This window comes from Benincasa hispida, chromosome 8 (genome assembly GCF_027475165.1).
Source record: "Benincasa hispida cultivar pf3 chromosome 8, pf3_genome.v1.1, whole genome shotgun sequence".
Taxonomy (NCBI): Eukaryota; Viridiplantae; Streptophyta; class Magnoliopsida; order Cucurbitales; family Cucurbitaceae; genus Benincasa; species Benincasa hispida.
In genome coordinates, this window is record NC_143485.1 from 25,758,496 (window position 1) to 25,830,584 (window position 72,089).

Below are 72,089 nucleotides of genomic sequence, written 5' to 3' on the forward strand. Positions count from 1 at the left end.
CTTTTAAAAATTAAAAAAAAAAATTGTAAAGTCAACCAGAGACCTCCTACTGCCACAGCTGAGATAAAGTGCTCGGTTCCAACTCGCATCATCATCTCACCAGTATCTAGTTGCCGCCAGAAACTAATTCCCTAAAATGAAGAACAAACGTTGTTAATGTCTCTAGAGTCAATAATCCAAGCAAAATTATCATTCTCCACTAAACAAGTTTCCAACACAAGCAAATCATATTTACCTTATTTGGCGTTCTTCTTTTCTGCCAAATATTTAGGGCAGTTCCTCTTCCAATGCCCATCTTGGTTGCAATGGAAACATTTTCCTTTGTTAGCATTGATAGGTTGTCTACCCCTTTGTATAGAAACTACTGGGTTAACCTTCCCCTTTCCACTATTCTTCTTCTTCCACCCTTCTTCCCCTTTCCACCCTTCTTCCCCTTTCCACCCTTCTTCTTCTTCCATTTTATGGAACTTTTTGGAAGATGAAGCAACATTTGCATCACCCTTTTTATCCTTACTTTTCACTAAGCATAGGAAGGTTTGTAGCTCATTGAGTAGGGTGGTCAGGTTGTAGTCAATTTTGTTCAAAACAACATTGTTACGAAAATGCAAGAAACTTTCAGGGAAAGATTTCAGTATTATGCTAACCTGACTGACTTCATCGATGCTTGACTCATTCATCTCTGCCAGTTGAAGTGGATCATCATGTTGAGAACATGTTCTCGAATAGATGCCCCTTCTTGCATATGGGCATTGAAGATGTATTTCATAGCGTCATGTCTGAGCTGTGCAGACGGTTGTCTGAACATTCTCCTCAGGGACTCCATAATCTCACGTGATGTGAGCATGGGCTCATGCTTCTTGGCCAAGACTTCATTAAGGCTTGCCAAGATATACGCTCGGGATTTTTCATTTGTCCGTCTCCAACGCTCATATGCTTTCCAAACATTTCAAGGAGCATTGGTAGGTGGAATGGGAGGACGTTCCTTCATCAGGATAAATCGAAGATCATCGATGATCAGAATAGTATTGATTGTGTTTTCTCAACTAGCGTAGTTTTCTCCCATTAACTTATCGACGACTAGTAAACTTAAAATAGCGGTAGCCATTTTAATGAATTTGCTGAAAAAGAACAAACTATTTTAGTCTACCTGCATTAAAACACTTTAAGAAAATCAATCAATTTTTAGCAAAATAGTCTAGTGTAAGTGACATCTATTTTGCAATGATGTTTTAGTGAGGCAGGACAAAAGTCACCGTAGGGTATCAAGTACCCCTTCACTAAAATGAGACATTCTCAACCATTAGACAGAAATAACATCTTATTAATGTAACTAACTGTCACCCTTGTTCGGTCCAAAATTTGTTAACATCCTTAACAATTTTGTGTAAGTGTAACCCCTCATTTTAAGTTCTAAAGTTCTGCCCCAATAAGACAACCGTAAAAAAAACCGATTGAGACATGAAACTAAAACCACTCTATCCATTTTTGGAGATCAAATAAAGTGTCATACAATACAACCATCCTTTAGGGGGACACCCACGTGTCATGAGGCGATGCATGAAACTTTATTTAACCTAATGAGAGAAACTGAGGGATGTGTTGTCATACGTCCCGCTCCCACTTACTATAAACACTCTTTCCATTCACCTTGATATTGGCCTACCCAAATACCACCCATAGAGGGACACCCATGGTGCCTCGAGGCCAATAGTAGATCTCACGGTGTGAACTTTTAGGGAGAAACGTGTAGAGGCTAAAATGAAGTATCATATACCCAATTTTCCTTCCACTGAGTATACTACCTAGGGTTAATTAACTTAGGAAAAATCTGGCTACTGATTTTATCTAAGTGTTTGTTTAACTTTCTTAAAAACAACTCTTTTCTTTTATGATTAAACAACTTTGATTGAAATCTCATTAAACTCTTTAATAGACTTTGATCAAACTTGCATGCATGTAACAAATCTATCTAATTCACCTTTTTAGGTAGGTTCCCAGATAAGGGTGCGACGTTTTCATCAACTTAAGTACCTCAGCCTAGCCAGAACCCGCCTTGATAAAAGGTCCCTTATAGATACATTTGTTACATATTTAATCTTTTATTAAAAATCAATTTAATCCTATTAAACCGATTAAAAGATTAGACTTAAATTTCTAATCTCATTAGAAGGTCTATCTCAATCATATTTTAAAACAATGTAAAAAAAAAATGATTATAGCCTAAAGTTTTGCATGAAACTCTTTATTATTGATTTTAATTCTAATTTCATTTAGTTATAAAAATTATAAGTAAATGGAACAATTAAAAACAACCATTGCATGCTTGACATACTTTAGTTAGTTATAACATTTATAAATTGACCTAAGGTAATGTCATGTTTCATGCAATATTCATTCATTACTAATATATAACAATTATATAACTAAGTAGCGAATCATGCTATAGCATACATTCCATACATTCATTCAACCATATATTGTTACAATTATAATATAAATGATGCATGGATATGCTATAATACATGCATACATATACTATAACATTTATACTATATGATGCATGAGCATGCTTTATGTAATTTAAATCATGCATATTCATATATTATAACACTTATAATATAAAATGATGCATGAACATAAATGCATAACCTATGGTTGGTTTTAAAACTATATGACATACATTATGACATATAATATGAAACATACATTGCATGTATATTTACTTTAACAATTGATGGACTGGGACAGGACCTCAAAAAGAAAAACAAAAAGCTATCTATTACATAAATTTGAGTCAAGCAGTTCAAAACAGGTGAATCGAGTCTTGAACCACTCAAACTAAACCGCCCTTCAATGAACCACCTTGCAGTTAATCGTGTAGCAAGCAATCGAACGATCTTGTAGTAAAGCCTGCACGATCGTGTAGCAAGCATCTGTGTGATCTTGTAGCAAAGTCTACATGATCTTGTAGCAAATGCTACATGATCGTGTAGCAAAAGCTACGAGATCGCATAGCAAGAGCTGCACAATCTTATAGCTATAGCTACACGATCTGGAATCTCTGCTTCGTCTTCTTCATTGAAACAATACTCTCAACTCTTCTTTGAAGCTTCCTGGGAACAACACGAGCGACTCAAACTTACAAATTACAGACTCGATTACAAGATTAATGCCCAAAAACGTAGGGACCTTTACAAACCAAAATTGCAAATTAAGAAAGCCTTAAAATAGAGAGTTCTATCCTGAAACATCCATCAACAAAGCCACATTCATAATATTCATCACATGAAACAAAATGCAGAAGATAAAACCCACCATTATTGTAAAACGATTCAATAAAACGAATAGAATTGGGAATCAGAAACCTACAACCTGACTCTGATACCAATTGAAGGAACTCTGACAGGAAAGAACCTTGAGAGGAAGCGGATCGACTAAATTCCATTTTCATTGAATATAAATTTTACAGTAAACAATAAATAATACATGCATTTAATTCTAAATTACAGCATGCTTTAGAAAGAATTTCAAGAAACCTCACCTTTGAAGACCTTTCTTCACGTTTTCCCTCGAACAGTTCATAAACAACTTAAAGAATTTCTTCAAGATTAATCTCGAACAAAACCAAACACTACCACGAATGTTACCTTAGTATTCTCAAGGTGAGAACCCAGGAGTGGTGGGCTCTGGCTATTTTGGATTTTTTGTGGAAAACTTAATGTTTTTTAGGAAGGCTAGTGAACTCTCTCAAATACTCAAAACCACAAAACTCTTCTGTCGTTTATACTATCTCTTTTCTCAATCGATTAACCAACCTTGAAGAAGAAGAAAACATTTTTCTTTTATTCTCCTTGCCAAAAATAACCATCATCCACTTATGTGGGTGGAGAGAAGAGAAAGGGAAGGGAGTTGTAACTCCCTTCCTTATTATTAAAATAATAATAATATAAATATAAATATGATAACTAACTTATTGTTGGATCTAGAAAGCAAACAGCGGAAGCAATATAGGATCATAAGCATTCTAATTCATTAATTTTGGCTTCAAACTACGCAGGCTTATAAACGAAAAACCGAATTTCAGCACTAACTTTTAAAGTACTTTTGATTCACGATCTTCAGTTACAATCTCCTTTTTCTTTGGATGTGAACCACCACAAGGTCTATCCTACTATTCTCTTGGTTCCTTGGATTGAGTTGTGGGACTCAAAATAAGCTTGAATCGAAGGGAATTGGAGAGGAGGTTACTGGTTTTACATAGTTTGAAGAACACTTCTTCAAACACAAATTCTCAACTTCAGCAACGATTGCTATCTCTTTTTCCACTCAAATTCCAGCTTTATATTGCATGACTTTCATGCAACTAATAGCCTTGCATAAATCACAGCTCATGCTTGAATAATTGAGCTGAAGAGAAATGGAATTATATGTGAGCTGCTACAATTTGAAAGTGAAAAAATCCCACTTTGGGATTTTTTCCATTTTAAAATTTCTTTTGAATTTCCTTCCTTTTTAATTTTTTATTTTTAAAATCAAAAGTTTTTTCAATTAAGAAATTAAAATTTTATTAATTTTACAAAATTAATTTAATAATTAATTTTCTAATAAAATCAATAGATTAATTAAACAATTTTATTAATTTTATTAATTTAATATCAAATATTAAATTAATTCGTCACCAATTCCATTACCATGAATCTTTATTTATGAATTTAATATTTAAATCATATTTAAATATTAAAAGATTCTCCAGTTCCGTTTAATTCCAAAATTAAACGTTTAATTATATCATATATAATTATTAATTTCCTTAATTCTAATTTGAATGTTTCAAATCAACTTATCATGGTAGTCTAAGACTAATCCATTTGTGAGCTAGTAGGGGGACCTAGTGGACCTACAGATCATAGGCTCCAATGATCCGAGATTAATTGGCTAAACTCTTTAGCCCAAATTAACCACCATTCGTTAACTACTGAGTCACTCCATCCCCTCACTGTAGATATATGGTGTCCACTCGATATAACCATGATTAGTAAGTTAACCCTTCATAGGTTATTCGTAATAATGGTTGGGTCAAAAAGTTATTTTACCCCTAGGATTATCTTTTGTTCCTTAAATCCCACTGATCTTCTAATGAATAATTGGTTTGTGATCCGATCATCAAAACGAGTCCCTCTCGGGCTAATGAGAGGGTGGGGCCCCTTGTTCAAGACCCGAAGTCAGCACTTAAGGGAACAACCTCTCTACTATCATTTCTAACATTTGTGGGTAGGTAAAGACGTCCTTACTGTAATTTCAAATGGGCTACATGAAAGAGATTTAAATAAGTAAAACACCTTTTGCCAAAGAACAAACGGTAAAGTAATGTGTGTGAATTGAATTTCACACATGCAATTTTGTCGTACGCTTGTGCACATTTTAATTTTGAAATTAAAAAAAAAAGATAATTATTTCAATGCAAACTAGTTTTTGAACGTGAGAGCCAACCCCTGAATCTCGGAGCACTGCTTTTCACAACCTTCCTCTGTTCTTCAAAGAAATCATCTTACTTGACCCCTATCTCCCTGAATCCCATTTACTCCCCTTCTTATCAGCCCCTATTCATCGAAGTCTTCGCCCATTTCAACTCTCTCCCTCCATCATCTTGCTACTATAGAAGAAGAAAGTTTTAATCAAAGAATGGAAAAATCTCAACCTTTCCACTAAAGAAGATCATTTCATCTTCAAAATTCATCCATTCAAGAATCGTTTAAAGAACTATCAGTTGGATTTACTGTCATAAATCTTGTGGATCTCGTAGTTTGTAATCTGTAAACATGAATTATTTATTTAATGAAATAAGATGTATTTTATTTGACATTTAGATTGCATTAATTCAATCTAATAAACTAAGATACAAGGTTATTTAATGTAACTATGAATGTTTACTAAGTCTCATGTATACTAGGTCTCCTTTGGAGAGTCTTTAGGATTTGGTTAATATGGTTAGGCTCTATTCTTAGGGTGTTAATATAATATGGATACCCCTGTACAGTTCCTTGTAAAGATATAATTTATATATCTCTCACATGGTATTAGAGCCTTACTAGTTGGTTTCTTCTTCCTCTTGTTCTCTGTCATCGCTGTCGTCCAATCATCGGCTGACCACCTAGAACCCTCTCCGACGTGAAGAAGAACCACCCAGATCCCTTATTCGAAGCCACTATGAAAAACTCGATTCTCGATCCCTACTATGAAAAACTCGATCCTCGATCCTGTAGCCTCTGTGAAAAACTCGATCCTCGATCCCCACTGTGCAGAACTCGACCCCTTGATCCCTAGTACAAAACTCAATCGAACTCAATCCCTGATTCCCAGTCTAGAACTCGATCCGGTCCAAAACTTGATCCTCGATCAAACTCAATCCCTGATTCTCGATCCAGAACTCGACTTCCGATCCCCGGTCTAGAACTTAATCCTTGATCAAACTCGATCCTTGATTCTTGGTCTAGAACTCGACCCTCGATTCCCAGTCTAGAACTCGATCCTCAATTGAACTCGATCCTTTATTCCTGGTCTAGAACTCGACCCTTAATCCCTTCCACCAAGCCACCAAGCATCCCTTGTTGTTCCTAGTTTTCTTCTCCTTCCAAGCTGCCAGGCCACATGGAAAAGGATCATGTATTTCATCCTATTAGTACTATTCTTGATGGGACAAATTACATTACTTGGGCCCATCAAATGAAGAGTTTCCTAATCAGACGTAAATTATGGCGATTTGTCACTGGTGATATTCCCCAGTCAGTCAAGATATCCATTGAGGAAGATACTAGATTTATTAAATAATTAGAGGATTGGGATAGGAAAAACCATCAAATCATTTGTTGTTAAAATCATTTTGAAATCCCAATGCCAACTTTATTATTATTTTTATTATTATTATTATTGCATTCCCATTTTTAATGGTTGTTTTCAAATATCATTCAGGCGTTCACTAGGTCAGTCGTCTGAATGCATTTATTCAATAAATATTCCCGAATGCGTCTCTTCAAGAGACGCATTCGGATAAAGACAAAAAAACCACCCCTTTTCCCTAAATAAGTTCAAAACTCGCCTTTTTACCTAATTAAAATAAAAAAAAAATTAAAACAAAAAAAACAACCCTACAAATCTAATTAACCCTAAAAAATGAACCAAAATAATTGCAAAATATAGCAAAATTTCAGAATCTATCAATGATAGATATTAATAGACTTTTGTTAATGTCTATCAATGACATTTATAGACACTGATAGAAGTCAGTATCTATCACTGATAGATTCTAAAATTTTACTATAGTTTAAAAATATTTTAAGCGGTTATATCATTTGAAATAATTATCTTTTTTAATTTCAAAATTAAAATGTGCACAAGGGTACGACAAACAGTAAGGACGTCTTTACCTACCCACAAATGTCAGAAATGATACGTAGTTCAAAATGTGGATTCCGCCTGATTTGATTAGAAAAACAATTTAAATACTACCCCATGCATTATTTAATCCGTCACTAAATGATTTATTGATTTATTATTTATTTATTTTGTAGACCCCACATAAAATCTTAAATACTACTAGACAAGTAATGAATGAAGATAGTATAGAAATACTATCACTAGAAATTTTCTCGATTTGATTTGGAGTTGTATACCTAAGGCAGTAATAGAAATCAATTATGAGTCTATCCTCTTTTATTGAGAAATACATTCTTGTAGCACTAATTACACTCTCATTTGGAAAAATAACAAAATACGGAATTGTTTTAAATTATAGCAAACAACCCTTTCCACGTGATCAAAGTTTTCTCCATAGTCCATAAATAGAGCGTAATTAAATATGATTGGTTATAGATTTGATAATAAAGAGAATCTCACTTTACAAAAAAATGGAGATTACTTGGTTTGAATCTTAAATTTTGACCAAATCTTTATTTTCAAATACGAACTTATTTAATTATTTCGTTTCATTCACATATTTTTGTGTATTTTAGATTTTATTTCTAATATCAAATAATCTCAATTTATCTAATTATTTTTCGTTCTTCCCTTCTTTTAAGGTATTTTTGCCTCTTCTAATTTAATATTTTATATTACTTTATCTTATTTGTTTTTTTTTTTTTTTCAATTTACAATAGTTTAAGCTCTTTCAATTCTTATTTTAGTCAAAATTTTGATATTTTTTAAACTAATTATTATATTTTTCTTGTTTTTTCAATCGATTTTAAATAAACATGTGTACCTTCTCGTTGTTTTTCCAATCGTCTCCAAGTAAGCATCCATAACTTTTGTGTTGTTTCGTTTGAACTTTTTTCATCTTGCTTTCAATCACCAAGATTTTTTTAATGGTTAGTGGGATGATACGTAGCTCAATTGAAAAAGAATTTATTTGAGAATGGAGGTGCTCAATTTAAGAAGAATTGATTTGAGAACGGAGGTTTAGGGGCTAATCAAGGATCTTAACTTCATATTCGATTTCCTTCTTCCCGACCTTATAAATGTCGTTGTCAATGCTAATACCTCCATGAATAGCCTTAGGTTTGAAATTTCATTCAAAATACGCATAACTCACAATTTTATTTAAAATTTGCAATGTCGCATTTTTGTGTTGTATAGTTGTACCTAAGTTTATTTATGATATCAATACTTTATATTTCTGAAATAAAAAATAAAAAATAAAAAAGAAATTTATGGAAAAGAATTACACTTGAGAGTTTCTTCATCTTTGTAGTTTGAATGAGGAATCTATGTTTGAATCCTGAAAAATTACTAATGAGTATTTTTATGGTCTCAATCGTCATATATGATCACATTTTAATTTGTTAGGAGGTTAGATCATATCTTACTTTCTTTTAATAAAATCTATTTTAAATGTAAATAATATCTAGGTTGTTATGATTTTAAAAATATGTATTCTTAGAATAAATTAATTGTAGATATTAGTTGGGGTATTTTGTAATATAACAATTAGTAGTTAATTAAATCCAAATTCGTTTTACTAATTTTTATAACCTAAAAACATCTTTGCTATTGTTACCATTTTTTATTACACCCAATCATGTAATCTAGTTCATTCCAAGATAGGTGATATTGATCTTATTATGATTATAAATTACTTGAGACTCAATCCATTTTTTTTTTCACTTCACACCATTTATTCATAAAAATTTCCTATACTACAATATATGAATAGTTTTTCATATTACCTCCATTTATTAAGTGTCATATCAACACCCTTTTAAAAATAGGGTGTGATTCAATGATATTAGTGTGAGGTCTATAAACATTTATGAAAGCAAAATTATAGTCTAAATAAGGGGCGTTTGGTATACTCCCATAGTACTAGACAAATTCCCCCATTTACCTTTACTCTCTCCTTTAATCTTTTATGATCTAGATGGGGTTTAGGGCTACCCTGAAAAATTTAAGATTGTTAGATAACTTCCTAACACTGAAAAATATTAGATTTTATACACATTTTTTTCTCTCCATCTATCCTAACACTTTCCATGAATTCTTCACTTTCTTCATTTTCAATCCCTATATTAAACTCCTCATTCTTCCTTCGGAATGAATCAAATCTCCCCAAGTAGGATTCGAACCTACGACCAATCGGTTAATAGCCGACCGCTCTACCACTGAGCTACTGAGGAACAACGATAAATTAGGTCTCAGAGAATTCAATTCCCGTTCTCAATCCATGACCAATATGAGCTCGTTCACTTTTTCATCCAAATTCCTCATCGACACAAACTACTAATTTAAATTTACAGATCAAATCACAAGAATTCGACCATGGTTTCCACAATCTAAACATTATCAACAACCCATCAAAATCTGTGAAGCTTTGGGCTTTAATTCTCGAATTTGTGTTCCAATTGGTCTGTTTGATTTCATCAATCAATTCCTCTTTCACTCTCCATCTCACTTTCGATTATGCTTGATCTAGCTCTCGCTCTCCATCTCGCATAACACAAAAGTCATTGATGACAGAAATAACTAAAAATGCTTAGAGGAAGAAGAGTTTTGTATGGAATATTTGGACTGTTGTGGCCACCAAAACAATACTCCCTAACAAAGAAACCTTTTTTTTTTCTTGCAACCATATGTATTGGGTACTTCCCACTTTGGTTTAAGATCTTAGAATGAGATTATTGTTAATCATTATATAGATTTTATATAATCAAATATTATACAATAATAATTATAATAATATTTGGGAAAGTTTGCTATTTTTGTTTAAAAGAATATATATCATGGATATTGTCTACTAGGCCTTTGAATTTTTAAAATTATAAATTGAATCTATAAACTTTACTATTTTAAAAAAAAATATATATCATCATATACTAAACACAAATGGAAAGTTTATAGCTTCATTAGACAAAAAAGAAAATTTAAATATTAATTTTATATCTAATAGATGAATACATTTTTAAAAATTTTGTCTTTTTATTTCTAAATTTTAAACTTGTCAAGGATTTATTAGGCATCAAATTATAAGTTCAAAAGCTCGTTAGAGAGAAATTGATAGTTTAGGAACTTGTTAGATAATTTTGAAAGTTTATGGATTAAATAGACAAAAACTCAAAGTTTATGGACTAAACATGTGATCTATTGAGTAACCATTTGATTTTTTTTTTTTAAAAAAAAAAAATAAACCTATAGACTCTACTTTTATCTCAAAATTTCTTCGTTTGTTATTTATTTTTTATCAATGGTTTTAAAAAATCAAACCAAATTTAGAAAAACTAAAAAAAATAACTTTTAAAAACTTGTTTTTATTTTTAGAATTTGACTAAAAATTCAAACATTGTACTTAAGAAAGATGTAAATTATTGTAAGAAACGATGAGAAAATATGCTTAACTTTGAAAACAAAAAATGAAATGGTTACTTCTTGACAAAAACATAGTCTTCCATAGTTCGCACTTAGTTGTGATCCGCTTACAAGTGAAGTATATTTTTTTATTTTTAACAATTGTGAGACGAAGGAATAGAATCTTTAACCTCAAATTTATTGTACAATTAAGCTACGTTTATTTTGACAAAAAAAAGTTATAGTGCAATTCTATTATGAATATGAAATAATATTTCAAGTGGGTAATTTTTTTTAATTTTTTAGTGCGTGGTACTTTGTTGAATTTTTTAAAAACTACGTAAATTATATAAATATTTAACATGAGAAACGCAACATTATTCGTTAAATGTCATATCATCATCTTTTTTTTTTTTTTTCTCTCAAAGGGTTATATTTATATCACCATGCCGTTTATTCAAAATTAATGATATTTTTTATACAAACTTGATTGAAAATATTAATATATTAAAGATAATTGGAAATTTTAAAATAGAGAAAATAAAATGGTACCATATACTACAAACTTGATTAGAAAGAATACTTTATAATAATAAGAAATGCTCAAAAAGAAAATATAAATTAATAAGAAATGTTGTATATTGGTTAAATTGTTAATTTGACCAATGGTTTGTAGTTTAATAGTATGAGGCTTTTTAGGGACCCAACATGAGATGGTATATCCCCGCATCCTATATCATCTCAGTGTTTGGAGGCCTATTATTCTATCTCACCGATTTTAATTGTTTGTAGACCCATTTTCAAACGTGTTTTGTATCTCACTGTTATTTTCCTTCCGTGTATTGTATATCATCTCAGTGCTTGAATATACTCGATCGTTCATACTCGATCAGAACTCTTCACATCTTATATCATCTCAGCACCCCAAACAGACTCATAAATTATCTTTTAATCATTCTCCATCACTCAAAGATCCACCCAATTTCTCTCATTTTCCACCGATGTTAATGCAATCCAACTAAATAGAAAACAATTCATTACAAATGGGAACATTAGACCCAAACTATAAGACAAAATTATAATTTAAATTTAAAATTCAAATTTAATGACATCATCTTTTCAAGTTCATTTTGTATTAAAGGTGGATAATTTTGAATGATCGGAATAACATAATAATCATTTTGTCACTCATGCAAAACTTTGTTGAGGGAATTTATATGTAGAGTATCGATCATCTTTGATTGTCTTTGAAAGATACGATAGGTTGTCTCGTCCTAGACAATTTGATGTTGGACGATTGTGTCAATTTATTGGTTAATGGATTTGATCACGAGAGGTTAAATTCCATGGATTTTGGGGCACTCTTGTCATCACCTTAGGGGAAGTTGTTGGCGGACGGTCAACGGTCCACAGTTTTGAGCCCTCCTTCCTCAAAAAAAAATAAAAAAAAAGGAAAAAGAAAAGGAAAATTGTGAAGAATAAAAAAGAAAAAGGAAAGAAGTCATGTTGGATCGGGTTTATTGTATTAAGTATGATGAGCCGGCCCAAACATGAACGACCCGAGCCCATTTTCACTGAGGGGATACAAAAGGAATTATGAAAAAAGAGAGAGGGTAATAACGTAATTACGTACTTCCATTTAACCTTTTTACTCCCATTTACTTGCCCAATTTCACCCACCGAAGACCCTCCCCGCCGCAAAATTTTACCACTTCTCAGCCACCGCAAAATGGACCTCTTCACCGGCGACCACCGGATACCGACCTCCGACAACTTCCCACAGGACGTTGCTCCATTTCCCGATCCGACGGACCTCATCTACTCTGCTCCGTCCGCCGTATTTCCCTCTGCCGACATCATCACTCACCTCTCGAACCCTCCACCGCCGCCGCAGAAGCTTCGTCCCATCCGCTGCAACGGTAGGTCCCCGGCGGGTTCTCAGGCTGAAAACATCTTCGATGGAGCCCTAAGGAGTTTCCAATGCGTTTCGTCGTCGCCTGAGGGTGGATTTTCTAGCGATCAGCTCTGTGTGGCTAATATTGACCCTTGCCAGTACTTCAACTCCTCGGCGAAAGATGATAAGCCCGAAGTCAAGGATAATGGCGGCTTCGACGATATCATCGGAAACAATTACTTTTCGGAGGAAGAGACGAAGAACGGCGGATCCGGCGCTGCTATCCCTGCGGAGAATTTGAGCCGGAGCCGTGAAGGACCTCAATTGGATGACGATTCGTGGTGAGTTTCAACTCTGAACTGAATATTGCCTCATGAATTGGGGGTTTTTGTTTTTCAATTGAACTATTGAAGTTTATTCAATTTAATTATTCATATATTATATATATTTTTAAAGTTGTTGGGTGCCTGAAATTTGCTTAGAAAATGTCAATTATTTTATGATGGTAAACTCTGAATTCTTATGGAAAAGTGGGAAGATTAAAGAAAAGCTTCCCTGAAAAGTGATCCTTATAATATGTGAAAAAATAAATTGTTCTTTCCTTATGGTGACTTCCTTGGCCTCCCCTCATTCAAAGCCTGCAAGATTTTCTCTTAATTCTAAGAAAAGAAAAAACAGAAAAAAATATATATGTTATTAATTATTTCACCAGATTGTTCAAGTATTACTTTCTTCTTAAAATAGAATAGAGAAGTTAAAGATTGATCGTGTATAACTTTCACCGTTTAAGGTTAGAAGAATTGGAAATTCTTATAGGAGGAACGTTTTCTTTTTCTTTTATCATTATTAAGTGAAATGAAAAGAAAAAGATGCAAACAGAAGATTTCCAAAAAAGTCCCCAATAGCATTAATAAGAACAAGAAGTAATTTCACAGAACCCCTTTTAGAGAGTGCATAAATTTGATGTAAGAAAATGACAAGGTCGACATAGTCATAAAAGATTCTTCTTTTTCTCTCCTTTTTTAAAGTTCCTACCACCAGCAATCATCATATTGTCCCAGAAAATACTAGCTCTCCTTTTGAAGGAAAGAGATCGTTCGAAACGGATTGGTATAAAGGAGTTCAGGACTACTTAATTCTTGTTTGATTAATATGGTAATGAGATGTCTCTTTAAATAGATAATGGGGGCAATCAAAAGACATGGAACTAAGATGAGAGTTGGAAAGAAGAGGTGAGGAGCGGAAGAAACATTATACATTAACCTCCTTTGTATTGTATAATCTGGAAGTGCAAGAACCTGTTTTTCATTTCAAAACTGATAGGCTTTTGATTCTTGGAAGCTGAAATCTTATGAATTATTTTTGGTCCTGGTCAAATGAAGCATTTTCTGAAACAGGTAGTTTGGTTAGTCATTGTTTTTCTTTTTGTTGTGGTCACTTGCTGATACTGTGGCAATGGGTTTAGGATTAGAGTGAATTGAATAGAAAGTTCTTGTTCTGATATTAGGATTTCTTGTCATTTCAGTTATTTGAGACTTGCGGTAAGGCATTGGAAGTCATTCCATTTTTAGGGACTGGCTGTTGCTTTTGTATTAAATTTTCATTGTTAATGAAGAAGTTACAAAATTCATAAGAACCAATTCGTTTTAGAACCACCCCCCCCCCCCCCCCCCCAACACACACGCACGCGAAAAAGGAAAAAAAAAAGTAGATAAAGCAATCCAAACCCCCTTCTACATCATCAATCTCTCCTCTTCTTGATGAAACAATCCAAACTACTTGCTTCCTCTTGAAATTTACTTCATTTTCCTCCTGCAACTAGAATATGGTGTTGATGTATGCCTGATTGGTTTGAGTATTCAATAAATCTGCTTTGAATTTGTCATTTGATCATTGATATTTACCCCTTTTAAACTCAGAAGCTTGACTAAACATTCCAGGCCTTCTTTCAAGTTCCACCATCAACTCCACTTTTTTGTTTTCCAAATTATTAGCTCCCTTGCAAGGCTGAAAGTATCCTGCTCTTTCCCAATACTCCTATCCTTAAAGTCTCTACGTAAAATCAGCAGATTCCTTCTCATGGCTGCTTGCTCTATAACTGAAAGCAAGCTGAGCGCAAGTTGTTCTATGGAATTCCTTACCTTTAAGTGTTTAGTATTTAATACATACACAGCAGCTTATGTTATAACGATTGAAGTTTTATCAGACCAAATAAGTAGAAAGCATGGCATGATACATGCATAGATACACAGTCTATATATAGTGCAATGATTAATGACAAATTACTTGATACTTGTTTCCAGCTCAACTTCAGATGGTGGAGATGGCGTTTTTAGCACCAGAAAACATTTAAGCCATAAGAGAAAGAGAACAAGAAGGTCACTTGAGCATTTTGTGGAAAATTTGGTAATGAAGATAATGGATAAACAGGAGGAGATGCATAGGCAGTTGATAGATATGATAGAAAAGAAGGAGAAAGAGAGAACAGTAAGAGAAGAAGCTTGGAAGCAGAGGGAGATTGAAAGAATGAGAAGGGATGAGGAGTTAAGAGCCCAAGAAACATCTCGCAGTTTAGCAATTATTTCCTTGATCCAAAATTTGCTGGGCCATGAAATTCAAATCTCCCGACCAGTTGAAAGCCATTGTACAGAAGACGATGGAGGTGAAAGCAGCATTCAGAAGGAGCTAAAAAGTGATCCAAGTGGTAGGAGATGGCCTCAGGCTGAAGTACAATCTTTGATATCACTTCGAACATCATTGGAACATAAATTCCGTGCTACAGGCTCGAAAGGATCGATATGGGAGGAGATATCAGTTGAGATGCAGAAGATGGGTTACAAGCGTTCGGCAAAGAAGTGCAAAGAAAAATGGGAAAATATGAACAAATACTTCAAAAGGACAATTGTAACTGGGAAAGCTAGTATTGCAAATGGTAAGACATGTCCATATTTTCAAGAATTAGATGTTCTTTATAGAAATGGAGTGGTAAATACTGGAGCTGTCTCTGATAGTACAAATACTGAAAATAATTACAAGGCTGAAAGAAGTACAGACCCTTTTCATGAAGAGGCCTTTGTAGAAGGTGAAAGAGACCGTATAAAACAGGAGGGGGACATGGTACAATTCTAAAGAGATTTAAGTACACTAAAGATCCCTTTTGTTGATTTTTGCAGCCCAGGTTTATGATAATGCAGATTCTTCATGTTTACTCTTGATCAATTCATAGTTGATTTCCTGATCGGCTCGCTTTTCGGAATTCAAACGCGTATGTGTTTCAGACATTTGCTGCACCCCTACAGTGACCAAAAGGAATGTCAAGTTTTCAGTTCGATATCAGCAGGAAATCATGGCAGTAGATTGAGGAAACACTCGAATCAAGTTTCTGACCTGATGATGCTTGAAATTCTTGTAAGTAAAATGGATGATAGTTGCAGACATCAACTTTCATATGAATTTGTTTAGATGTACTGCTTAATTTCTATGGTTATTGAATTAGTTAATTTGTAACGAGAAATATGTTGATATTCTCCTTCACTTTCTTTATTTGAGGTTATTTCTTGACATCAAATGATTTGATGTACGGCGTTATTCCTGTATTTGAATTGAATTTTGATATCAAAACTTCATTCATGTGAGATCAAATATACATAGATCAACTTTTTCTATTCAGTTTTGGGATCTTGGGATCTGAGCAGGTGTAGAGAGACGTTAAGTCTCTTAATTGAGAATCCATACATCTTTTATCAGTTCATGAACAACCATCTCTTGAACACAAGTTTTTAAACGATCTCCTTTCATGGCCTTATATTCCACCTGACAATAACGTCTCTTCATTGAAGAACTACGAATTTCCCTCTTTCAGTTGAGAGATTGTAACATTCCAGTTTTTCATAATGCTTTTTTTAGAGCTCTATGGAAAGCTACAATCAAAAAATTTTTCTTAAATTCTCTCTTCTTTGATCAAAAGAGAAAGAAAGGAGGTGAGAGTTTCTACAACATATTTCCTATATGATTTTTGTATTAGTCATATTAATTTATTAGTGGACAATACGAATATTTATTTGACGCACTCAAAGTAAATTAGTATTCTTCTAACTGAAACACAAAACCTTTTATTTTCAACCATAAATTTGAAATCAAAATGAAAAAGTTAGCTACTAAATATTTTTAGAAGGATTCAACCCGTAGAATTGTGTTAGATACTAGAACATACAAGGAACGAAAAGATTAGAGATCAGCAATCTCTTGTGCTGATCTCTTGCGTAGTGTTTGGATTTGGACCTTAGATTACAACTGTGTAGTAATTTCTTTTTTAATCGAACCGACGAGAAGAATATGGTAAATATATTAGATAGTAATTTGGGTCTTTAGTTACATACCAAAAGCAAAAGGGTTAACCATGTAATATGTATGAATAGGCTTCTTAATTAAAATAAGTTTTTTCTCGGGAAATGTGGGCCGATGACCTAATATTTCGGCCCATAATGTCCAATGACCCCATTTTTTAAAAAACTGTCAATTGACCTTCTGCTTACGTCATCACGGTATGAAATTATATAAATGCCCCTCTAGTCTATACGATACTCGTGTGCTCAAATTCGATGGTTGTCCCACGTTCAAAATTTTTGTGCAAGTTTCGTTCAATCTCGCTCTGCAAAACCATCGTCCATCTACTGTCGTAATCGAAGTTCTCTACTGGGTAAGTGAATTTAATTTTTGTCTTACATGTTGTGTTGCATTTGTTTAGGTTGGTTTCGTTTGATCAGTTGTCACGTTCATAACTGGTTTCGAGGTTTAATTGGATGCGTCTGTTTTTTATTTTGGGTTTCAATGTGTTCTACATTGGTTGAGAGCGAAGAAGATATAGTTAGAGTCAGATAAGGTACTGGACAAGGCGAGAGCGAGATGGGCTAGAGCAAGATGGGCTAGAGCGAGACAAGCGAAAGCGAGATGGGCTAGAGCAAGATAAGAGAGAGCGAGATGTGCGAGAGCGAGATGTCTGAGAGCGAGATGTGCGAGATTGGCGAGAGCAAGACTTTAACAGTATGTTTTGTTAGTGATTTTTTAGTACGAACCTGTTAACTGATAAATTGAATCTTCATCCAATGTAAGAGTAATTTAAGATATCAAAATCTTTGAAAATTCGTGAAGTTGATAGGTTTCCTGGACAAGTAACGTGTCTGGCTCACATTGCCAATGCCAACACGATTGTAAAGGAGAAGCTTATCGGAAGGCAGTTAGAGATGTTCAAGAGAACAGTTTTTGGTCACTTTGTAGACGCTAAACTTGTATTCAACAACCCACTAATCCACCATATGTTATTGAGGGAAGTAAAGAAGTCGAGAGTAGATTTGATTAGTTTCTTTGTCAGAGGAAAGGTCATCACATTTTCGAAGGACGACTTTTTATTGATCACTAGTATGTAGCGATCTCCTACGCAAGTTGTACGGAGTGAGGAGTCCTCACAAGAACTTTTGACGAGGTACTTTGGTAATCGGTCGACCTTAGACGCATTCCACTTGAATTTACTGGAAGAATAATACAAAAATTTGGTATTTGAAAATGACGATGATGCTGTTAAAAGTACCCTAGTATATTACATAGAGGTTGCAATGATGGGTAAAAACAAGCAAAAGAATGTTGTCGATTGTACTCTATTTGATGATGTTGAAGACATAGATTACTACAACAATCTTGATTGAGGTACAATTATTTAGAAGAGGACACTCAACGCCCTGAAGACTGCACTGAATGACAAGATTGGTTTATACAAGGAGAAGGTGAGGGGAAATAAAAATTATGTTGTGAAGTACTCGCTCCATGGACTTCCCCAAGCATTCCAGGTAGATGTTCCTTAACTTAACTTTATATTTTGTTGAACATTAACATAGTTATAAATATGAGTTGTTTGGATTCAGGTGTGGACGTATGAGATCCTATCGTCAATAGCAAGGAACGTTGCCACCTGAAAGAGTAAGATAGTTGTACCTCGTATATTATGGTGGTCATGCTCCCACTCGATGTTATTCAAAGTACTCGAGAGAGACATTTTTTAGTCTCAAAATGTAAATGTAATCTGTCTAGCCACAGTATGTTTATTCCAATGTTAAATGTACACTAACCATCATACTGGGTTCCTTAATACAGACAAAAGTCAAAGAGGGTCTTGTCATGTCCGACGCTGAGAAGGAGTTTCGAGACACCCCAACTGATAGATGGGCCATAAGACAAGCACACTCCGACACCGAGAGTTCAGGGAGCTCTAGTAGTTCATAGAGTGGCAGTAGTTCAGAGAATAGTTCAAAAGGTGGGGAAGGTGAACAACAGGGTAATCCAGAAGGTAGAGTGAGGGACGACGAATCTGATGGGGACCAAAGCATCCACCAACCTACATACACCCCTAGCGAGGATATGTTTCATGATGTGCTGGTGGGTGACGTACGTCCTGAGCTTGAGGAGGAGTGTTCTGTCCCGGAGGAGGATCGTTCTGAGCCTGAGGTTTCGGGTCGCAGGGAGAGAGGCAATGTTGATCTTGATGTATATTCGTACTTGCGGAGCATTGACATCTCAATATTGAGCTTGGATGCCGGTGTATCGAACCTGGAGACGGACATGAGAGACATCAAAGCACAATTGTCAACTATTTTGTCTCTATTACAATCTATGAAGGGTTCCATAGTGTTTGAGGCGATGAGGTCCCCTACTCCACAGACAGGCTACGATGCCACCATGTCCCCCATCTCGACTCTATCTCGATCACCCACCTAACCTGTACATAGGTCACCTATCCCACCTCCACCTAAGCCACCTACCCCACCTCCACCTAAGTCACCTACCCTGCCTCCACCTATATCACCTAACCCACCTCTACCTCTCAATTCATCTGTACAGCTTGATCACGACCTCCTCTGACATCATACATCTTGATTTACAAGTATGATCATTGTGTGATTCAAAAATTTCTTTCTTCATATTTTTTATTCGACATGTTTACCATTTTGTTATATTTCTGTAGGTTATGGTCGAGAGTAGAAAAACAACACGTAATAGAAAGGTTGTTGATAAATACACACCTCCCGTCGAACCAAAAAAGAGAATGAAATTAAGGTTCAACTTCCTTTGGATCGTCCAAATATTAAGTACCCTCTCCCTGGGGTACCTACGATACAGTTTAAAGCGACAATCCAATACTCCTTGGAGCATGAGGTTCCAGCTACTTTATTCACGGAAATGGTGAACTAGATTACCGATAAGAATACGGATAACGAGGTTCGAGAAAATGCAATTCCACCATTATCCAAGTCCTTAAGAGTTGACCGAACCAAGTTCATGGGTTGAGTGTGACGTAAGTTTATGATCCTTATCCTTTTTACCAAGTACATACAGTTTACTCCTCTCTCCTAACGTATATATTGTTCTAGTCAACCAAACATGTATATGACCAGCTTCACCATCCTGCCAATTGGAATAACAGTAACCATTTACTGCACTTCTGAATGGGAATACGTTGGTTGACTATTATGTGTTTTCAATGTTCAATTCGCCGTGTAGAGTCACCTAAATTCTCAAGATGGGGTCTACAAACATATTAAGAACAAGTCGACTTTGCATGTTGTCATAGTATAGGGGGAAGAGACGTTTTCGGATTATGTCATGGGTAAATTCGGTGTCAAGTGGTCAGATGTGGACTTCGTATATATGGCAACAAACATCTATCAACATTGGACGTTGATTGCATTCAATCTAAATAGAGGTCGGTTGTTCGTATTTGATTCACTACCATACATGACATCCAAGAAGAAGCTGAAGTCTTTCCTTGAACCATTAACTTACACCCTACCATCGCTTCTTTACTACTGTGACTTGAAATGTTTGAAGCCGAACATAGAAATGTCTCGTTGGAAGATATCCCGGCCTACCTCTACGAACACACAGCACAGGTCGTTAGATTTGGGAATATTCGTTGTAAAATTATTAGAACATTTAGTGACTAGTAGTGCCCCATCTGTAATCACTCAGGAGAAGATGAGTGACTATAGGATGCAATTGGCATGTCAATTGTGGACGAACATTCTACATTATTGACGTACATGTGTATTATGTATATTATGTATATTGTTGATGTAATTTTACTAACATGTTAAATTGTTAGAGTGGAACTAACATGAATAGAAAAACATTTGAGTAACATAAATAAACAAACTTAAGGAAAGTTGTATAAGTGATAGCGAGATCCAGAGAGAACGATACATTTCTAGGAAGATTCATTCATGAATAGCCAACAATTTAATTAAACTTATAAAAGCGAGAGCGAGATAAGCCAGACATTTGAAGAGATTCATGAATAGACAAACTTTAGTAATTAAACTTATAAGCGAGATATTTTAAAAGGGATTACAAGTGATAGCGAGAGTGAGACGTTTCCAGAATGATTCATGAATAGACAACCACTTAATTAAACTTATAAAATGGAGAGCGAGATAAGCGAGACATTTGAAGAGATTCTCGAATAGACAAAATTTAGTATTAAACTTATAAACGAGACATTTTAAAAGGGATTACAAGTGAGAGCGAGATTAGCGAGAGCGAGACGTTTCCAGAATGATTTATGAATGAACAACCACTTAATTAAACTTATGAAAGGGAGAGCGAGATAAGTGAGACATTTGAAGGGATTCGTGAATAGACAAACTTTAGTAATTAAACTTATAAGCGAGACATTTTAAACTTTTTGAGGATTAAAGTGGCACATAGAAAATTACAGTTTTGAAGATTACAAGTGGCATATAGAAAATTACAATCGACCGACATTTGAATCATTTGGATTAGAATCAATAGGTTTCCCGGACGTGAGCGGTTCACTGCAGTTTTGTTGGTTATGCCCGTAGTTCCCCCACCTACCACATTTTATTTTTCTGCGTTCTATTCTTGATGCTATTCTTTATACTCTTCGTCGCTGACCTATACCACTCTTCTAGGAAGTGAAATATGCTTTTTCACATATCCCGGAGGTCTTTTCCATTCAGATATGTGACCGAGTGGATTTATGTGCTCTGCATAAGCAGCCATGAGGGAGTCAATGCTATAGAATGGACTACATAAACTTCGGATGGGGATGTTTCGTTCTCGCGCAGCCACAATTGCATGCAAACATGGGATACCGAGTGAGTCAAATTCCTTGCATGTGCATTCCTTCATATGGAGGTTCACAATATTGTCCAATTGATTGTCTCGCACATGGATCCTACAACAATTAATCGGCTCAACTCAATATCATCTGCCCTTGTCACACACAGTTGCTAATTGGTTTTCATAGTAGTCCAAGTGTGACGTTGTTCGAGATGCCCAATAATTTCTCTGTTCATAAAACCATGACTGGATGAGGCCTCGAACATGTTCCAATAAGCACATTATGGGCAGCTGTCGATATTCTTTGGTCAATGAATTGAAACACTCTGCACTATTAGACGTCATATTATCATATCTTCGTTCTGTTTGGTAAACACACGCCCACCGAAGACCAATATCCTCCAAATATTTTGATACAACACCATTTTGAAAAGTACGTAGTTGGTTCCAGTGTGCTTGGAACTCTAACATGCGAAATGCCCTAGCTGTATCCTTGAACATCCCAATAATCGTATTGTTCTTAAAGTTGGAAAGAATATTATTTTCTAGGTGGTATGTGCACAATCCATGAAATGTCGTGGAAAAAACTACACGAATGGCATTGCCAATAGATACCGCTCGATCAGACACAAACATCAAATTAGGGGGTTCTCCAATGGCATACCTCAAATTTGACATAAACCACTTCCAAGCTCGATCAGTTTCATTGTCCACTATGGCATATGCTAGTGGGTAAACTTGGTTGTTGCCATCCATGGAAATGCCAACCAACATGGTCTCTTTGTATTTTCCTTTCAGATGCGATCCATCACAATTATCACAAGTCGACAACTTGAAAATCCTCTAATACAAGGCCCTAATGCCATAAACATATACGAGTTGAAGAGATTTCGTTCTTCATTGCTCCAACTGAGAGCAAATGTGGCCAAGAGATTGGAGAAAGTTTCGGCAATGAGAATGGCAGATCCTCTAGTATCTCCATCGATTGACCTCGCCGGAAGCCTCCACTGGCCGTCGACGTCATCGATTCACCTTGCCGCCGGAAATAGCCAATGTCTACTATCGTTTCACCTTGCTGGAAATCACTTTATCGCGATAGAGATGGATTGGGAACCAGAGATTTGGGGTTAGGGTTTTTTCTAATTTGTTTTAATATATTTTTTTTCATGTCTTATGGAAAATTGATATAATAATAATAATTAGAGTAAATGGGTAGTTAGTGATTCATTCACACTTGGCTTCCTTACAAATTTTCTCACCACTTTGAATCGTTTTTAGTAATATTTCTTAATTCTTTATACTATATATTATATATATACATACTGAGAAAAGATATTATTATTTAAAAAATTTCTCAATTGTATGGAAATCCTCATGTTGAGTGGCTGACCCAATACCTAGTCGCAATCATGACTTCTCCAGAAAAAAGGGATAGAGAAAAGTGGGAGCCTAATTAGAAACAAATATCTAATAAAGAATTTCATGTGCGAAAAGGGAAGGGGCTTTTCTGCATTGCAACTTGCAACGAGGGGTATTTAATCGACCAGCATTGTAAGCTACAAGAGATAAGAATCATGATTACACGTAAAGAGGGAGAAGTTAAGTTGGATAGAGAGGAATGCTACATTGGACGATCTCAAGAGGTTGAAAAGTTGGTGCATTTGACGCTGAAATCGATATCGGGATTGATTTGTGAGTCCGAGCATGATCAAACTCAGACGAAAAGTGGGAGACCACAAAGTTTTAGTACTGATTGACTGCAAGACAAACCATAATTTTATATTCATCACCTTGGTTGAAAAGTTGAACCTTATGCTGTCAAAAACAACAAATTGTGGGTTCATCGTGGATAATGGGGCAACAATAAGGGGGCATGAAGTATGATTGCTAGAAATGATGGTAGAATGGGATGTCCTTTTGCTTGATTTAGGAGGAATTGATATGATTGGCCCTAGGACTTTTGTGTTTTAGCATGATCAAGCTCAAAGCAAAAGTTGGAGACCGTGAGGTTCTAGAATAGATTACTTGCAGGGTGTCACAATCGCATTTTTAGAAGTTTCACTTAGCGATTATGCGGCACTTGTTTCCGCTCACAAACAAGTTAGTCAATTTAAATACAGAACGTCGATGACACACCGGGTGTCTCTTGCAACCTCTACCCCTGTTTTAAAGAAAACGACTTTAGAAAATGGGTTTAGGTTTTTGCAAACGTTTGAGTGTGTGAATTCCTGCAAGTAGTTATGAAGGCTAGTAAAAAACACCTTCAAATAGATGTGTAGTCAGATGCTGTTGAATTTATGTCATGGTTTCTTAACACACTTTATTCAGAACTGCAAATTACAAAGAAAATTAGCAGTATAATCTATGAGTATTTCTAGGCTCTCTTTAGTTTCCTAGAGTAATATTATGAATTATGTTTCGTTTGGGCTAGTAAACTGAAATTTATGTTATATATTCATATTTTGGATAAGGGGAATTGGAGGTTGTCAAAGATATTCACTCAAAAGCTCTCATTGAGAAGAAAGAAAATGGTGACGATCAGGATGCTGGAACTAAAGGTAGCAGTGTGGTAATGGAAAATTCAAGAATGCCATTATTAATGCTTGGTTTGGATCTATTGGAAACGGCAAGGCCCTCAGAACGACGAACTATAAATCGTCAAGGCATCGGGTCAAGCGAAGAGTAAAATTTGCAAAATAGAAACTCGTTATAGGTTGAGCCACGAAGCTCACTCTCTTTAAGATGTTTCGCAGCTCTGTCCAAGTGTGCAAGTAGGTCTGAAAATTGCCACGTCGTCCCCAGGATAAAACAACCAAATGAAAACCGATCAGAAATACACCATTATCGATCAGAACATACACCCTTTCTAAACTCACTGGTCGGAAAGCTAAGATGGAAGAGAAGAGGAAACTGAAGAGGGGAATTAAGAAAATGAATTCTGTGTATTACGAACTGCTGAAGGCCTTGCCTTTTATAGGCCTTCAGTGTCGAACGGTAGGGAGCGAATCGTGCGTGGACGTTAGGATGAGCAACGGTAGGGAGCGAAACGTGCGTGGACGAAACGGAATGGATGAATGGACCATTTCCCCCTTTTTTTCGCCCTTTTTTTCGGTTAAAAAGATAATAAATAAAATAATATTTTTTAATTAAAAATAATCATCACACACACCTCGCCTGACCGAACGGTGGTGGCACGCATGTGGGATGTCCACCGAACCCACATTGGTCTATCTCTTCACTCCCTCCAAAACATGGGTACCCCTTGGGGCCCAAACCCAAAACACAAGGTTGGAATACATAAAGGAGACTTCCAACATCAAATTTTCCAATGTGGGATTCTCCAACCAAAAAAGTTGGTTCCATCTTTGTTTTGAAAGTTAAATTTTCACTCAACAGGATCTACCACTGCCACCTATTTTCAAAGATGTTATAGAGCAAAATATAATGCCACATGTAGGTGTAGTTTTGTTGCTAGTGTCCTATGCATAGGAAGATTCCATTCAACCACTAGTTCCCATTTTCTTTTGAAAGTTGTCATTTGGTGCTTAATTCAATATTGGATAGTTATTTGATTTTGAGATTACTTAAGACAGCGTATACCATGACTTTCTCTCTTCTCTTTTCCCCTCTTTATCACCAGAATTTTTTTTTTTTTACTTTATAAAAATGTCATGGATCCGTTCTCCGATGGTCGAAAATCAACCCTACTTTTCCTTTCACCGCAAAATCTTCTTCATCGACAAAAACGATCACTCATAAAGCCTCACCTACCGAATTACCGAACAACAAGGAGACTAGTCTTTTTCCATCTACCTACAGCCTAAAAACCTTCATTGGCTTTCCTTTACCTTGAGGCAGCTCAATGAATCTCCCTTTAACCAGAAATTTTTATGGAAAACCAATTGGATGGCCACATCTTCTAGGTTGAGAAATTATCAAACAGAAGAGGATATTTCGCAGAGATTACAAAATTGGATAGTAATGACAGTTGTAACAAACTAGTCATTCCCACTGGGGAGAACAGAAGAGGTTGTAAACTATTTATTAACTTATTTACGACTGGAAATACAACAGAATCAAGGACTTTGAAAAGCTTTTATCCCGCCAAGTCAATAACCACCAACCAGACAATTACTGCACCAACCTACAAATCAATATTAAAAGAGAACATTATTGACCACCACCAAGAAAGGAAAACAACAAAGACACAACTATATTAAGCTTCTCCGCATAAACTTGTAACATTACACATGATGACTATTGTTATCCTATCCAGAAGCTCCTTCCATGATGAATGGTTTGACATCCAATAAGCTCTCAGAGAAAATATAAGTGGTAAATGCACCATCAGCCCCCTCCAAGTAGATCGAGACATCTTGAACTGTGATAATAGAGAACAAGCAAAACAACTAACCCAGGCACTTGAATGGCAAACCATCGGAGGATACATAATAAAACTTGCTGCCTGGAACCATGATACTCTCTTAATTGAGAAGAAAGTCCCTTCATATGATGGACATCTACCAATCGACCTATGGTCCATAGAAACTTTCAAATTCATCGATGCAAGTTGTGGAGGCATCTGTGATATTGCTAAGAAAACCCTTACTCGTCTTGATATGATGGAAGTCTGCTTGAAAGTGAATGAAAATCAATCAGGTTTCCTCCTAGCCATCATTCATCTTCCCTATTCTTCGTCGAAGTCGTTGCTGTCAAGATCCCTTTTTTCAACCGGATATTCATGTGGGCTACATCGTCGGAGTCCATGGATTCCGATACAAGAAATACACATGCCAATTTTCCAAGGAATGAGTCGTTGAGTTTCCCAATGTTACGCGCCCTAATCATTCTGAGTAGCTAAACCTACAAACACCCACAGACCTATCATTGTCCTCTCTGTCCCAAGAGCCCTACCCCTCTTTACCCGTTGGACAAAAAAACATCCTCAACTTCGACCCCATCTCCTCTTTTTTAGACTCTAAACCTACAACCAACCCAAACCCCGACCCAAAACACAATTCACACCCGATTCCTACTCCCACAAACCCCGACCCAAAACCCACGCCACACCCGACTCCCGCTTCCCCTAACCCTGTCTTTCTAATTGTTCCCATTCTCCATGGCCCACTCTGTTAGGGTTGATGCTCTAAATCTCGTAGGGTTCTATAGTTTGTAAACCTTGTATGAACAAACTTGTATGTGATTAATAATATTTGATATTTTATTCACTTTGTCTATAAAATATATGATATTTTAGTTGCATTGACCACAAATCAATAAACTAACATCCAAGGTTATCATTGTAACTTAAACATGTATGTGGAGATATACAGGTGGATCATGTTTAAGTGATAACCTAAATGATCTGTAGTATATGGATAAGGCTGGGTACCTTATCCTGGTAACACTACAAGTATGGCTCGCTTTGTAGATGTTATAAATGTTGTAAAGTGCTATAAATGATCTGATCTTGATCATTCATATATTAGACATGTGAGCGGAGATATTCTATACAAAGAAGTTTGTATAAGACCAAACCACAAAATTTTTAGTCTCATTATATAATACCATTCATAATAGTGACTTTCATTTCACTAGGATGATCATAGGTAACATGACCTTAATCCTGAGTGAGTTGTGAACTCCTGCCTATGAGGGCGGTCCTTTGATTTGTATGGGTGAGAGTGGCCAGATCGCCTCAAGCCTACCATTTTGGGGATTCGTGTAATTGGGGAGCTAGGAACTCAGCTACACAAGATGGAATTCACTCATTCTCCGAAGCAGAGGTAAGTAGATAAATTGCTCCCTTAAGGGCTGATTTCGAGTCTTGAACAATGTGGCATACATCTTCTCTTGGCCCGAGAGGGGTTTAGTCATAGTAGGACTATGATCTATTGTTCATTAGATGAATCAGTGGTACTTAAGGAATTAGAGGTAACTATAAGGGCAAAATTGTAATTTGGTCCAGCTGTACTTACGAGCAATTTGTAAAGGGTCATCGTACCATTGATTGGTTATATCCAATAGACACAGAAATATATTTGTAGTGCGAAGAGTGTAGTTGTCGGTCTTTAGTGGAGTGCTCGGCAGTTAATGGATGGTGGATAATGTAATTAAAGAGTTTAATTAATTATTCACGTACCGTTGGAGCTTCAAGCTACAGGTCCATAAGGTTCTCTTAGTAGCTCAAAAGGATTTAGTTGAAAATCGGTTTTTGGGTTAATTTGAATTGTTCAAATTAATAAGAGGGATATAATTAAATTGATTCAATTATATATGATATAATTGACATAATGTATTTGATACATTATAGTTTAATTTGAGTAATAAATATTTGAATGTAATTCAAATATATTTTCTATGAATGAGATTCATAGTTGTTAAATTTAATATAAATATGATTTATATTAAATGCCATAAAATAGAGAAAAAGAACTATAGTTTATATTGTGTATGATGCAATATAAAAACTATAGGTTATAAATATAATATGATAAGTTAGTTATCATATTTATTTATATTATTAATTATTTTGGATAATTAATCCATTTTTCTCTCTAACCACCTTAGTGGGAGGTTAGTTAGTTTTTATGGAAAAATGGAATAAATAAAATATGATTTTATTTTTTCCATATCCAAGATACATGAATTGTGAGTGATCTATACGATAGATAGAGAGCGTATACGATAGAGCTTTTGTCTACACGATTGAATAACTTCTCTATACGATAGTGTGTCCTTCTTCAATTGTCTTCCTCCTTCAGACTTCTAAACTCTCTCCTAACCAAAATAGTCAAAGCTCACCACTCTTCGGTCCTCACTCTGAGAATATCAAGGTCACTAAATGGTAGTGTCTTCACTTTTGGTTCGAGTTTGGTTGCTGTTCGAGGAGTTCGTGACTGTTCGAGGGTTGTATAAGAAGAAGTGTTCTTCAAAGGTATAATTACTTAAACTCTTTTGTTGTTCAAAAGCATGTTGTATTTTTATTAAGATGCATAATCTGTATGTTTTACTGTAAACGTTTGTTTTCAATCAAAATGGGATTTGAAACAATTTGCTTCTGCTCATGAATCTTGTAAATCGAGTTCCTTCAATTGGTATCAGAGCCAGGTGGAAGTTCTGATTTCAAATTCCATTTTTGTATTTAAATCGTTTACAAATTTGATGGGTTTTAATTTTTGCATTGTGTTTAACTGTTAAATGTATGTGGATGTTTGTTGATGGATGTTTCGTGGTAGTAATCTCTGTTTTGGCTTTCTTTTTAATTTACAAAAGTTAATTTGTAAGGGCCCTTGCGTTTTTGGGCATAAATCTTGCAATCGAGTTTGTATTCGTTTTTGTTTTTTAGTCGTTCATAAACCTTCAAAAGTGAAGATTACAGTCGTTCATGAAATAGTGGTCGCATCGTGTAGCTTGAGCTAAACAATCGTTTAGATTTTGCTATGCGTTCGTGTAGAGTTTTCTGCACGATCGTGTAGCATCTGCTAAACGATCGCATAGCTATGCTATGCGATCGTGTAAAGTTGTTACACGATCATGTTGCGTTGGCTGCATGATCACGTAGGCACTCGAGGAGTAGACAATCACGCAGTATATGATACTCGACGCAAGGCATGCATACAAAACGATCATATAGGCTATCATGCTCATCTCATAGTCAATAGCTACACGATCGCATAGTGTACGGTACTCGGTGATGCAGTATTTTATGAAGTGGAAATATGGATGATATGCGTTGATGGAATTGTGTTGTGCACTCAAGTTTCCCCAGCGGAATTCAAGTGTAAATTCCCCTGTGTTTCCTGGTAAGTCCAGGATCGAACATAGGGACTTGTGAAAATAGATTGCGTTGGTAATTTTGATGAAAACTTTGCGGTAACCGGGTAAATAAATGAAGTGTTTGGTTTGTTGTTTGCGTTGATGAAAAAGAAATAAATAAATGCGGCGGATTTGAGAAACGAAAGTTGCGTTGATAGATGCAATGAGTATGCGATGAATGGGTTAAGAAGATCTTTAGTTACCATTACTTAAGAATGCGTCAGACTATGTGATCATGTTACTACCATGCACAGCAAGTCATTTTCCAATGTAAATGTGATGCTCCTAAATCTAGGACGCATGTGTTGAATGCAAAATGTCCATAGAGCTCATCCCTAAGTCTCTACTCTTGTCCTATGCGTTGATGCAAGATACATGAAAGGAAGGCTGACCGCATACAATCATATCCTATCTCTAGGATGCATGTGATGCGTTGATAACAAATAGTGCTCATTCCTAAGCGCCTATCTTTTGTTTATGCGTTCTAATCTGGTTCTTCCAAACCTAGATTCTAACCTGACCTTCCCAAGTCTAGATCCTGTCCTTAGACTACCCTCCCAAGTATCTCTAATAGACGAATGAAGCATACATAAACAAGATAATCACAAAGAATGAAGATTCCATAGTTGTGCTAGCTAAATGCTTCTCAACCCATTCAACTAATTTAGCTACTCATGCGTGAATAACAGAAAGTGAACTGATATAGAGAAAGAAATTTCATTCTTATAAATGAGTTGAGCACAAAATGTCAATGGAAGTTAAAGGTAGAGAGCCTGGTAGCAATTCCTTGCTGACTGAGGCTTTTTACACTGAAATCTCCATTTTGCTCTAAGTATGTTCCCGCTTCCGCAGGCATCAGACCTCTCTCTGTCTTTGGAGCTTCTGGCGCTCTCCCAAGCTTACTGGAACGATCTACCGGCACAACTTTCTCCCTCGCGTCCGCCTCAAAATGAAAGAAAACTATGGACAGAGGCGTGAACTCGTGGAACAAAAGATTGTAAAAGTGGTAAACTCCATTTCTGAAGAATGCACTTGGTATTTATAAAGCATCCATGGTGAAAGGCAGCTTCTCTCTCCCGGTTGTACAAATGGGACAGCTTTAATTCCTGATTGACACGCCAAATGATTGTTACCGATAAAGCTGAATGTACTTTGTAACCGTTATCAGCTATCAACTTAATTTGGATTTGACCGTCATCAGCTTTCTGTCCCATCGCTCTTAATTGGCCTTTCACCCAGATGCGCCCACCATGTTGCGCTAACCAAGTTGCGGTGATTCTTCTTGAGTGAATGTTTGCGAGCACGATCAACACAAAGCCTTGCGGTGAAGTTGCGCTCAACCACTGAATTCCTATAATCGCAATCTTTGCATTTCGTTAACGCATATTATGCACAAAAATACAAAAATCAATAGTTCTAATACGCTGAATGTTAGCTTTAGGGCTTCAATAAAACCAAGTATTTTGATGATAACAAACTCAGATTTTTTGTACTAACATTTTCAGTGTTTCAGAGTCACTATCTTATAAAGCTCGGAAAGACGCTCAAATCGGAATTCAAACGAGAAAGTTATAAGCAAAAGAAGATTGGAGAGGAAATCCAGCGTGGCAGTGACACGTGGCACACAAACGGTCTGTATTGATGACGTGGTAGCTGATGTGACGCTCCAACTGGTCACTTTTTGCTGACGTGGCACATGATGTGGCAGTGGAGACCGTGGACGAATGAGATAATGACAAGTGGCGGTCACCAAGCTTCACGCGCATGCACCGCACGTGCCTGCGGTTTCTTCACAGAATGCGGCGCGTGACGCTCAATCTCCTCCCCTGTGCGCGTGGTGCTCATATCATCCGGCTATTTTTTATTTTCATTTTTATTTTCTTATTTTCCTTTAATTTCCTAATCCAATTTTCTCCAAAATCTCACCAAATTTCAGCCTTTTCAAATTTGATTTCTTTCCTAAATTTTCATCCTTCAAATCCTTTTTATTCTCCAAATCTCAATAATTCCAATCTTTCAAAATTCCTTTTCAAATCCTTTCCTTTTATATTTTATTCAATCTCTACCCTTCATTTGCAATCATATCCAATGGACAAAATTTATCCCCCTCTCCTATAAATTCAACTTGATTTTACTCTTCACAAAAACACTAAAAAGCTATCAAGTCTTAAGCTCTCAATTCTCTCTACTCTCAAATTCTTGTCCTCCTTGCTCCTAAATTGGCCTAGAGTTATTTTTGTGAGTTTTTTTCTGAGTGCTCAACTTGTGTATTTAGCCTTTAAGAGGTAATATTGTGAGGTGTTCTTTTAATTTTTGGGAATTGTACCCTTGGGTTGTGAGAAAAAGAAATTGGTTTGATCCTGAATCAGTAAAAAGGATCTTGGGTTTCTCTTTAGCCTAGGAAAAAGAGGGTCGTGTGTCGGTTTGGTCCTCATCTGCAAGAGGATCACTTAGTGAAATACCCCAGAAGGAGTCTTGGAGAGTGGAGTAGGCAATTTGCCGAACTACTGTAATTCCCAGTGTTTTCTCTTACTCTCTCTTTTATTTCTTGTTTTCAAATTTTTTGCTTCTTGTCTTAGTTATTTTTTTAATCTTTTCAAATTACATGATTTAATTTTTAGTGTGTTATTTAAATTTATCCTTGATTAAATTGTCTTTAAATTTGAAGTTATCATAGCTTGCATGATTTAAGTTTTGTCCTGCATAAATTTTCTTTAATCAAATTAGTGGGTTAACTTTATGAGCATTGTTTGAAGATAAAATTATTTAAAAAAAAAAAAATTGGTAGTCAACCCTATTCACCCCCTCTAGTGTTGCCTTTAGATCCTACAATTAGTATCAGAACAGGTAGCTCAGTTTTCTTATTTAAAAAAGGTTTTGTATTTTTTTCTTGATTTTACATTATGTTTTTTTTAATCTTATTAAATATGGAATTTTTCTAATTTCTGCAAAAAGTTTGAAAATTTTAGTTTTAAAAGGTGTTTTTATTAGGAATTTTTTCTTGAAAATTGGTTATTAAAACCTTTTTTTTTTATCTACTTCTTAATCTTTGAAATATTTTTTTATTAAAATCTAAATTTTGGAAAAGTATTTCTCTTTACAAAAATCTTTAAAAAAATATATATTATTATATTCTCTTCCTCTTTTGAAAATTTTAATTGTTCGAACTTATGGCAACTACTAGATTAAATGGGTATGGTGAAGGTCAATCTACCACTAGGCCACCTTTGTTTGATGGAAATAATTATGCATGGTGGAAAACTAGGGTGAGAATTTATTTGATTTCTATTGACTATAATCTATGGAAAATTATTTTTAATGGTCCTTTAATTCCTACTAAGATAGTTGATAATAAAGATATTCCTAAGGAAGAAAAAGAGTTTAATGATGAAGATAAAAAGAAGTTTTCTCTTAATGCTAAAGCCATGAACTGTCTGTTTTGTGCTTTATGTCCTGATGAGTTTAATCGAGCCTCTGCATGTAATTCTTCTAAAGAAATTTGGGATATGCTTGAAGTAACTCGTGAAGGAACTAATCAAGTTAAAGAGTCAAAGATTAGCATGTTAGTTCATAATTATGAATTATTTAAAATGGATGCAAATGAAACTATGTCTGAAATGTTTACTAGGTTCACTAATATTGTTAATGCTTTGAAGGGATTAGGAAAATCTTATACCACCTCTGAAAATGTGAGAAAAATTCTTAGATCATTACCTAAGAGTTGGGAAGCTAAAGTGATGGCAATCCAAGAAGCAAAAGACCTCTCAAAACTTTCACTGGAGGAGCTCGTTGGATCTCTCATGACACATGAGATCATCATGAAGGCCAATGTGGAAGAAGATGTCAAAAAGAAGAAGAGTCTAGCATTAAAGTCCACTCAAGTTCAAGAGGACTCTGAAACTGAAGCTAAACTAAATGATGAGGAGTTTGCTTACTTGACCAAGAATTTCAAAAAGCATTTTAGGAAAAGGAACTTCTCAAAGAAAGTCAACAATCAAGAAGCAAAGGAGAAAAGAGCAACAGAGATACAATCATTTGTTATGAATGTAAAAGGTACAGACACGTGAAGTGTGACTGTCCTCAAAGAAAAGCCATTTCAAAGAAGAGCAGGAAGGCCATGAAAGCTACTTGGGACGAAAGCAATGAAAGTGAATCTAAAAGCAAAGAAGAAGTAGCAAATCTATGCGTTATGGCTTTTGGAGACGACGACGACGATGATGATGAGGTAAGTCCTGAAAACCAAGTCCTGAAAACCTTACTTTTGATGAGCTTATTGATGCATGTAATGAAGTTAAAATTGAATTTGAAAAACTAGGTTGCAAATATATGTCTCTTAGGAAGAAAAATGCTAAATTAGCTCTTGAAAATAATAATTTATTAATTGAGCTAGATAATCTAAACGAGAAAAATGAGACACTAGGAAAAGATCTAGATTTATCTAAATCAAATTTGCATGCTTTAAAAGAAGAGTATAAATTATTAGAAAATAAAAATGAAGATATTTTAGCTACTCTTTTAAAGTTTACAAATGGGAAAAAGAATTTAGATATCATGATGGGTAAGCAACAATGCACATTTGATAAAAGTGACTTAGGTTATAAACCTCACCAAAAACAAAAGAAATTTACAAACTATTTTATCAAAGAAGGTTCTATTATTTGTCATGTATGTGGAAAACATGGTCATAAAGCTTATGCATGCAATTTAAGAAAAATCAATATTATGAATGAAAAGAGATGGATTCCTAAATTTTTGTTAGCTAACCCCCAAGGACCCAAACAAATTTGGGTACCTAAGTTACATCTTGAGAATTAATTCTCTCATGTATGTTTGAGATCCATAAAGAATAAGTGGTACTTGGACAGTGGATGTTCAAAACATATGACTAGGGACCACAAAAAATTCACATACCTAGAAAAGAAAGATGGAGGATACGTTACCTTCGGTGACAATAAAATGGGTAAGATCTTTGGCAAAGGTTATATTAGTAACGATTCGAATTTTCTTATTAAAAATGTTTTGTTGGTTGATGGTTTAAAGCATGATTTATTAAGTATTAGTCAATTATGTGATAAAGGATATAGAGTAATTTTTAGTGATAAAAATTGTACAATAGAAAATGCATGTGATGGAAAAGTTCTGTTTGTAGGAAATAGAGATAAAAATGTTTATACTATTGATCTATTAGATTGTCCTATAGTAGAAAATAAATGTTTATCTGCATTGCATGAAGATTCGTGGTTATGGCATAGAAGGTTAGGTCATGCTAACATGCAGTTAATTTCAAATATTTCTGAGAAATCCCTTGTTAGAGATCTTCCAAAATTAAACTTTGAAAAAGATAAAGTTTGTGATGCTTGTCAAAAGGGTAAACAAACTAAGTCTTCTTTCAAACCAAAGAAAATAGTTTCTACTTCTAGACCTTTGCAACTGTTACATATGGACCTTTTTGGACCTACTAGAGTTGCAAGTCTAAGTGGAAAACATTATGTGTTTGTTATAGTTGATGATTTTTCGAGATTTACTTGGGTTTTATTTTTATCTCATAAGGATGAAGCTTTAAAATCTTTTATTAGCTTTTCAAAAAGAATTCAAAATGAAAAAGGTTTTATGATTTCGAAAATTAGAAGTGATCATGGAGGAGAATTTGAAAATGCTTCTTTTGAAAATTTTTGTGAAGAAAATGGAATTTCTCATGATTTTTCCTCTCCAAAAATACCTCAACAAAATGGTGTTGTAGAAAGGAAAAAATGATCTTTACAAGAATTAGCTACCTCCATGCTTAATGAATATGATTTACCAAAATCTTTTTGGGCCGAAGCTATTAATACTGCATCTTATGTAATGAATCGTGTTTTAATAAGACATGTTTTAGATAAAATTCCTTATGAGCTTTTTAATAATAAAACTCCAAATATTAGTTATTTCAAAGTCTTTGGTTACAAATGTTTTATTTTGAAAGACAAAGGGAAACTTGGAAAGTTTGAGTCAAAAATGGACATTAGCATATTCTTAGGATATTCTACATGTAGTAAAGCATATAGAGCTTTTAATAAAAGAACTCATGTACTTGAAGAGTCAATGAATGGTGTTTTTGATGAAACACATGTTGCCACTAATAAAGTTTCTGCTAGTGATGAATTAGAAATACCTGTTGAAGATCTTAGTATTAAAGATAGGGAAGCAGTATCAAATGAATCTCAGAAAGAGCCAGAAAAATCCCTCCCTCAGAATTGGAGATTCTCCACTCACCATCCTCAGGAGTTAATAATAGGTGATGTATCTCAAGGGATAAGAACTCGCTCTTCTTTAAATGCTTTAAATAATGTTGCTTTCGTGTCTCAAATTGAACCAAAGTCTTTTAAAGATGTTGAATCTGATGAGTTTTGGTTAATTGCTATGCAAGAAGAATTAAATCAATTTGAAAGAAATAATGTGCGGAAATTAGTCCCGCGTCCTAGTGATCATCCTGTTATAGGTACTAAATGGATATTTAGAAATAAAATGGATGAATCTGGTAATATTGTTAGAAATAAAGCTAGACTAGTTGCTCAAGGCTATAGTCAAGAAAAAGAAATAGATTATGAAGAAACATTTGCTCCTGTTGCTAAATTAGAATCTATTCGCATGCTGCTTGCATTTGCATCTCATAGGAATTTTACTTTATTTCAAATGGGTGTAAAAAGTGCTTTCTTAAATGGTTTCAAATGGAGGAAGTGTTTGTTGAACAACTTCCTGGGTTTGAAAGCTTTGATAATCCAAATCATGTTTTTTAAATTAAATAAAGCACTTTATGGTCTTAAACAAGCTCCTAGAGTTTGGTATGACCGCTTGAGTAAATTTTTGCTAGAAAATGGTTTTAAAATGGGACTTATTGATACTACTCTTTTTATCAAAATTAAAGATAATGATATTTTATTAGTGAAAATCTATATTAATGATATTATATTTGGTGCTACTAACTCTTCTCTTTGTGAAGAATTTTCTAAGTGTATGCATAGTGAGTTTGAAATGAGCATGATGGGAGAACTTAAATTCTTCCTTGGGCTTCAAATGAAACAACTTGAAGATGGAATCTTCATAAATCAAGAAAATTACACAAGGGATCTACTCAAAAGGTTTAAGTTCGATAATGCAAAAGTAGCAAATACCCCAATAAGTACCACTACAAAGCTTGATAAGGATGAAAAAGGTAAAAACGTAGATATTAAAGCTTATAGAGGTATGATCGGATCCGTGCTTTACTTAACTGCGAGTAGGCCTGATATTATGTTTAATGTATGCATGTGTGCTAGATTTCAATCATGTCCTAAAGAATCGCACTTGCATGCTGTAAAAAGAAATTTTAAATATTTGCTTGGTACAATTGATTTTGGCTTATGGTATCCTAAAAATACATCTTTAGATTTGATTGCATATTCTGATGCTGATTTTCCTGGTAGTCTAACTAATAGAAAAATTATTAGTGAAACATGTATTTTCTAGGTAGCTATTTAGTATCTTGGTATAGTAAAAAGAAAAATTCTATTGCATTATCTACCACTGAAGCTGAATATATTGCTGTTGCTAGTTGTTGTTCTCAAGTTTTATGGATGAAACAAACGTTGCGTGATTTTGGTTTAAATTTTGAACAAGTACCAATCTTTTGTGATAATACTAGTTCAATTAATTTAACTAAAAATCCCATTCAACATTCTAGAACAAAGCATATAGATATTAGATATCATTTTCTTCGAGAGCATGTGCAAAATAAAAATATTGTCATTAATTATGTTAATACTGAGAACCAGGTAGCAAATATTCTTACAAATGCATTAAATAAAGAAGCCTTTTGTAAAAATAGACTTGCACTTATTATTATTAGAATTTCCTAATTATGTTTGATAGGAGGAACATTATTCATATTTCTATGAATTTATGTGTTATAATTTATTGAGGGGGAGCATTATTTGTATGATTAAAGGGGAGAAAAATCATTTATATATCTTTTTGTTGATAAAGAAAAGGGGAGAAGTATTTTTGGTATTATGGTGATTTGTCATCATAAAAAAGGGGGAGATTGTTAGCTTTAGGGCTTCAATCAAACCAAGTATTTTGATGATAACAAACTCGATTTTTTGTACTAACATTTTCAGTGTTTCAGAGTCACTAGGGGACTTGCTTAAGAATAAGAAAGAGGAATCTCATGTAAATACCATGGAATAAGATTTGATCCTATTCATGGGGATTCCGTAAATATTCCATTCCAAAAAGAGAAAGTTCGAAACAAGTGAGATTTTTTTGGAGATTGGGTGCAGCTTTAGAAAGCATAGATTTAGAGACACAGTTTGAGGAGGCTTAAATAGTGGGTTATTGTTCAAACTCTTCGTTTCTCCAATAAAATTCTGTTTTGGAAGCTCCTCATCCTAAACATTGGTTAAGCTTGGGAAGCCAAACTCATGTTCCAAATGCACCTTTGCAGGTGGTGTTATTATCCTTGTCGTTTTAGTCATGTTGTAGAGCCCGGAAAGACGATTCCAATGCAATTTGAATCGCTCAAATCGAAGTTCAAACGAGAAAGTTATAAGCAAAAGAAGATTGGAGAGGAAATCCAAAGTGGCAGTGACATATGGCACCTTGCTGACGTGGCATCCGACATGGCGACTGACATGGCACAAAAACGATCTGTATTGATGATATGGCAGCTGACATGGCGGATGACGTGGCGCTCTAACTGGTCACTTTTTTGCTGACATGGCACATGATGTGGCAGTGGCTACCGTGGACAAATGAGATAATGACAAATGGTGGTCACCCAACTTCACGTGTGTGCGCCGCACGTGCCTACGGTTTCTTCACAGAATGTGGCGTGTGACTTAACATATTATAGAATTTGCCTCTAATGTTGCCTTTAGATCCTACACTGAACGCATGCGACCACAATATTATAGAATTTATTCTTAATGGACGCAATTTAACATATTTCATCAACGCAATCCAACATTGTTTAAGAACTTAGCACTATGATAATGTGCATTTATGTCCGTTATCACACCCCTAAATTTAAACAATGTGTCCTCAAGCATAAGCTAAAGATTCCTTTAGCAAGTCAATCGCAAAGTTCTTTTCCTAGATTTCTCAAGAATACTTCATTCGAATCCTATATACCAAAATTTTCTTAAGTCTTATTCAAGTCTCTTCTTAAAATATTTTTAAGACCTAGGGACTGCAAGTTTAATTTTCAAAAGGACTTTACTAAATTCTGGAACATCGCATGATTTATTTCAAAAAGAAAATTTTTTACCAGAGTGACAAATGATTTTATCCTTGCACAAAAATTTTCTTCATTGATATTTTTTTTTTTTGACCTTGCGCTGATCTAAGTGTCTTGCCTTCGTTTTGGCTTGCCCCCACGTGTGTCATGCGGACATCCAACTACGAGCAATGCACTCTTTCTCAAACTAAACTTATACGGTAGTGGAGTTGCGGTCATTTATTTATGCGTTGATCCTAGTAACTTACTTTCGTTTTGGCTTGCCCCCATATGTGTCATGCGGATATCCAACTGCAGATAAGTGTCTTTCACAACTTAACTCTTATCAACATGGGTTTCCCATTGTGTTGACAGTGGAGTTGTTATTCTCAAATATTTTTTTTTAGAGAAAGAAATAAATAGCAAGGTCGAAAACAAATACCCCATCCCCCAAATTTAAAATGCAGCAATGTCCTCATTGCTAAAAGATTAAAATAAGTCATGCAATGGTCATAGAATGCATTGTAAAGAGAGTTTGAAAGAAAGCTAGCAAACCCCTAATTTCGAGAAATATTTCATGAGGTGACTATCTTAAGACTAAGTTGACTCTAGTGTATACGAAAGAAATAGAAGCATATTTTTCATCATTGAAATCATACTTGGCAAAGAACAAAAATTCGATAAACTATTAAATTTATCTATGTCAAATTATTGCGATACTTAAAGAGGATGCGGTGATAAAACTTTGAAAATTAAAATGCGATGTGATAGCGCAAAATTTGAAATAAAGATAAGGAAGAGTACACCCCCAAATTTTGTACTGTCGCCCGCATTGTATTGACGCATCCATCTTTGCGGCGATCTTTGTGGATTGTAGTGATGGAGTTGGATCATTTGCTTCTTCATGTAATATCTTCACAATTTTGCGCCTTAATCGTTGTAAACAGACAAAAACTTGATACAGTATTTTATGAAGTGGAAATATGGATGATATGTGTTGATGGAATTGCATTGTGCACTCAAGTTTCCCTAGCGGAATTCAAGTGTAAATTTCCCTGAGTTTTCTGGTAAGTCCAGGGTCAAACACAGGGACTTATGAAAATAAATTGCGTTGGTAATACTGAAATCTCCATTCTGCTCTAAGTATGTTCCTGCTTCCGCAGGCGTCGGCCCTCTCTCTGTCTTTGGAGCTTCCAGCGCTCTCCCAAGCTTACCGGAACGATCTACCGGCACAACTTTCTCCCTCGCGTCTGCCTTAAAATGAAAGAAAACTATGGACAGAGGCATGAACTCGTGGAACAAAAGATTGTAAAAGTGGTGAACCCCTTTTCTAAAGAATGCACTTGGTATTTATAGAGTATCCATGGTGAAAGGCGACTTCTCTCTCCCAGTTGTACAGATGGGACAACTTTAATTCCTGATTGACGCGCCTAATGATTGTTACCGATAAAGCTGAATGTACTTTGTGACCGTTATCGACATCAACTTAATTTGGATTTGACCGTCATTAGCTTTCTGTCCCATCGCTCTTAATTGGCCTTTCACCCAGATGCGCTCACCATGTTGCGCTGACCAAGTTGCGGTGATCCTTCTCGGGCGAATGTTTACGAGCACGATCAACGCAAAGCCTTGCGATGAAGTTGCGCTCAACCACTGAATTCCTATGATCGCAATCTTTGCATTGCGTTAACGCATATTCTGCAAAAACATACAAAAATCAATAGTTCTAATGTGCTGAACGCATGCGACAGCAATATTATAGAATTTATGCTTAATGGATGCAATTTAACATATTTCATCAACGCAATCTAACATTGTTTAAGAACTTAGCACTATGATAATGTGCATTTCTGCCCATTATCACGCACGCTACTCGATCGTATAGACTATCATGCTCATCGCATAGTCAATATCTACACGATCGCATGGTATGCATTCCTCGAAGCACGCTGCACGATCGCATGGGCTTTCATGCTCATCGCATAGTCCAAAGTTACGGGATCGTTGTTACACAACTATTTATACTCGACGCTCATTGCTCGACAATCAGAAGATTTGCTACATGATCAAGCTACAAGGCTTCAAGACGAGTGGTTCAAGACTCGGTTCACTTGTTCCGAACCGGTGGACTCAACTTTTGTAACAGTTTAGTCTTTTCTTTTCTGGTTTTGAGATTTACTATCCCGATCCATCAACTTAATTAAATATGCATGTGATGTATGTTTATTATATATGCCATAATGTTTGTCATATAGTTTTAAAACCCACCATAGGTTATGCATTTATTTTCATGCATCATTTTACATTATAAGTGTTATATATTATTATGCATGATTTAAATTACATAAAGCATGCTCATGCATCTTATAATATAAGAGTTATAATATATGTATGCATACATTATAGCATATTCATGCATCATTTATATTATAAATGTTATAATATAAGGTTGTATGTGTGTATGGAGTGTATGAGTTTAATTCATTACTTTTTTATATAAAAGTTATATATAGTAATGAATGAACATTGCATGAAGCATGACACTACCTTATGTTAATTTATAAATGTTATAAATAACTTATGTATATCTAGCTAGCAATGTTACTTGGTTTTAATTATTTCATCTCTTATAAGAGTTCTGATTAATGAAATTAGAATTAAAATCAATAATAAAGAGTTGCATGCAAACCTTAGGCTTTAATCATTTTTTAAAAGTGTTTTAAATTTTGATTGAGATAGACCTAAGATCACATTTCTAATAAGATTAGAAATCTAAGTTTAATCTTTTAAATTGGTTCAATAGGATTAAATTGATTCTTAATAAAAGATTAAATATGTAACAAATGTATCTATAAGGGACTTTTTGGCTAAGGCTAGTTCTGGTTAGGCTAGGGTACTTAAGTCGATGAAAACGTCACACCCCTACCTAGGAACCTACCTGGAAAGATGAATTAGATAGATTTGTTACATGCATGAAAATTTGATAAAAGTCTATTAAAGAGTTTAATAAGACTTGAATCAAAGTTGTTTAATCATAAAAAAAAAAAAAAAAAAAAAAAAAAAAAAAACAAGTGTTGTTTTTTTAGCAAATTAAACAAATCACTTACATAAAATCAATAGTACGATTTTCTAAGGTAATGAACCCTAGGTAGAACATTCAGTGGGAAGTAAATGGGGTATACGATACTTCACTTTAACCTCTACACGCTTCTCCCTACAAGTTCACACCGTGAGATCTATCCTCGGCCTCAAGGCACTATGGGTGTCCCCCTACAGGTGGCATTTGGGTAGGTGAATACCTAGGTGAATGGAGAGAATGTTCATAGTAAGTGAAAGCATGACGTGTGATAACATATCCCTCGGTCTCTCTCATTAGGTTTGGTAAATTTTTTGTGCATTGCCTCGAGGCATTGTGGGTGTCTTCCTAAAGGATGGCAATTTTGCACAACTCTTTATTTGATCTCCAGAAGTGGAAAGGGTTGTTTTAATCTCTTGTCCTAATCGACTTTTTCCCTAAAGTTGGCTCATTAGGGCGGGACTCTAAGACCTAAAATTAGGGGTTACAGTTACAAATTTTGGATCGAACAATGGTGACCACTAGATTCAGTTACAAGGAGTTATTTCTCCAATGGTTGAGATTGTCTCATTTTAGTGAAGGGGTACTTGATCACCCTATGGTGACTTTTGTCCTATCTCATTGAAGCATCATTGCAAAATAGATGTCACCTAGGGTACACTAGACTATTTTGTTAAAACTTGATTGGTTTTCTAAAAGTGGTTTAATGCAAGTAGACTTAATTAAGTTTGTTCATTTTTCAGTAATTTAAATATGGCTACCGCGACCTTAAGTTTACTTACTGCCGATAAGTTAACTGGCAAAAATTACGCTAGTTAGAAAAACACCATAAACACGATATTGATCATCGATGATCTCCGCTTTGTCCTTGAGAAGTGTCCTCCTATTCCACCTCCTACTGCTACTCGAAACATTCGAAAAGTGTATGAGTGATGGACACGAGTGAACGAGAAGGCCCGGGCGTACATCTTGGCCAGCCTTAACGAAGTTTTGGCCAAGAAGCATGAGCCCATGGTCACTGCACGCGAGATCATGGAGTCCCTGTGGGGATGTTCGAACAAATGTCCATGCAGCTCAGGCACGACATTCTTAAGTACATCTTTAACTCACGGATGAAAGAATGGTCATCTATTTCAGAACATGTTCTCAATATGATGACCCACTTCAATGGCTGAGATGAACATGTCTAGCATCGATAAGGCCAGCCAGGTTAGCATTATTTTGGAATCCTTACCAGATAGCTTCCTTCATTTCGTTAATAATGTTGTTCTAAACAGGATTGACTACAACCTTACAACTCTACTCAACAAGTTGCAGACTTTCCAATCTTTACTGAAAAGCAAGGAGAAGAAGGGTGATGCAAATGTTGCTTCATCATCTAAAAAGTTCCATAAAGGTTCAACCTTTGAAACTAAGTCTGCACCTTCTTCTTCCGGGACGAAAAAGTGGAAGAAGAAGAAAAGTGGTAAGGGGAAGGCGTCTGCTAACCCACAACCTGTTGCTCCAAGGGGTAGGCAACCAATGAGGGTTGACAAAGGAAAATATTTCCGCTGCAACCAATATGAGAATTGGAAGAGGAACGTCTCCAGATATTTGACAGAAAAGAAGAAGGCCAAACAAGGTAAATGTGATTTGCCTGTTTTGGAGACTTGTTTAGTGGAGAATGATGATTATGCCTGGATTATTGACTCTAGGGCTACTAACCATGTTTGTTCTTTATTTCAGGGAATTAGTTCTTGGAGGCAGCTTGGTGCTGGTGAGATGACGATGCGAGTTGGAACCGGGCACGTCGTCTCAGCTGTGGCAGTGGGAGGTCTCTAGTTAACTTTACAGAACAAATTTCTCATTTTGAATTATGTATTTGTAGTTCCCGATTTAAAGAGTAACTTAGTGTCTGTAAAGTGTCTGCTTGAATGTAAATATTAACTATTTTTCTCTTATAATAAAGTGTTTATTACTAAGAATGGAGTAGATATTTGTTCTGAACTACTGGAAAATAATCTGTATGTGCTAAAGCCGTTAGCAACAAATGCCCTCCATAATATAGAGATGTTTAAAACTGTCATAACTCAAAATAAACGACTTAAAATTTCTCCTAAGGAAAATGCCCAATTTTGCACCTAAGATTAAGATACATTAATCTCAATAGGATTGAGAGGTTGGTGAATAATGGACTTCTAAGTGAGTTAGAAGAAAATTCTTTACCCGTGTGTGAGTCATGCCTTGAAGGCAAAATGACTAAAAAACCTTTTATTGAAAAAGGTCATAGAGCCAAAGAGCCTCTAAAGCTAGTGCATTCGGACCCCTGTGGTTCAATGAATGTAAGAGCTAGGGGAGGTTATGAATATTTCATCACTTTCATTGATGATATTCTAGATATTGGTATGTTTATTTAATGCAACATAAGTCTGAGTCTTTTGAAAAATTCAAAAATTCAAGGCTGAAGTTGAAAACGCATTAAATAGAACGATTGAAACACTTTGATCTGATTGAGGTGGAGAGTTTATGGATTCATCTTTCCAAAACTATTTGATAGAACATGGAATAGTTTTCCTACTCTCAGCACCTTGTACACCTCAGCAGAATGGTGTATCAGAGAGAAGAAATCGAACCCTGTTGGACATGGTTCGGTCTATGATGAGTTACGCTTGGGTTATTTTAGGTGAACCCATAAATTAACTCAATCAATAAAATTTTCATTTATTTTAACTCCACTCAAACCACATAGGTCGAGTTAGATTGATCGATTTTTTCAGGTTATCGAATTTTTTTAACTCTCCTATTCTAAAGTAGTTTTTCTTTTTATTATTATTATTTTAAATAATCATATAAGAATTGTGAGAATAACCGACTCAGCCATGCCTATATATAGGCTCATTCTCCAAACCGCTTATATTAAATTCCAAAAAAGAATTAAAAAATATTATCACCTCTTTTCCCATTGTCTCTATTCTCCCCTCACCTCTTCACCCTCTGTTATTTTTAAAGTGAAAAAAAATTAAAAGAACTATTATAATTGGTAATAAATAAAAATATTTTACTAAAAATCTATTTATGTCGGAAAAAAAATTGCAGGTCATAGTCTGAAAATTGGAAGTAAAAAACGAGTTTGCTTATGACTTAGTGAGAGAGAGAAGGAAATGAAAAGAGAGAAAACTAGTTTTTTAAAATTATTTGTCTAATTTAAATTATCAAACTTTTAAAATTACTTGAGAGACTTTATAAACACATCCTAAAAAATCTAATAAAAAAATATATTTTGAAAATGAGAGACCAAACACATATATTCTCAAAACTCAAATATTGAAAAATAATTTTTCTATTAAAATTTAATTTCTTATTATTAATATTATTTTTCTAATTTGAAATATAAAAAATTATTTCAAACATTATAAAATTACTTCAAAAATCTTATAAACCCATCCTAAAAAACTTGAAAAATAAAAATATATGTTTTTTTAAAAAAATTTATAGACCAAACATACATATTTCTCGAAACTCAAAGACTAATAAAAATAAAATTTTTCATTAGGTTTAAATTTCTTATTATTAATATTAATCTCTACATTTCACTCATTTACTATTTTATTAAGTAGTAAGGGTGTTCAAAAAATCCTATGATCTGAAAAAACCGATCAACTCAATCGAAACCGTGCGTTTTGGATTGGATTATCAAATTATTTGGGTTCGGTTGGGTTTAAATAAATAAAAATTTTATGGGTTGGGTTGATTCATGGGTTCACCTAATATAACTAAAACCAATCCGAACTAACCTGAATTTATTATTAACTTTAAAATATTTTTTTTTGTTACTTATAACACAATTACTTATACATATATTTATTTTAATTTTATTTAATTCCAATATTTTTTGAATAATATATTCCTCAATAACTTTTAAAAATGGTTTCTTTGCACTTTAGAAAGGACAAAATTTTGACTATATAAATTGAAATTAAGTTGTTAATCTTAATTCAATATATGAAAATAATTAAATTAAATTTTTACATATTTATGTTTTGCTTCTTTTGAGAACAAAATTTTAAATAAATGACCTGATTAACTCAAACCAACCTAACCCAAATATTTCATGATTGAGTTGGGTTGTGTTCAATTTTTAATAAGGGTTATTTGGGTTGAAGAAATTTACAAATCGAACAATTGAGTTGGGTCTAAAAAGTTTTTCAATCCAACCCAACCCAATTCATGAACACCCTTATTGATAGTCTGGATTTTTGTTAATATTAAATAATCAGTAACAATGCCAAATCAAGGTGTGTATAATTTAAACTAAAAGATTGACAATACATATGTACAAACATATATTGTGAAGCTATTTTATGAAATTACTGACATGACATTATTATTTCAATTAATATTCCAAAATTTTCACACTTCAATAATTCTCATTGCATTCAATATCCAATAATTGAGAGATTCTACTAAATTCCACGTGTATAAAATAAAATACACCTCAATTCATGTCATATTGAGTTGCAAAATCGGACTTTCTTACCAAATATTCAAATTCGAAATAAAATATTATCATTTAATATAACAACCGAAACGGCGACGTTTCATCCACCGCTTTCATTTTCCCGCCAACATATAGTTTATGATTATTTGAATTCAGACAGCGCCGAACACAGAGCTACAGAAGCTGCCACGTGTCACATCCGAACCAAAATCAAATTCATTCATCCCCTTTTTTAAAAACTCCAAACTCTTCGCTCCATCTCCATCTTCATCTCCTTCCAATTCAAGAAAACAAAACCCTAGAAATCCGCTGAATGAATCAAATCAAACACTGCAGAATCTTAGTTCTTCTTCCAAGCTCATTGCGTGATTGAACATCTTTTTGTTTTTAAGATCTTCAAGATCTCCAGTTTGTCCATCTATGGCGAAAGTCATGAAGCCTTCTTCGCGCTACAGTTCCTACGATGTCCGATCTTCTACTTCCTCCCATTTCTCCGACCCTTCTTCTTCCTGTGAGTTCAATCTCAAGTCTCCACTGCCAGCTAATTCGTCTTCTTCGCGTGCTCTTGTTAAAACCAAGCCTTCTGATCTAGCTAGGGCTAAGGCTAAGCCGTCGGATCAGAATTTGACGGCGATGGTGAAGAAATTCATGGAGAAGCGATCTGGTTCGAAGCCGAAGACGGTGAAGCAGGCGGCTGGATTGGTGATTCCGTCGGATTTGATTGCGGAGGATTTGAAGAAGACGGCGAGGAAAGGGACGAACTTCGGTGGTCTCCATAAGAAGTTGTTTGGGAAGGGAACGGTGGAGAAGAAGGAGGTGAAGGAAGTCAAGGCGTTGACGGAGGTGAAAGGGAACACGAGGACATTGGCAATGGTGCTGAGGAGTGAAAGAGAGCTTTTGAGTTTGAATAAGGAGCAGGAGTTGGAGATCACTGAGCTCAAATTAATTCTGGAGGAGAAGTACAGAGAGGTGAGGAATGAGGATACATTTCTTAATTTTACTTTACCTTTTACTTTCAGTTCTAAATTATGTAGCAAATTTGAATAGATGGTAAACTTAATGCACTTGTGTTAAATTTTCATTTTTTTCCCTGTTAGATTTATGACTAGTTAGGATAAGGAATATGAATATTATTGTACTTGAATGTTTTTGGTCATGTTTGATGTTCTTTAGCTGAATATGGCATTCTCATTATTAAGTTCGGTCATTTTTCAATTATGTTTGATTTTGTGTCGAGGTTTGAATGTTCTTTGAATAGATTTCAGTACTTATATAGTTGGATTTTGTCGTTTGTTTAGATTAAAAAATAAAAAAATTATGATTAGTGGATGATATGACTGTAATTTTCCACATATAGTTTGTTAACACAACATTGGTACTTATTCTTGTTGCTATCAGATTGAGAAGTTGAAAGACTTGTGTTTGAAGCAAAGAGAAGAAATAAAGTCATTGAAGAATGCAATATTGTTCCCAGATGTTATGAACTCTCAGCTTCAAAATATGCTTGAAAAGCAGGACTCAGAGTTGAAGCAAGCCAAACAAATAATCCCCACTCTACAAAAGCAGGTCACCACTCTCACTGGCCAGCTTCATTCCCTCGCCGAGGACCTTGCTGAGGTATGAATCAATGTAGTGTTCTTTACAATGATACATATATGAATCCTTGAGAAGCATAAGAAGAAAGACCTGAAACGTAGGAAACCTCTGATTGGCCGATCACCGAGAGGCTTTGTTGAGTTGAACCTAATGCTTTTAACAACTGGATGACTCAACTTAGCTCTAGAACTTGAAATCTTTCATTTCTTTGATATGAACCATGAAAGTAATACTGCTTAGAACACAGCCTTGAATGAAATTTAGACTTTCCTTTATATGTTTGTTGTACCGAATAGCTGTTATTGGATGAGTTTTCGTTCGAATAGCTGTTATTGGATGAGTTTTCGTTGCTTTCTCCTTGGTGATTGATTTATCTCTTATCACAACTGACATTTTATTTTGAGCAGGTGAAGGCTGATAAATATTCAGGAAAGTCTTGGTTACAAGGTAGTATTTCTCCTCACACACCAACATATGATCAGGAGGATGCTTCTAACTCATTGGTAAGCACAAAAGCTATCCTTTGATCTTCATGTCCATAATTGTAACGTTGCTACGTACCACTCCTCTTGGCTTGCCCTGCTTGCTCAAATGAGAAAAACTTGAGATTATGGTTAAATTACTACTGAAAATTCAGTTCAGGAAGATAACAAGTAGGGACATAGTCTATTTATCTCCTAGATGTATAATTACTCATCCAAACTTCATGTCATTCAGGAGTTCAGTGCCTGTGATCCAACATCCCCTGGCAGTCCAGATGACTTTTTGCTGAAGGATGTAAATCCCTGTCTAACACCCTATTATGCAACTAAATCCAAGGTATAACTTTTTATTTCTGCTGTTAGTTCCTCACATCTCAAGATTGTTCATTCAGCAAACTGATCAACTGAACTCATTCCTACAGGAGTTTGAGGCAATGGGATATGATTCTCCTCGAGACGAAATTCTATCCCATAACAGAATGGAATTTGGTTTTAAATCTTGTTCCAGGAAGTTGTCCAAAAGTTCTGATTGCAGACAGAATTCCGACAAAGCAAACACTACAAAGACAGCCCGACGATCTGATGAGGCCAAATACATGTATGGAAAGCCAATGCATAAATTTTAGTGAACCTCATTTTTTTTTTCAAGCTTGGGTTAATATTCTTGTTCCATCTGCATACCTTCTTGTACTTTGTCACCCACTGTCACTGTATGAACCGTAGTTCATATTGCATCTGATCCAACAACTGAGGCTGTAATGCGAACCGTTGTTCTTTGTTCCTTGGTTGAGAATGGTCCATTTGAGCTTTAGGGGAAGTAATACCATTGTATACATGCTACATTTGGAAAGCTCATCAATAATAGTAAATGGTCCTATTCTTTGAGAATTGTTGCCACTGTGCGTTGCGTTTCACTCCTATGCTCCATTTACTTCCCTGCAATCGTAATTAGGAATGGAAATGAATAATTGTGGAACTCATTCTCTCACCATTGATGATGTTTATCAAACTTTACATTAGAACTACGCCCCATTCTTTGACTATGATTCTTTGATTATATGAATTTACACCATGTTTTTTTGTTCACTTTAATAAAATAAGAGCAATCCATATATATGTTAAAAGGCAAGTGTCACGAGATAGATTTTGACAATTTTTGCCCTCAACCTGTATGTGTATGGCCTAAGGATACTCTTCTCAATTTAACCTTCTCTTTTTCCAAAATGGTTCTTCAAGTAGGTTAATTTGCAAAACATAACACTCTTATAAATGTCACTTTGGTCATGACTCTCGCATCATACTGCTCACAATATCCATGGACCTCCAATGCATGAGTAGAAATGTTGCTAAGTATGATTCTCAATGCATCACGAACAATAAGTAAAGTAGTAGAGTAAAACTAGCCAATGTATAAGAGAACTCACGTCTAACCTTTTTCATTTACAATATGAATAAGGAATAATTACAAACTAGTGGCGCTTGAGATGACATGCCTGATTCTACAAAATTGATGTTGGAGTCCTCCATGAAGACTCCATCTTGATGGATTATAGCATGATCCCGACAAAGAATGTCTTCAAAGAAACAATCTTCTCTATGAACGAGAAAATTGCTCCCCACAAAGGAATAGAATGATTCCTCCCAAAAGAAAGGAAATGGATTGCCTTGGACAATCTCCAAGGTATTTCTTTTATAGGTGAGGGTTAGGATGTGGTTCGAGAGAATTTTGGGAGTTGACTGGTGGGGTTTGACAAGCACCCATGTTCCTATAATTTAAGAGCCCACCCACCAAACAACTACCCATGTTATCGGATAACCACTCACTACTTTAAATAACAATCAACATATCGGGCGACTACTGAACTCTCCACTAGTTTAGGTAATCGCCCACATTCTGGAAAACTGTCCACTCACCACTAAGAGATATGTGAGTGGGGGTATCATATATAAAGAGTTGTATAAAGCAGGACTGCGAAATAATTAATCTTTCTTTGTAAATTCGTTAATTGATGAGATTAATATTTCACAGATGATCATTTGGGACTCCATCTTAATGTTGAGTGAATAGGAACTTATCTATATGAGGTCTCTTTCTTTGATTTACATGGGTAAAAGTAGCCCGAGATGTTGACTTAATAAGCTTACAATTTTGGGGACTTGATTGAATGAGGAGCTGAGAACATAACTTCACAAGGTAGAATACGACTTTTCGCATAGGGTAAGTAGATGAGTAGTTCCCTTAAATACTGATTTTGAGACTTGAACCAAGACTCCACCCTCTCACTAGCTCAAGAAAGACTTAGTTTATGGTTAGATCATAAACAAATTGTTAATTAGAGGAATCGGTCGTACTTAAGAAAAATAGGTAATTACAAGTTTAAAATATACATTTGACCCGGCTGTAATTACAAATAACTCATGAAGGATTGATTTGCTTATATTGATTATATCCATGAACATAACTTGTCATTCAATGCATAAGAGTTTAAGAGTCTATAATGGTTTTTCTTGTAGTTAATGAATGAAGGTTAATAAATTAAGGAGTTTAATTAATTAATCTTAGATCATTGGAGCTCATAGTTTGTTGGTCCATAAAATTCCCTTACTAGCTCACCACAAACCAACAAGAATCAAATAAATCTTAAACCATAAACCCTAGATAATGAGAAAAATAATTATATTCAATACATTAATTTGATTCTCATTCAAATTAATGTTTTGGACACAATTAATACATATTTTATTATAAAATTTGTTTGAATTATAACTTTATAATATGAAGAATTAATTTATTTGAATGAGATTCAAATAAATAAATTTAAATAAAATTCTAATTAAATAGACAATGAGAGAATTAATTAAATAAACACATTTTTTATTGTCTATAAAATACATTTTTTTGATAGTTATTATTTCTTTTGGTTCTATCATTACACGTATGATTTCCATAATCAAATAATTCTAAATAAACAAAAAAAAAATACAAACATAAAATACTTTAATACATATAGGTATCATAAAGTTGATAATATTTTTACAAAAAGATTGACTAATAATAATTGGTAATGGGTCTACAAGAATCTATAGCTAATTAAGTGCAATAAGTACATTACAACCAAAGTTTTGCCACTAACCCTATAAAAAAATCTTATAAACATATGTTAATGGATTCTTACAAAACCTAGTAAGAAAAAAATAATAATAAAATAAAATTAGAGTTCAATTCTACACATCATTTTAGATCTACAAGTCTTGACAGTTTATTATTTCTACATACCCTATCATTACACATGATTTCCATCATCAACTAATCTTATTTTGACACAAAATCGATATAAACATAAATAAGAACTTTCATATATAATGTTATAAGAACTTTCATATATAATGATAAAGTTGTTAACATTTTTTACAAATAAACTAAATACAAGAAAACTATCGAATGTCCCCAAAAGGATAAATAAAATGAAACTACTACAAAACTTGGTAAAATTTTTACAAACTAAATACAAGTGTTGATACAAATAACGACATTATAATAAATTTTACCACAAATTCAACATCAATCGTAGCTTCGTCACTTAAATAGATTCGTGCAAGACCTAGTAAAAATATAATATTTAACCTTCATGTAAGTCCAACCTATTGGGTTTTATGTCCTAAAAACTCGCAGTTTGTAAAATGATAAACATTTTCTATTATACTTGTTATTGATCTCATAAATTGTATGAAAGTCTAAATTCAATAAACTAAGACCCATGACTATTGTATGAGTACTTGAATTTGATGTGGAGACATAAGAGTGGATCGGGTTCGAGTAAATAGTCAAAATGTTCTATGGTACATGAATGAGGTTGGGTACCTTATTCTGGTAACACTATTGGATGTGGTTTACTCTGTAATTATTACAAAGAGTTGTAAAGTGCTACATACGATGTGATCCTAATTTGTACATGTTATGACATGAGGAGTGGGGGCGTCCTATGCAATGAGTTTGCATAAGATCCGGACCAAGAAATAAATCACTCTTACTTTATAATGTTGTTAACTATTTAAGACTGACTATTTTACCAAAATGACCTAGGTAACTCGATCTTAATCCTGAGTTAACTATGAACTCCTGTTTATTCGGGATTACCCTTAGATTTGCATAGTTGTAAGACCGGATAAATAGCTAGGGACATAGGGTGCAAGACAGAGTTCACACCTACCCGATTTAGGGATAAGATGTCAGACCCCCTCTCTTGTCTTAACCCAAGACTTAGAAGAGAGCATGAAGACATACTAGTACCATTCTAAGACAATATTTTAATTTAACATTTCCCCTCTTATCTAATAAGAGCCTTAACATGTTTACAATAACCATCTAAATTTCATACATGTAGCTAAATTTTCCTATACTTTTCTATTACATGATCCGAGCCGTGCCTTGAAAAATTACCAAGTCCTGGTGTTTTGGTGGTTGTAGACTCTTCTCTAAATGCTCCGCTTTTTCCTATATTTCCCGCCGGTCGTCAACGACTATCTTTTCCCGTCGACCGAAGTCGACTATATTTTCCCGCCAAGTACCACTTTTAAGTATGCTAACTATGTATTTCAGGTATAATCTTAGTTTCCATAGTAATTACACAGACAATATCATGGCATGTAACATAACATTATAATCATGCATCTTGTACATACCTATGCATTTATTCATATAGCAATGCATAAATCTTAATAACCACTCACCGTAAGCAAGATTTTCTACTGAAACTACTTTGAGAGTATCTTCTTAAGATTTCCTCCATATCAATGAAAATTCCTCAATTAATACTTATTATATCAATAAATAATGCTAAAGTAGCCAAAATACCTTATATATTAAAAGTACCAGCTTACCCTACTCAAAACTCAGCCAAAATCTCAAAATCAGCCCCTTTAGAGGTTATTTTAACCGTGTGAGTGCAAGGAGTCTGACAGGCAGCTGGGGCGTTCGGCCATGTGCAGAGAATGTGTGTGTTGCATCGCACAGTGGGCCGCAGCGTTGGGCTGGCGTGCGTGGTCGACGCTGTGGTGTGAGGCGCGCTGCTTTGCAATGGATGGATGCAACATTGGTTAGGCGCAAGGCGTGCGCTGCGTGATGGATGCGTTGGCTGGCTGGGCGTATGCGTCTGTACTAGCTTCAAAGTTTCATCAACGCAACTTCAGCTCCTTCGGACCCTAATTATTTTGGCAGCCTCAATACTCAAACTCAATATTCTAAATAAGCTTTCGACACTGAGATTTTGGTGATGGCATGAATGAATTGTTCTATTTTTACCATAATTTGCCAGCCAAATTTCTTATTTTGCATGCACCTTCCTCCTTACCTCCTACTTAGAGTGATAAGACTATTTTTGCATGTAACCTCCTTCTTTCATCTTCTACTTAGAGTGATAGAACTACTTTGTATGACCTCCTTCCGCCACCTCATTCACTTAATATTTAAGGATGTTTATTTAAATAATTTGGTATGCTTATGGACGTATCCCTTGAATATTGCCATATCCTCTTGGGGTTCTTTTCCCATCGATCAACCTTCCTTTTGTCCATGCGCCCATACATTTATTAACTAATTCATAGAGTGGCTATAACCATCGCATGACATCGACGCATAGCCTTTTCCATGGACTAATGCCTTCGGCCAACGACGCATACTTCCTTTGCCGCAAACCCCTTTGCTGCACGCCTTGGTTTGCATCGATGCCTAAGCGCTTGGCCGCATTGAATTACCATTGCCGCATCATAGATGTATGCCATCGACGCATGCGCATGTGGCATAGGCGCTGGCCATCGCTCGTAGAGCTCGCTCGACCACATGGGCGCTCGACAGGGCGTTGGATGCACGGCCGCTCGGCAGTGCGCTTCGACGCATAGGCTTGATGCATGGCCGCTCGGCAGGGCGTTTCGACGCATAGGCTGAGTGCTTGGGCTCGACGCATGGACAAGGGTGCTTGACATGGCCGCTCAACGCATGCCTCCAGCGCATGCTTTGCCTGCGTCCTTGCCTACCCCTGCGTTCGCATGCCTTGTGCATGTCCTTGCTTTAGCTGCTCGTGCGTGCAAGCCCACAGCCACTGCCCACACTTTCTTGCATCCAAAGATTAGTGCAGTATAAAGCCAGCCTCCCTCACACTCTTAGGCCTTGCATTCAATGTGCTTAGGCCCTCCATATGCTTTGGCCGTATTCCCAAACACTTGCCACCTTTTGATCCTTTTTATTTTTACATAACTTAGTACTAATGCTTTCACCATTTCATCTTGCCCCAATACATACTCCTTTTAGTAATATTTCTTTATTACTTAGGATTTTTCCTTCTCCAAACAACCTTCCACCTTAGATTTAGTGTTAGGGTCTTACATAGGAGAAAGATTGTTCTCTCAAGTACTGAATCTAAGTCTTGAACAAAGGGCCCCACCCTCTTACTGAGTTGAGAGAGTTTGGTTTGGTGATTGGATCACATAGGGACTTGAGGAATAAGACGTAATCTTGGGGGTAAAACAGATATTTGGCCCAACCGTTATTACGAACAACCTGTGAAAGGTCGACTTGCTGATTATGGTTAAATCATGTGGACATAATATATCTACAGTGAGGGGAGTGCAACTATAGGCTTTAGTGGAATGACCCATTAGTTAACAAATGGAGATTAATCTGGTCTAATGAGTTTAACCAATTAATCTCGGATCGTTGGAGCCCATTATCTGTAAGTCCGCGAGGTTCTTCCTACTAGCTCATAACGGACTAGCTCTAGAATAGCGTGATAAGTTAATTTGAAACGTTCAAATTAGAATTAAGAGAATTAGTAATTATATGAGATATAATTATGTTTAATTTTAAAATTAAACGGTATAGGAGAATTTATATATTTAAATATGATTTAAATATATAAAGATGGATATGTGTTAAAATTAATTTAATATTTGATATTAAATTAATTAAGTTTTATTTAATAATTAATTTATGAAATTAATTAATTTTTCATTTTTTAAAATCAAAATAAATTTATTAAATCAAATTTTATTTTTTAGATAAAATTGAAAAAGAAAACAAAAAACACATTTAAATGGAAAAATGGATTTTTCCATTATCTATCACTTAACTAGCTCACTCATGAAGCAACCATTTGGCCTTGTCTTCTCTAAGCATGAGCTGTAACTCATGCAACTCTTCTCTCTGCATGTTGATCTGCAATATAATGAGAAGATTAGAGTGAAAGTCGGGCATGCAATCAAAAGGTTTTTTTAGAGAAAAACTGGTTTGAAGAAAGGTTCTTCAACCTTGTTGTAGCAGTGCTTTTCTCCTTTCATCCCTTGATTTAAGCTTGTTTTGAGTCACACAACTCAATCTAGAGCACCAAGAGAATAGTGGGGAAGATCTTGAGGTGGTCTACAACAAGATATAGAGAAGATTGTAGCTGGAGATGGAGCTTTGAAGAAGTTCTTCAAGAGGTATGTCTTGAAACCCATTTTTCTACAGAATCATGCTTTATATTATGCCAAAATTAGTGAATTTGAATGCTTGAATGATCCTTGTTCTTCCACTACGATTGATACAATCCTACACAACCGTCCTTCTCATACGTCATTCCTAGAACAAAAGTTAAACACTCGCTCAGTCTACTAGTGCGAACAATTATTGACATATATTGACACCTAAAAATAATTTATACATTAGTTCAATGCAATAGCACCCAAACACACAAAACAAATGTCCAACTAGTACTTAGATATTAGAGAGTAGATAACAATTTGTATGAATCAAATTATACAATTTATCTACTTACCCCGACATTGGAGAAGAAGTGAATTCCTTCTTGTGTAGCTGTGTTCCCAACTCCCTAATCAGACGAATCCTAAAAATGGTAGGCTTATTGAGTCGGTGATCTGGCCACTCTCACCCATCCAAATCAAAGGACCGCCTTCATAGGTAGGAGTTCACAACTCACTCAGGATTCAGGTCATGTTGTTCATGGTCATCCTGGTAAAATATAAATCTCTATTATGAATTGCGTTATATAATGAGACTAGACATTTCGTGGTCCGGTCTTATACAAACTCCTTTGTATAGAATACCCCGCTCACATGTCTCCACATGAGCGATCAAGATTAGATCATCTGTAGCACTTTACGACAATTGTAACATCTAAAAAAAAGGTTATACTCATAGTGTCACCAGGATAAGGTATCTAGTCTTATCCATCTACTAAAGACCATTTAGATTATCACTTAAACATGTATGTACAGATATACAGGTAGATCACTTAAACATGATCTACCTGTATATCTGTACATACATGTTTAAGCTACAAGATAACCTTGGATGTTAATTTATTGGTTTGTGGTTAATACAACTAAAAATTGAAATAAAACATCACATATTTTTAAATAAATAAAATGTTTGCAGATGTTTGTACATTACAATTACAAACTATAGGACCCTACAAGATTTAGGGCATCAACCCCAACATCATTCTCCTACGTTATTTTTAGAACAAATGTTAAGCACCATCAACATGACACTCCAATAAACTACACGCATGATTAACTAGTATAAATATGCTACTAATCAAACAAAATGGAAGTAGTCAATAGGAATCTTCAAAACTCAAATGAAATTTGAAATCCATAGGTTGAAATTTGTACCATACCTCTTGCAATGTTAAACAACTAATTGTACTCATATACCGTGTGTAACTTCGTCCCAACATTATTATTAACCTGAAATAAAGCAAAATTAGAGCCTCAAACTAAACTATTTACACCCACTTATGGAAAAATAAAGGTTCGTAGGAACAAAATAAGCCTAAATCCACATCTTAAAGATATAACAATAAATCCAACTTTAGACGGGAAATAAGCTAACATAATAGAGAATTGATAAAAAAAATCAATTTCCACTGTCATATAATAAGAAGGCGTACCTATCTAACAATTATGAAGTAAAGGAAATATACCTTGATTGTTAATTACTTTTAATTTCTTAAAAATTAGGTGCTACCTTAAAGAAAGAAAGAAAAAATGCTAATGCTTCATTTGAAGTTGTTAGGGAGTGAAGAAACTCAAGCCACCAACAATGGACAAAAGAAATTTTTTTGGAATAAAATCAAATTCTCAAACTAGAGGACAATAAGACTTGCCTTACTTGAATATCCCCCTTTCTGTCAAATGAAGGTCAAAAGGTAGAGGCAAAATCCTCATTGATTATATTTCCATTCAATGAAGGTCTAACCTGAATGCAGTCAACAAGTTAGTTGAATTAGAGCATGACTAACTTGTAATTTACCTTTTGTATATATTTCCAAGTTGATGACAACTATTAATCAAATTATACACATTTTAACAAAGCAAGAAAATCTTTAAAAACCACAAAATTGATATAAAGGGGTGCGCGATACAGTGTCCAGGTCGGGAGCTAAGGTGCCTATTGATAAAACTAGGATCAAAATGACAACACAATAGATAAATTACAATAGAACTTAAAGTTGACGTTATGGTAGGTTTTGTTTGCTATAATTTCTGATGTTCTATAAGGTAAGTTTTTGGTAATTTATGGATTTTTAACTTTTTATAAGAGAATGGAAAGGGAAACGATACATGAATACTTATTTCCTACAATAAGGAAAAAAATGTGAAATAATCCATGAGTAGTTGTTCAGACGATCCTAAAGAAACAAAGAACTGACATTCATTATACAGTGATCAATCAAAGAAGTTTTCATCTCTCAATTTCACTTTCCCTTTCAAACATGTAAAAAATAGAGAGATCAAAATCAGAGTAAACTAGGAATGAAGACTTACTTGATTTCTGATCGAATGAAAGATTGAAGAAGATGAAGAATAGGAGAGGTGATTAGCATACAATGGTCTAACACAAAACTCTGGCGACAGCGGAGCAAGACTTAGGTGGCAACTGCAACATAGACGCGGTCAGAGGCAGCGACGTGCATGATTAGAGACGGCGGCTTGGTGTTGTGCAGGGAGGTTAGATTAGAGAGAGGGAGGGTGGAGAACACCTAGCCTACTTAAGTTGGATGCTTGGACCCTCAATTGGACGCCTGGGTGTGCCTGTTGGATGCTTGGCCTTTGTTTCGTCCACGAGCCCAACTCTCATTTTCCTCTAAATTTATTTGGCAAAGATTACTTATCACCAAGTGGGTATGTGATTTCCTTTGTTCCAACATCCTATTTATGGGCCTCAAGGATCATTCTTGCCATTCCAATTCTTTCTCCAAGCATGAAACCTTGACACCAAGTGGTCTCATCATGCAAGAGCCAACACCTTTCTCCATGCATGCTGCCAACTCCACCCGCTGACGTCTATATTGAAGGAACTCTTAAACAAGAGAACCGTTGAGCGAAAGCAAGATCGTTCCAAATCCATTGTGAAAGAACAAAGCGTTTACAAACAAACTATAACAGTTATGCATCATCGAGTAAATTAAAACATGCTTTTAAGTTAAATAAACAGGGAATCGAGTGACATACCTTTGAAGAACTCTTCTTCGAGTATTCCCTCGATCAATACCAGTCATGCGTCCAAGCAAACTCGATCAAATGCACGAACGCAATAAACAACCAGTGTCAATCATGAACTATCAGATCCTCGAACACAATCGAGTAAGACTCGATCCTCGACCCTCGATCAAGCAAACTCGACACCACCACTCGGTTGCCTTGGTATTCTCAGTGTGAGAATCCAGGAGGTGTGGGCTCTATATGTATTTAGTAGAGGGAAAGAAGAATTGAACGATCGAGTAAGTGGGAGAATGGCTATGTTTATCGTATAGACTGGGTACTCGATCGTTTAGTATTGAGAAACTGTCGTCTAGCAAACTTGATCATTGATGCACAATCGTTCACTCTCTCAATGGCTATCGTATAGCTCTTTTCTTTTTACCTGATCAAATGTGATGCGTTAATGAAAAATGAAAACCTTTTCACTTTTATCCATCAATTATCAAAACGGATAAAAACTTCCCACTTGCAACGATTAAAGGAGAAAATAATACCTACCAAACAATTATCTTATAATTGGTTTATTATAAATAAATATAATAACTAATTTATCATATTATATTTATAACATATAGTTTTAATATCACATCATATGTAATATTTAAACCATAGTTCTTTTTCTCCTTTATTGCATTTAATATAAATCATATTTATATTAATTCCTTCAATTAATGTATCTAATACATCAAATCAATTATATCATATATAATTGAATCAATTTAATTATATCATATATAATCAAATTCCCTCTTGTTAATTTGAACACTTCAAACTAACCCAAAAACTGATTCTCAACTTGAATCCATTGAGCTACCGAGGGGACCTTATGGACCTGTAGCTTGAAGCTTCAACGATAGGTGAATAACTTGATTAAACTCTTTAATCATGATATCCACCATCCGTTAACTGTCAGGCATTCCACTAAAGACCGACAGCTGCACTCTTCGCACTACAGACATATTTTTGTGCCTATTGGATATAACCAACCAACAGTACGATGACCCTTCACAAATCGCTCGTAAGTACAGTTGGGCCAATTTATCGTTTTGTCCCTGTAGTTACATCTAACTCTTTAAGTACCACTGATTCCTCTAATGAACAATACATCATAGTCCCACCATGAGTGAACACTTCTCGGGCCATGAGAAAGTGTGACGCTACATTGTTCAAACCTTGGAATCAGCCCTTAAGGGAATAATTTATCTACTTACCCCTATTTCAGGGAAAGAGTGAATTCTGATTGGGGAGCTGGGGGGAAGGAGTGAATTATGTCTTGTGTAGCTGAGTTCCCAGCTCCCCAATCAGATGAATCCCCAAAGTGGTAGGTTTTAGTCGGCGATCTGGCCACTCGCACCTATGCAAATCAAAGGACCGCTCTCATAAGTAGGAGTTCCCAACTTACTCAGGATTAAGGTCATGTTACCTATAGTCATCCTAGTGAAATGAAAGTCTTTGTCATGAATGGTGTTATATAACGAGACTAAACATTTCATGGTTCGGTCTTATACAAACTCCTTTATATAGGATACCCCTGCTCGCATGTCTTCACTTGAATGACCAGGATCAGATCCTTTGTAGCACTTTACAACAATTGTAACATCTACAAAGCGGGCCGTATTCATAGTGTCACCCGGATAAGGTTTCCCTCCTTTATTCATATATTACAGACCATTTGTATTAAGTTCTAGGGATGACACTAAGATGAGTTTTTGACTTCCAATGTTTAATCAAACATTCAATGTGGTTTCTCTCTAGGTCGATAGGACAAACTACTATTCATTATAGACAACGAATTGCAATCCTAACTAACCTATTGCTTCCTTTGAGATTATCCTATAATTAAATGTCACATATTACAAGTTATCTCCAAGCATTCAAATTACACAACAAAATCATTGGTCGTCAATCAACAATAAAATTATGCAATTCATAAATGTAAGAAAAAAAGATTAAAACCCATAGACAAAAATATAGAAATTTCATTCAAACTAAACTCTAAAAAACTACATTGTTCCAAAATCCCCTAAACTAGAAAATAGCTAGAATTTACCTTCCCGTGGAGATTGATAAGACAAATCCTGGCATCCTTCCATTAATTACATGAGATGGGAAGAAATATGGAAGAAAAATACAAGTGTAGAGGTAAGAAGGGGAGAAAATTGGCTTAGGAGCCAATTGGGAGTCGATTCTTCTGCCCTAAATCGAAAAACAGTGTTATATAGCAGGCGTTGTAGCGTTATAAAAACTAGAGGGTTGCAACACTCTAAGTAGCGTTGCAACGTTACTCTGCTCACTAGCAACAAGTAGTTACTGATTTGTTGTTTGGTTGTATGTCCTAAAACTCGCAGTTTGTAAAGTTAAACATTTTCTATTATCAATAAAGATGTTATTTGACATTTATTCAATTAAGTTATTGTTGAATATGTAAATTGCACTTGTAAAGACTAAATCCAATAAACTAAGATCCATGGCTATTACATGAATACTTGAACTTTATGTGGAGACATAAAGATGAATCAAGTTCGAGTAAATAGCCATAATGATCTATAGTATATGAATAAGGTTGGGCACCTTATTCTGGTAACACTATTAGCTGCGGCCCGCTTTGTAGATAGTAGAAACGATGTGATCCTAAATTTTTCATGTGGTGAAATGAGGAGTGGGAGCATCCTATGCAATAAATTTGCATAAGATCAGACCAAGAAATAAGTCACTCTTACTTTATAACGTTGTTTACTGTTTAAGACTGACTATTTCGAATAGATGACCTAGGTAACTCGACCTTAATCCTAAGCTAACTATGAACTTCTGTTTATTTAGGATTATCCTTAGATTTGCATATGTGTGGGTTGGCTCAACAATGCTGGCTCAATAAACCTTCCATTTCAGGAGTAAGATCAGGTAGATAGCTAGGGACATAGGGTGCAAGACGACATTCACACCTATCCATTTTAGGGATAAAAAAAAAGTTGTTCTTTTAAATATTGAATCCAGGTCTTGAACAAGGGACCTCACCCTCTCATTGGCCCAAGAGGGATTCAGTTTAGTGATTGGATCACAAACTAATTATTCATTAGAGGATCAGTGGAACTTAAGGAGCAAGATGTAATTACGGGGGTAAAACAACATTTGACCCAGGCGTTATTACGAACAACTTGTGAATGATCAACTTAATAATTATGGTTAAATCAGGTGGATAGAAATATATCTACAGTGAGGAGAGTGCAACTATCGAGCTAAGTTAATGAATATTAACTAATTCGGTCTAAAGAGGTCTAAAGAGTTTAGCCAATTAATTTCAAATCGTTAGAGCTCATGATCTGTATGTCCATAAGGTTCCTCTACTAGCTCATAAAACATGAACACCTTGGATTAGTGAATTGAATGATTTTGAAATGTTCAAAATCAAAATTAGGTTTTCAATTTGAAGTGTTCAAATCGAATTTTAATTTGAAATATTCAAATTGAATTTAGGATTTCAATTTGAAATATTCAAATTGCAATCAGGGTTTGAATTTGAATTATTCAATTTCAAATTAAGGTTTGTATAATTATATTCGATATAATTAAACATTTAATTTATCAAAATTAAACAAAATTGGAGAGTTTAAAATACTTAAATATTAATACATGAATAAGATTCATTATAAATTAAGTGTTGAATTAATTTAATATTTAATATTTAATTTATTTAATTAATTAAAATCAAATTAATTTTCATTTTATTCAAATTCAGAAATTGAATTTTGTTTTTTAAATTTAATTAATTTTGAATTAATTAAAATTAAAATTAATTATATTTAGTGGGAAAAACCCACATTTTGGTGGATTTGGTGGATTTGGTGGATTAATCCACCTTAGAACACCTAAGCTCTTCAATTTTGAGTGCCATTTGAAGTGACAATGGTTGAGAATGGAAGTGGTTGCCTAATGTTGATTCAAAAAACCTTCAATTTCTCATATTGAAATAAGAGAGCGGCTGGAAAATCTGATTTTCTGCAAATTATTCCTCTCTCCCAAAAACCCTCTCCTTCTCCCTAAACAATTCACTTCAATCTTGAGTTCTACCACTCAAATTCAAGGCTAAGAATAGTAAAGAAGATCTCTTAATGGTTCACTGTGGATTTGAAGCTCAGAATTCATGGAGAGCAGCTCGGATTTTAGGATTCTTCAAAGGTATAACTTCTTCAAACCCTTTTTTCCGTAAAAACTAGTTTTTGCATGCTTTTAGAACTCAAATTAAATGTAAAGAGTGCTTATTGATTTTGATTGCTTTCGTTGCATGCTTGTACATTCCAACACTTGTAGCGTTGACAATGCTCGGTTGAGCGTTGAAACATTCCGTCAAGGGGCATTTTCGTCCTTTCATGTCCTTTTGAAGTCCAGTTGCTCAAATTAGCTCCTAATTGCTCCGAATTAACCCCCAATGGCTCGTAATGACTGATTCTACCTCCAAGATTCTCAATACCTATAAAATCATTAAATAAACACATTAAACATAATAACGACAAAAAATTAAGAAGAGGAAAATATCACATTTTTTGTGCTATCAAGGCTTAACTTTGGGACATTATTGGATGCTATTGAGCATTGGTGTTTAGCGTCGCCCATAAACCCTTGCTAGACAAATAATATTTATAAATCACCGATCGAACTACTTACTAACTGGCAGTACAAGCGGCAAGTCCGGGGTCATACCACAGGGAAGCGCAGAAGATTAGTTCCTTGAAGCTCATTTTTAGTTAAAATGGTAAAATAGGGGGTTTGGTGTGGATTAAAATAGGAAATGCATAAAAGAAAATAAAATGCAAGAAAAGTAAAGATAGAAGCACAATCAATCGAGATGTCCTAGTTCAGAGGAATGGATTCATCTAATGCAATTAAGATCATTAAACCATAACATATGGCTTAAACTCCTTGCTTATGCCTAGCCAAATTAATTATAACCCTAACTAACCGTCCTTATTATATAATTAGCTAGCATGAGAAGATGAACCTGCTCTAATCACATTAGCTAATCACATTAAGGTCTAGGGATATGCTGGGATGAACTAATTAACTTCCACCGTCTAGTTAATTCGTTTAATAAGATTTTCACATCAAGGTTGATTAAAGCATTACCTAGTGCGATTAACTTCACAACTCAACACATTAATCTAATCTCTTGCTTCCTATGGTTCATTGCCTTAATCAAGGTTAAACCTAAGCATGAAACTACATAAACGAGTATTGGTTGTCAATCAAATACATGGAAATGCAGTACATAATCAATAAATTCAGAGTGAGAATCCATAAGCAAGATCATATACATCATAAATTAAGAATATCTCAAAATAACATTGAGTTCCTCCAAATCCCTAAGCTAGAAAACAAAAATCTTACCTTCCCATGGAGGATGAGAAGCTACAATCTGGTTTCTACTTGATTATGTAGGATTGTATCAACAGCAGCAGAAGCACAAAAATCATCTAAGTACTCAAATTCATCAATTTTGGCATAATATAAAGCATGCTTCTGCAGGAAAAATGGGTTTCAAGACATACCTCTTGTAAAACTTCTTCAAAGCTCCTCCTCCAACTGCAATCTTCTCCATATCTTGTTGTAAACCACCTCAAGTTCTTCCCCACTATTCTCTTGGTGCTCTAGATTGAGTTGTGGGACTCAAAACAAGCTTGAATCAAGGGATGGAGGAGAAAAGCTCACTGCAGCGACCTTGTTGAAGAACCATTCTTCAAACCGAATTTTTCTCAAAATTCTGTAGATTACATGCTCGATTTTCACTCCAATCTTTTCATTATATTGCAGATCAACATGCAAAGAGAAGAGCTGCATGAGTTACAGCTCATGCTTGGAGAAGACAAAGGAAAGAAGTTACTTCATGTGTGAGCTACTTAGGTGATGGATAATGGAAAAATCCATTTTTCCATTTTGTGTTTTTGTTTTCTTTTCCTTTTTCAATTTTATCTCAAAATAAAAAATTTGATTTAAAAAATCTATTTTGATTTTAAAATTAAATTTAATTAATTATTAAATAAAACTTAATAATTTAATATCAAATATTAAATTAATTTTAACACATATCCATCTTTATATATTTAAATCATATTTAAATATATAAATTCTCCTATTTCGTTTAATTCTAAAATTAAACATAATTATATCTCATATAATTACTAATTCCCTTAATTTTAATTTGAACATTTCAAATTAACTTATCACGCTATTCTAGAGCTAGTCCGTTACGCGCTAGTAGGGGGATCTCGCGGACCTACAGATCATGGGCTCCAACGATCCAAGATTAATCGACTAAACTCATTAGACCAAATTAATCCCCATTCGTTAACTAAAGGGTCATTCCACTAAAGCTTATAGTTGCACTCCCCTCACTGTAGATATATTATGTCCATATGATTTAACCATAATCAGCAAGTCGACCATTCACAGGTTGTTCGTAATAATGGTTGGGTCAAATATCTGTTTTACCCCCGAGATTACGTCTTATTCCTCAAGTCCCTACTGATCCTCTAATGAACAACTGGTTTGTGATCCAATCACTAAACCAAACTCTCTCAGCCCAGTGAGAGGGTGGGGTCCCTTGTTCAAGACCTGGATTCAACACTTGAGAGAACAACCTTTCTCTTATCCCTAAATCGGGTAGGCGTGAACTCCGTTTTGTACCCTATGTCCCCAGCTATCTATCTGATCTTACCCTTGAAATGAGAGTCTTATTGAGCCGGCGTTGTTGAGCCAACCCTCAACTATGCAAATCTAAGGACAATCCTGAATAAATAGGAGTTCATAGTTACTCAGGATTAAGATTGAGTTACTTAGGTCAAATAAGTGCAATAGTCAGTCTTAAACAATAAACAGCGTTATAAAGTAAGAGTGACTTATTTCTTGGTCCTGATCTTATGCAAACTCATTGCATAGAACGCTCCCACTCCTCATGTCATAACATATACGAATTAGGATCACATCGTATGTAGCACTTTACAACTCTTTGTAACAACTGCAGAGTAGGGCGCATCCAATGGTGTTACCAGAATAAGGTATCCAACCTCATTCATGTACCATAGATCATTTTGACTATTTACTTGAACCTGATCCACTCTTATGTCTCTACATAAAGTTCAAGTACTCATACAATAGTCATGAGTTTTAGTTTATTAGATTTAGATTTTCATATAATTTATGAGATCAATAACAAGTATATTGATAATAGAAAATGTTTATCATTTTACAATCTGCGAGTTTTTAGGACATAAAACCTAATAGATTAATTATAAGATGAGCACCTAAAGAAGAAAGTGGAAGAGAGAAGAGAGGGAAAAGAGGGTTGGGAGCCGAATGTGGGTCATTCTTCTACCTTAAAACGAAGAAAATCATTTAAACTCAGCACGACAGTGTTGCAATGCTCGACAAGAGCGTTGTAACGCTGGTTTCTAGCTTATCACAACATTGGGGCGCAACATTGCGATGGTCACAACGCTGCCCTATTTTTCAACGTTGTGGAGGCTACTACCTTGTAGCGTTGCACAATGCTCGGTTGAGTGTTGGAAAGCTACATCTAGGGGCATTTTCGTCTTTTCACATCCTTTTGAAGCTTGGTTGCTCAAATTAGCTCATAATTGCTTTAAATTAACCTTGAACAGCTTGTGACGACTAATTCCACCTCAAAGATGCTCGATACCTATAAAAACACTAAATAAACACATTAAACATAGTAACGACCTAGAATTGAGAAGAGGACAATAACATACTTTAGGTGCTATCATATGCAGCTCACTTTGTATTTGATACAAATGATATAATCCTAAATTGTTCATGTGAAGACATGCGAGTGGGGACATCCTATATAATGAGTTTGCATAAGACCGGACCACGAAATAGTCACTTTTACTTTATAACGATGTTTACTGATAAGACTAACTATTTCAATTCGATCACCTAGGCAACTCAATTTTAATCCTGAGCTAACTATAAACTCTTGTTTATACTGGATTATCATTTAATCTGTATGAGTGAGAGTGGCTCAAAATTGTTGACTCGATGAGCCTCTCACTTTAGGGGTAAGATCAGGTAAATAGCTAGGGACATAGTCATGTAAGATGGATTTCATTCCTACCAAATTCTATGGATAATAGATAGGTTGTTCTCTTAAATACTAACTTTGAGTCTTGAACAAGGGGTTCCACTCTCTCATTGGATTGAGAGGGACTCAGTTTGGTGGTTAAACCACAAACCAATTGTTCATTAGAGGATCGTTGGGACTTAAGGAGCAAAATGTAATTATAGGGATAAAACGATAATTTTGACCCAGTTGTAATTAAGAACAACTTGTGAAGAATCGACTTATTAATCATGGTTAAATCAAGTGGACAGAAATATATCTACAGTGAGGAGAGTGCATCTACTGGGCTTTAGTGGAGTGTCTCAGTAGTTAAAGAATGTTGGTTAATTAGGTTAAACAATTTAGTTGGTTAATCTCAAATTGTTGGAGCTCATGATCTGTAGGTCCATTAGGTCCCCCTATAAACTCAAATCAGACTAAACCTTAGGACAATGTGATGAGAGAATTTGAAATGTTCAAATTCAGATTAGGGAATAGAGTATTTATATATGATATAATTAACGTATAGTTTAATTGTTGAATTAAACGAAATTGGAGAGTTGAAAATATTTAAATATGATTTCAATATTGTACATGAATAGAGATTCATGTTCAGGATTGAAGTTGGTTATTAATTTAATATTTGATATTAAATTAATTATTTATTTATTTAAATTGTTTAATTAATTATTAGAATTAATTTTATTTAAAATTATTTTAAAAGAAATTAATTTTATTTAAAAATAATTATTTCAATTTATTTTATTTAAAATTGATTTTCATTTAAAAATTGAATTTTAGAAATTCAATTTCAAAATTGAAAATGAGGGTTAGTGAAATTGTCCCACAATTCCCACTAATTTAACACTTTGAATCCCACTAAATTAGTGGTTTATTAATATGCAATTTGATTGCATGAGTTTCTTCTATAGATAGAAGAAAAATAAGCTGAAAATTCTTAATGAAAAATTGAAAATTTGAAGAAAATTTGAAGAAGAAATTGTTCTTCCAAAATTTCTCAGCAAACCTTTCTCAAGCCCAAAATTTTCTTCAAACTCATCTCAATTTGGATCCCACAATCCGTTCTAAGGCCGGAGGATAGAGAAGAAGACTCTAGCGATGGTCCACGAAGTGTTCATGATCAGAAATCATCAAGGGATTGTTGAAGTTTTGAGATTCTTCAAAGGTTGTATCTTAAACCCTAATTCCTTGATGTAAACATGCATGTTTGATCCTCAAAATTAATGTAGTTAGAGTGCTTAAGATCCAAATTGCTTCTATTTGCTTGTTGTTAACTCTTTCAACTAGTATATGTTTAACCTTCACCCATCATGCGTCCAATTGTGCCTATTCCTCAATGCATGCGTCCAACCATTCCATCTTCCACCTTCTATGCGTCCAACATGTCCCTACTAGAGTGTATGTCCAACGAGCCATCCAACACTTAGCCAAATTCTCACCCCGAACACACCATGCATCCAACTCAACCCTAATCATCTAGATTGGTTCAAGCATGTGTCCAAGGTAGTCCCTTCTTGCCCTAGCATGCGTTCACCATAGTGCTTTTAGGGTTCTGCTCAACTATGTTACGAGTTGAACTTCTTACTTCCAACACTTAGTAAAAAATTCATACTTCTTGCTATGCCATTCGTTCAATTTTTCCTCCCCAACTTTTGCACGCCTAATTTCATCACTTTAAGGTTCTTCTATGTCTCCCAACTCCTTCCAAAGCATAGTTTGAATACTTAATCACATTTCCACTTCTCCAATGGCTACACGTTCAACCCTCACTTCTAACACTTAGCCAAATCTTTCACTTCCAAGACTCTAAGGCATGGTTCCTCTTTTCCTAAGTGTTTAAGCACATTCGCCCTTCTAAATGCTCAACTATGCTTCCAACCTTCATTTCTAGTACTTAGCTAAATTTTTCTGCTTTTAGGCCAATTCATGCTTTTAAGTTTTTCTAGGCTCAAAGTATAGTTTGAATACTTAGCCAAATTTCTATCTTCAACTTACTATGCTTCCAACTCTTGAATCCCAACCTTCTTCTCTCAATACTTGACCAAACTTTTCTTCTTTTCTTTTAATCCAACACATACTTCATTTCTAAGTTCAACCACATGCTCCCAACACTTAGAAAATTTTCTAAGTACTACTGTTTCCTTCAAAATGTAGTTTGGATACTTAGCCAAATTTTTACTCTCCAAATTTCTAGCATGCGTTCCAACTAAGTATTCTTAACTCTAATGGTTAATTAGTGATTTTTAAACCTAAGTGGAGGGAAAAGAAATCAAGGGCTTACAAATTACTACCCCTTAAAAGAATTTCATCCTCGAAATTGGACTAAGTCATTAGAAAGACACTTTTATTCAAGTCAAACTTAATATGTACATAACATACTCACAATTATTTACATTATTAACCAAACTTTTAGAACCAAAAGTCTTTCCAATTCTTCTTATGAGTTTCTTGAGCGTTTAACAGGCAGTCCTTACAACGGTGCCCTAGTTGTTCACATTTCAAACATAGTCCTTCTCTTCCCTCGCTGTCCTCCTTGTGGTACTTATTACATCTGTGACAAGGAAGATTTAGTTTCATTGTGCTAGAACTTTCTACCCCTAAGTCAGTTGACGTTGCCTGCTATTTTTAAAAACCGAGCGAATTTGGGGCATTTCTTCCTAATGTGACCTTCTTGTCTGCATATGTAACAACAGTTCATTCCTTATAGACATTCTCGGAATGGTTCTCACCACAACTCAAGCACAAGAGATTTTTCCATTCCTCAGTCCCCATTCTTTATTTCTGAAAAATGAATATCGAGGAACATAAACAACAAGTAATTGTAATGTTAGATGAAACTATTAACAACACTATATTATTAATAATGTAATATTTAAGTCTTACACTGCCACTACAACAAAATTTAAAAGGTTCGACTACAATTTTATTATCAAAACGCCTTTCAAGTTTTCAGGGCCTTGTCTTTGCTCTTGCATTCTTGTTTAAGCTGAAGATAGTTTTGCTTGTAATGCCGAACCTCTCCGTAGTTGTAGCATACATTCATGTTACTAAAACACCACCCTGGATGATATCTATTACACTTCGAGCACCAAGGTTTCCTGTTGACATTCACAGTAGATCCTCTAGGTTGCTTGGTGTATACATCTTCTTCAAGGTTTCCTGTAATTTGTTTGCCACTCACTGAGTTATTTGCTCATTCTTTTCTTTTGTGTCCTCCTTTTCAGGTAGTAGAAGAGTCCGACTTGTTGTTTGAAGAAGAGGTCTGCCACAAGATAAATTTCTTGCTTAGTAGTGGGAATTGGGTGGAAAAAATTATTTGTAAAACCTATTAAACTGTATGAACTCTATTTCTGATATATGAAAATTCAAAATAAATTTTCTCTGACTAAGATCGAGTTAAAGCTAAATCAGTTAAAGATGGACAGTAGGTATCATAAAAGGGTGGTATCTACCGTCCTCACGCCTCCTTCATGCAAAAGATGTAAGCTCGGTGGGGTGTGACAGGTTTTTTAAGAAATAAATGGATAAAGAATTTTCATATTCTATCTTGTTCACATTTTATTATATTTAATTATAACTAATAAGTAGAAACCATTTTATTAATAAAACTCAAATAAAAGGTGAATGAGAAAAGGAAAAAAAAAACCTAAAAAATATGTGCAACCAACGTGGGTGGTGGGATGACCTAGCTTAAGAGTTGAATTGAGTGGTTGGATGAACAATTAATTACATTATATTTATAATCACTAAACTAATAATGAAAATGGTTATAATACCTATTGTGTCTTTTACATATAGTATAGATAGATAGATTAGTTATTGCTAGATTTATAAATATTAATCCTAGGAATGAAGTAACATGAAGAATGCTTCAGCTATGAGATAACGATATATATTTATAGGCAGTTAAAAAATGATTTAAAATTTTATAATAACAAAAGGTTGTAAATCATACAACAAAAATGACGTAATGAAGTAACGTGAAGGAATGCTTTAGTTATGAAATAATAATATATTTTTATAAGCAGTTAAAAAATGATTTAGAATTTTTTAATTACAAATGGTTGTAAATCATACCAAAAAAAAAAAAAAAATGGCGTGGATTACGTTGGAAACTCTCTCTTAACATACCATTATAATTAAAATAGTAATGAAAATAGTGTAAAAAAGAAACAATTTTGAAGATCAAACCACTAATTTGAGAGTCAACTGCATGGAGAGTGTTTAGGCTAAATGTCAATAACATTTTCCTCAATATCTTGAGAGTGAAAGTTAGTTATAATTGAATCGGCTAATTTTGAAATAAATTATGCTTTTAAATCTAAAAAGAAAAAAAAAATACTACTCAATTATATTTATCCTTAGCTCAAATGTTTTGAAATTATGGATTTTAAGTTAATGAAACTCCAAAATTTTCCTTCAAAATGGAAGCGCTTTCTTCTATAAAGAAAAAGAGTAAAGAAAATAAAAGATCAAGAAACCAAGCCACCACATCTCCTTCTAGTTGGAAGATACTGAACCGATTACCGAACCAAAAAATTGGTTCTCTCTACCACTAAACCGGAAAAATCAGAATTTTTAGGAAAAAACCAAATCGAACCATCAGATAATTGCGTCTCTCTATCTTTCTCATCCTCTATGTGTATTCCTCCAACAACTATCGCCGAGGGTACGTCCCTCCATCATAGGTCATCGGTAAACAATCGCGCTGAAATTCTACCCTCCAGTTGTCACCTGACGTTGATTGTCATCATCTATGGAGTCACTGGTTTTCGCAGCTTTGCCCTCTCATTCGCCAAAAAAAAAAAAAGTAAGACACAGCAAGGTTAGACGGCATTGCTTGAATAACATTGGTATCGAGGTTTCTTTCGAGTTTTCTCGA

At 34.9% G+C, this 72,089-nt stretch overlaps 2 protein-coding genes and 1 non-coding gene across 4 annotated transcripts; 2 read left to right on the top strand and 1 right to left on the bottom strand.

Moving 5' to 3' along the window:
• Nucleotides 1-9,596: 9,596 nt before the first annotated feature.
• On the bottom strand, nucleotides 9,597-9,668 carry TRNAN-AUU (transfer RNA asparagine (anticodon AUU)). Its single transcript has one exon. It is a non-coding gene; the product is annotated as a tRNA-Asn (tRNA).
• A 2,636-nt stretch (nucleotides 9,669-12,304) lies between these two features.
• LOC120083987 (Homeodomain-like superfamily protein) lies at nucleotides 12,305-16,396 on the top strand. Of its 2 annotated transcripts, XM_039039891.2 has the most exons (3): nucleotides 12,305-13,068; nucleotides 15,031-15,659; nucleotides 15,901-16,396. In XM_039039891.2, exons 1-3 carry the CDS (start codon nucleotides 12,563-12,565, stop codon nucleotides 15,951-15,953), a joined length of 1,188 nt encoding a protein of 395 aa, XP_038895819.2. In that variant the 5' UTR covers nucleotides 12,305-12,562; the 3' UTR covers nucleotides 15,954-16,396. The 2 variants fall into 2 exon arrangements, with proteins under 2 accessions (XP_038895819.2, XP_090172136.1); XM_090316010.1 differs by having other exon boundaries at nucleotides 15,031-16,396.
• A 30,297-nt stretch (nucleotides 16,397-46,693) lies between these two features.
• LOC120083373 (structural maintenance of chromosomes protein) lies at nucleotides 46,694-49,425 on the top strand. The gene is made up of 5 exons (XM_039039106.2): nucleotides 46,694-47,428; nucleotides 47,858-48,076; nucleotides 48,463-48,558; nucleotides 48,773-48,874; nucleotides 48,960-49,425. The coding sequence occupies exons 1-5, from the start codon at nucleotides 46,880-46,882 to the stop codon at nucleotides 49,161-49,163; spliced, it is 1,170 nt and encodes a 389-aa protein (XP_038895034.1). The 5' UTR covers nucleotides 46,694-46,879; the 3' UTR covers nucleotides 49,164-49,425.
• Nucleotides 49,426-72,089: the final 22,664 nt, after the last annotated feature.

What these genes read in the sequence shown, in the direction of transcription:
- LOC120083987 (XM_090316010.1), top strand. Translation starts at nt 12,563, where the DNA reads ATGGACCTCTTCACCGGCGACCACCGGATACCGACCTCCGACAACTTC. An exon ending in CAATTGGATGACGATTCGTG is followed by an intron (nt 13,069 to 15,030) that starts GTGAGTTTCAAC and finishes ACTTGTTTCCAG; the next exon opens with CTCAACTTCAGATGGTGGAG.
- LOC120083373 (XM_039039106.2), top strand. Translation starts at nt 46,880, where the DNA reads ATGGCGAAAGTCATGAAGCCTTCTTCGCGCTACAGTTCCTACGATGTC. An exon ending in TGGAGGAGAAGTACAGAGAG is followed by an intron (nt 47,429 to 47,857) that starts GTGAGGAATGAG and finishes TGTTGCTATCAG; the next exon opens with ATTGAGAAGTTGAAAGACTT. An exon ending in ATTATGCAACTAAATCCAAG is followed by an intron (nt 48,875 to 48,959) that starts GTATAACTTTTT and finishes TCATTCCTACAG; the next exon opens with GAGTTTGAGGCAATGGGATA.